Source organism: Clarias gariepinus, chromosome 23 (genome assembly GCF_024256425.1).
Source record: "Clarias gariepinus isolate MV-2021 ecotype Netherlands chromosome 23, CGAR_prim_01v2, whole genome shotgun sequence".
NCBI lineage: Eukaryota > Metazoa > Chordata > Actinopteri > Siluriformes > Clariidae > Clarias > Clarias gariepinus.
This window is the reverse complement of record NC_071122.1, coordinates 4118889-4189940: the sequence shown is the minus strand read 5'-3', so window position 1 is coordinate 4189940 and position 71052 is coordinate 4118889. Positions and strand designations below refer to the sequence as shown.

Genomic DNA, 71052 nt, shown 5'->3' with positions numbered 1-71052 from the left:
ATTAAACGTCATTATAAACTGATTAGAATTATATAACAATTATAAGTTATATTACAATTTAAAACTCTAATCGAGGCTGTGGTGTAAGAGAAATGAAAGGTTAGAGGGATGTAAATAATGTTAATAAATGCTAATGTCATTCAAGTAAGAAATATTTTCTTGGCCTTATTGATGCTGTATGACTGAGCCTATCTGTATTTGATTAACACAGGGCCTCAAGAGTCACCTCTCTTTCCTCTAACTGTAATTGATGTCAGATCGCGTAACTTCCGAACACTCGGCTGTGACGCAGTGCTGTAGTGTGTGTACAACGTGCCAGTCATCCATTAGCATTACAACAATACAGTAGAAAGGCACTCATTTGGCTGTTTGTGTGTGACGTTGTCATGGCAGGCCTGCGTTTATTGGATCCAGAAGGAGTCTGCTTGTGTCACTTTCTGGAGAAACTCCTGGTTTTGACGTGACACAACATGTTTTATGGAAGTTAAACCCCGGATCTTGTCGTGATGCAGCAGGGCAGAACGCTGGGTGTTTTCTTTTGGCAGTGTGTGAACCATGACTACAGAGATAAGGTCTTATACTGTACTGGATTCATTACTACAAATCAACTTTTTCTTTTAAGGTCATCAATAATTTCATAAAGCAGCCAAGCAAAAGCTTTTTTTTTTTTTTTTTTTTTTAAATACTTTGGCAGTTCTAAACAGCTGCTTTTAATTTGCATTCATCACATGGATAAATCATAAATCACTTATTTTTTTACTAAAACCTGCATTATTCACAGAGTCATTCTTTTGAAATGATTTTGTAATTATTTTTCTTATTTCTTATTATTCCTAAATAATCCACTAATTTCACTCATTAAGGTGAAAATGAAATTAGTAAACAAGTAAAGGAGCTTAAAAAGTTAACATGCATTTTGTGGGAAACTCCTCAGTGTAGAACTTGCATCTATACCCAGCAATGAAGTTGCACAGCTACTGTAAGTGTGTTATTCAATTCGTTTGCTTCTCTGATTTCTGTCTTTTTACCTTTTGGAGTTAATTTTTAATTTTGGATAATAATGCTATCTGGTTTCAACAGTATAAAAAAAAACTAAATCCAAAAACAAAACTACATTTTAAAACATTATAATCATTATTTGGTTCCCTGTATTTTATTTCAGCTAGCTGGAGCTATCCCTCTAGCTGTCCCTGGGTTGTGCATACATACAGTTTGGATTAAAATTTATTTTATTTGCGCAGGAGCCAAGATGTAACATTTAATATCTTTCATCTGTTTTTGCACTTAAAGAACATTAAGCTCCTGTACTCTAACAGCCGATTACAAACACTCGAAAAATAACATCAAAGAGTACTCTGTGTTTTGGAAAACAATAATAATTTTTTTTTTTTTTTATCCTTTCTGTAAATGTGCTCTGAAATCGATCAGGCTTGCTCATTATATGTTGCTCATTATAGATTTGCAGCACTGGTTTGAAGCTCGTTATCTTCAGGTGCGTTGAGAAATCAGTTTCACCTACTCGGTAAGTTCCAATGGCTTCACTGATGCCAGATTCAGCTAATTAAATTGACAATGTTGGAAAAGATCCATCCACCAACGACTTTGCGTTTATCCTTATTTATTACTCTGTATTCCACCACCATTCTTTTCCCAAAGCATTTTCTTCACACTTCTTCACGACCTCTCACAAGCCCTATGTTTCAGACTACACAACTGTAAAACATCACTAGAAATCTATCTGAAAACATTTCGATTAATTTGCAATGGTTGGCCCTGGGCAATGTTTTCTTCTTCTTTCCTTTAATGATGTGAATGCCTCGCTATGTGACGCAGCAGCGTTTCACCCCAAGGGCAGAACACAGGCATAAAAATACCCTTAAACACATCCCAGATTAAGGACATATATCTGCCTCCAGATTTCAAACTTCTATTGACGTATTTTGTACTTGGAGAGAAAAAAGTCACATTTTTTCCCAGACAGAGATATTTCCTGACTTTTCCTCTGAGTCCCGGGCAGAAAGCCTTACAGTCACAGGGTACTCGGATGGATCTTGATTACGAAGACAAATAAAAATAGCATGGTCTTATTTTTTTATTCATTAATAAATGCCAGAAAAACATAACTTTAAAAAGAACGCAGTCATAAGTTCCTAATTCATGTAAAAACACCAAGAACTCGACTTTGAGATGAAAATGTCTTTTTATTTATAACAGAAAGGCCTGTTCATAGTTATGGCATCTACATTCTCAGACAAAAAGGGTGGATAATTAATGGCCCTTAGCTTTTTAAAAATGGTTCTACTCAAAATGCTTTATCATACAAATAAAGGCTATGCTATTTTTTATATAATTTAAAAAAAAAATAGTTTTTATGAAAGAAATATATAGATTTCAAAATAGGAAAAGCCCTTCATCAAAAGCAGCACATACAAATTATCCATATATATATATATATATATATATATATATATATACTGTATGTATATATATATATATATATATATATATATATATATATATATATATCCATATATATTCATAAATGCATGCACTCCTTCACTGTGAGGTCATGGTTTTTCAGCTTTAATGGCCATTTGTTTTTCGTTCCTGATCTGTCAGGGCACTGATCTCGCCTCCGCAATGATCTCATAATTTATTCCCCCCTTACAAAATAGGAAAAAAGGAGCACAACATCACAGGTGTCTGTGATTGACAAAGGGAAAAAACGAGTGAGGCGTTTTCTTCCTCCGTCTCCAGCGGATGTTTAAAGTCTTGTCTAAAATCCAAGGAAACATGCCATCAGTGTGGGATCTCCAAAAAGAAGAAGAAGAAGAAGAAGAAAAACAAAACAAATCATCAACCCTTCCGATTATCGTGTTGCGTGTATGGGTCTGGGTGTAAGCACGTGTGCGAGCGTGTGTTTGTATGTGTGTGTGTGTGTGTATCTTGTAAGTGTTGTTGGCAACCAGCAGCCCACCTGCATCTCTGTGTGTATACACCCTCTATTAAAGCTAGAAAGTCTGCACTTTCCACCAAGCAGTGCAGCTCCCTTCTATGACTTGGGAAGAAAGAAATCTTTCAAGAATCTTATCATTGCTACGCAACAAAGGCCTTAGTTCCCAGAAGCTCTGTTTTGGATCGCCCACAGGAAACTGTAGTGGCATCTGCGGGTTTGATGTGTCACATCCAAACTTTATCTAATGCAATACACTTTCCTTATTCGTAAACATGTTTGCTCAGTTTTCTGGACCCACACGGTTTCTGAGTGAAGTCATGATTTGGTCACGGTGATAACAATCGGTTACTTGTGACTGAGACCTTTGTTATTGATAATGGAGTGTTCTGTACTGGTTTCACACCTCATAGGTATCGCAAGAACAATAACAAAACTTTGGTGTTGGTTTGCCAACACAAACAGATCTAAAATCACATCCTGTGAGTGATCTAAATATTTCCAAGAACGTGACACAGGAGTAAAAATAGTTTTTATCTCATAGAAGATGGATAAGTATGTTAAATTCGGAAAAGTATCAATTAATCATGTTTAACTCCAATATACATTCTTACATACAACAAATAATTCTTCTTTTGTTTGTACCACTTCCTAAAAAGGTCTGCTGGAAACATGTTCCTCGACATACATGGTGCCGTGAGAGACATTGCTACACTGGGAATGTTTCCACAGTCACAAGAAGACCGCCATCAGAAAGAACATTTCTTACATTCATGGACGTGTTTTAAGATGTTCCAAGGATATCATTTTGTTAGTTGAGTCGTTACTCATAAGTTCACTCATCTTCAGTTACCATTTAAGAGCAAAGATGGATCTGGATTCTGTCCCAGGGACACTGGGAGTGAGATGGAAATACACCCAGGATGGAAAGATGCAGGGCTGGGTTGTTCCTATCAGGACTAAATGATTTCAACAAAACATAATGTATATATTTCCATGAATTTTGGGATTTAGAACATAGGAAAGCATGGGGACATTAGAATCTGGGAAACAGGACAGGTTATGCAAAACCTGACACCTACAGTACAGGCATGCACATTTCTACCAGAAATGTGTGATTTGTTAATGTTGTTGCTCTTAAATGGTAAAGTCTTAAAAGTATTGTCTTACCAAAAATAATTCTACTGTCTTTGAAAAATAAAAGTCTAGGACCAGTTATAGTTTTAGACATGACCTTGAACTTAACCTTCTTCTAACTGAGTAGTTAGCTGAGTAGTTTTTTTTACTCTGGTCTTGTTTTACAGTATTTTGTAAGACAATACAGTATTTGTTGTAATATTTAAACTTTATGTATGCAGATCTTAAAATGTTTCACTATTACATTAAAATAAGCAGATAAACATACTGTACATGAGATTACCTTGATAAACGTGACAAACCTATTGGAAGAACTGGAGAACTGATTTCCTGGAATAAAAGGTTGTTCATAAGACCTAATGGTATGACAGGGTACACGTAATTATTTGCACCAAATCCATTTTCTAGATCTAAGAATAGACATGCTACTGGACAAAAGAAGAGGAATACTGGTATATGCTAACATCCACAACCAAATTATTTTTCTGTGTCTAATGAAGAAACTCACAGATGAGCAAAGGAATCTATGGCTCCATCCATCTTCAATCTTCTCTTTCTTTCATTGTTGATATCAAGGGATACTAAAAACTCGCATTTTTGCAATCCCTTAACCTTGCTAAAGGCCTTGGTAAAGTACAAAAAAAAGTCTACTATATTAGCATCAGGGCTGTGTTTGGATATAGTGGTACAGTGAGGAGAAAAATAATTGGGACCAACCTTATGCACAATTACACAAATAAAGTTCCTAAATTGCACCATTACTTGTCACTGGAATTGTATCCTCAGGTGTACACCTTTTACCAAGGTAGGTATGGCATCCATCTGATGACAATAGGAGAAAAAAAAAACATCCATAGCTTACTAAGACATGGGAACACCAACACCAAGAGTGGCTCCACCGAATTGTGCATATATAGAAACATACCTTAAAAGCTTTACAATAAAAGATCATTATGATCCAGTTATTTGCCTTTAATGTAAAAGATGCACTTTATCCACATTTAAAATGATGGCGAGTGGAAAGAAAACTAGACTATTTTTTTTTGTTGTAAATCTTATCACTGAGAATAGCTAGAGGTCATGAATTTTAAGCCCACTGTAGTCAAGTAACTGTAGCAGTGAAGCTGTGACCCAATGACTACAAGGTTGCTGATATTTCCCTTCATGGCTTTTCAAGCTCTTTTCTTCAAGCTCCTGTCCACAGGTTCACCAACTGTATAATTAAGCATTAAGAAAAGCCCTGTCATGTTGAGTTGTTGATCATCACCAGCTCTAAACACAGGTTAACACAGTACACTTCATTTCTAATATTTAAGTGTTTATATGATTTTGTCATGTCTCAAACAGTTTGTTTTGGAAATGGTTTACCAAGAGTTTTTTTTTTTTTTACTATTTATGATAAACCCGTCCACCACCTGGCAAGGTTTAATAGAACCTGGAGAATCCAGAAGAAACATACACGTAGAGAATTTGCGAAACCACAAGTAAACAGAATAAAGATGTGAGAAAAGAAAACACACACAAAAAAAAGACAAGACTGCACAATTTAGGAAAACACCAAGTATTTTTTTTTTGTCAAAGTGTTAGTCACAAAAATATGACTCATTTTTCCGAGTGTATCCGTGAGCTCTTTATCTAGTAATTTGCTCGATCATTTGCAACAGGATCTGAAAGAGTCCAGAATAAAAGAGGGAAACTGCCAAAATTCTGTGTTTGTTGCCAAAAGCCAAAATGAACTTCGTACACCTGATCTTAAACAAAGACAAAATAATGAAACAAGCCGACTAGAGGTCAAGTTTTAGATGTTGGCGATTTGATTGTAAAGATGCTTTAAAGAAAGAACCATTGTTAAAAGGGCTATTGGAATAGAAATTCATTGAATTGAACTTCCTTGCCACATAACGTTGCTGAGCCTAGACCTGTGTGTGTGTGTGAAGGCTCTTACTTTCTCTAATAATCATAGATCTAATTTACCTGTTCCTTCACCATTTTTACATTTACTTTTTTACATTTATTTTTTACCATGCAACTTCTCCAAGTGTTTAATTTATCTCCAGTTTATTTATTTTAATGTTTAATGAATAAGACTGATGAGGTCTCACAGGAGTTTTCACAGTTGAAAAGCATAAAAAAAAATAAAGTAAATGACGCTGGATTTGTGGAAGTCAAAATCTCAGGTGGCACATGGATGTTTCCTTAATATCAGTGTGATGTGTAATTATTTTCAACGATGTTGAAGGAAATGCATTCTCTCATCAAAGAGACATCACAAAACTTTTGAATCGTCAAATCGAATTGGATTTAAAAGTGTTAAAATTGCTACAAGTGTTTAAATAATGTTTGAATGACATATTTAATTTCATTCATTTCAGCATTATCTACTTAAGTGTTTTCTTTCTTTGCTAATGATTTGCACCACCTGAAACAAAAGGGTCTTATTATTCTGGATTCTGATTGGTCACAAGGTATTCAGGAACTACGTGACAACAAGTGCAGCTGCAAATCGCAGATGTATATTAATGAGCTTGTTTAAAAACATTATAGTTGCTATAGCAACAGCATTTAACTTTGGAGTGGCAACAATAACTCCACTTCACCACACTAACCTGTTGTTGCTTATATTCCTATAACAGCACCACACCCATCTGATATTTGATGTGCTTTTGATGTTAGATTAAGAATCGCCAGGTGTTCACAAACCGAATTATTCTTTAATGTTTAATGTTAATGCTTAATTCGGTTACGAAAAACAAGTCCAACAATGTGGGTGGACATGCACAGCTTTAATCACAGAACTGTGCACTTGACCAAGTCCAATGCAGCAAAGGGAACAAAGGAAAATGTAAACACATTAACAATAAGGTTCAGGGTTTGCGCACTTAAGGACAGGCCAAGATTTTGCAACGAATAATAGCATGGCAAGAGAATTAATCAGAGACAGGTGTGGATTGGGCGATACTGGAGTCTAGAAGTTCTCCAAGGAGGTGTGACGCATACACTCCAAATATCACTTGGGTAAAATTTTGGAAGCATGCTTCAACTTTTAATCATTTATTTATTTTGGGGCAGGAATATACATTTATAATATAATATACATTTGTGTATATCATGAGTGAATTTTTTTTCTTTTCTTTATTTGCTATAAGGAATTTATGCAAATGAGGTTTTTGGTGTCCCAGGCTTCCCTTGATAACTTGATAAAACATTTTCCCTTTAGGGCAATAAAGCATTTCAACAGAAAAGTTCCACCCAAAGATTCTGTTCAACACTTTTTAACCTGTGTGTTGGGAGTAAATTAAATTACAACGTGTCATCCCTGTACAAAGTAGTACTGTTGAGTGTGTCATGTGAAATACTGCTAACCGCAAGAGATAAACTGCAGGATGCCATGTCATAAAAAAAACACAGGTTAAAAAAGAAAAAGTCAGACGGTTGCGGTTTTACATTCCTTCAAAGGCCGCTTTCCTCAGAAATAATAGAAAGAATCAGACCTTTGTTGGGGGTCTGTGTTTCGGACGTGACTCAGCGTGTCGTGTGCACAATGTTACGACTTGTCCCAATTTCCTTTTTCCTCAATTCCTTTTTTCTGCTATACATTCCATGTCACTCCCTTATGACAAAGATACATGGCGAAAACCATGTTAACTGATTCCTTTGCTAGGAATGTGGAGTGGATGTATGACTCAGAAAGGAGAGATTTAGTGATCTGGGTGAGCACAAGCACAGCTGAATGGCTCAAAGGAAATTTGCTTGCATTTTCAAGTCAGGGTTGTGGAATAATTACTGCCAGCTTCTTCAACAGCTAACTGCCAATTTGTGTCCTGTGTCATACAGATTTCAAACTCCAAAAAAAAAAAAAAAGCCGTACAAACTTTACTTTGAACATGATGTTTGGACTTAGTGCAGGGTCTCACAATCTGGACAAGAAATAAAAAATTATTTCCTAAAACGAAGGTCTGATGCTACCAGGGTGTTTAAGTGTTTAAGTAATTAGGTCGATCCTGTCCTCCATGTTTCACACACCTGATATAGCAGTCCAGTTAATTATTAAGCCCAATTTAGAGTTGAGCATGAAGTAAGGATGTGATGTTAACACTTAATTGAAAACTAAATGTTATGCGTCTCGTGATAAATATTATGGCTACGACAGCTTGACCCGATGTAATACCCTCACATAAGGAAAAAATTATCTTCTTTTAGAATCTTCAATAAGGAGCAATGCAATTATGTTGTATCACATTTCTAGAGAATCACGAGTTGCATTTTTCCACAAATAATATTCTCAATTATAATAGTTTCCACCGGACTAAGATGAATAATGCAGATTTTTTCCCTTGACTCTTAAATGCTAATGCTGTCCTGGTGAGGCAGAATTTCTCTGTTCAGTAGTGGAGCCACTGACCTTAACTTGTATCACACACACACACACACACACAGTCTAAAAATAACCCTTCTGTCAAGCCATGGAAGTCAGGCTTCAAGAATTTAATTGAGGTATTTGATCCATGAAAGTTAGCAGAGAGTGCGTTTATTAAGCCTGAGACAGATTTTGGGAACTCCTTAGAGACTTTGGTTGTAGAGATACCGTGTGCAAAAGGTACACACATACATGTACACACAAATGCAAAAAAAAAAAAAAAAGCAACACGAATGACAAGTGATTTTGTGATTAATTATAATTACATTCTTTTTTGGCCAGGGTAAAAGGGTCATCCCTCGCTCTGAGCGACATGTTAAAAGCTCAACTTTTTCTGATTTGCACCATTAACTTGTCAATCAGTGTTTTATCAAAGTGTGTGATTAACACTGAGAGAAGCAGCAAGCGCTACCAGTCATGCCATGACGAGCTGCAAGTGCGAACGCTGGCACTTTCTCTCTCTCTCTCTCTCTCTCTCTCTTTCTATGATAGTACAGTATTTGGTGAAGCCATAATTACGGAGAGCAGTTGCCAGGGCAGAGGGTCAACAAAACAAATCAGTGTCCTGTCCACACCTTCCATCTGTGATTAACATCAGAGCTGGAGATTTAAAGATCTGTCTGCGCCATCATCATCCAAACATTTTGGGTCAAGCCCAGGTAATGTCAAGCTCAAAGGTGTGGCGAAGATTAATCGGGTTTCAGCCATTTTCATTTTTAAGGAAATTAAAAACGGATGAAAAAAGTGGATGAAATCAAATGTCCCGAAGAGGAAAGGAAAACATTCTTCTGAGTGACATGAAGGGAAAGGAAACATGAGTGAAAAAAAAAATCCAAGAAGTGTGGAAATGACAGAGAATAATTATTGTTTTTATAGAGAGTGCAGATTGGAAAAAAGGAGGGGGAGGAGGGATGACAAATGCTACGTTAGGATGATGATGGTTATTTCTTCATCAGGATTTATTAACCACCCCCCTATCTTCCCACCCCTGGCACCCTGTCTGTGGGTGTGATTTGGATATGAAACACTTAGTGGTGCCCCCCCCCCCCCCTGTATAAAGCCTGTTACCCTGAAAATGTCTGAATTTGTTTGACCTTGTACTTGTTTTCATTTATGAAAATCAGCCCCACTCACATACTGTACAGTAAGTATTCAGAAGCAAGGCTTTATTTGTAGTACTGTCATGCAAAACAAGCTAAAATATATTATTGGACTAATTACAAAACAAAATTCATAAATCTATGGCACGGTGACATAGTGGTTAGCAGTGTGGCCTTGCACCTCCAGGGTCAAGGGTTCAATTCCTGTCTTTGGTCCAAAAACATGCAAGATAGACGAAGTGTGTGTGTGTGTGTGTGTCACCCCATCCAGACTGTACCATTCCTTGTTCCCAGATTTTCCTGGGGCAGGCTTCAGGAGGGCCCGGCCCTATACAGGATATGTGGTATAGAGCCCTTGTAAAAACATATAATAATAATAATAACATTAAAAAATGCATAAATACCAGAAAAAGTTTTTTTCCTTTAATCCTTGTTGATCTCTTACTTCTATAAAGCACTGACACTGAAAGCTCCTTCCATACATGTTACATAAACACATTTCTACATACAGAAAATTCCACCATATTAAGGATTAGGATAAATCATGGGGAAAACAATGTAGATATCTATTGACAAAGGATCAGTTGTACAGTAAAATGCGATAAACTCTTTTTGAGTTAAACTCAACATAAATTATTGTCTGCAAGCACACATGGCTGTCTATAACAAAACATTTTGGATTTAAATAACTATATATTCTAGTTTTAGAGGCTTTAAACTAGAACTACTTCCAGTTTTGCTTGATATAATGAAGCCACAATTCACTTCAATGTGTAGGAAAGTAATAATTATGAAAATAAAATGAGTAAGAAGAATGATACAATTTCTAAACTCTATTATAAACTTATTGTAAATCACAGACATTGATGCAGTCATTAACTATATTAACTGCTCCAACATATTATTGACATTAAGTTGCATATTTACACTGACAGAAACACAACTACAGGCTGATTCATCCATTGGGGGAAAAAATTATATGAGAGATTTTAGTTTAATAAATTATAGCATTTTGCACAATCATACAGAATTTACCCTAATATAAACCAAACAATTTTTACATAAAAGTTTGTCATTTGTGCATTTTAACACACTTGAAGTAATGCACCAAATATATTTGACACTTCTTGCGTCAAAACTGGCAAATTGTAGATATCTCATTTTATTGTTTAGATTTAAAATCAAATTTATATTTTAAAAATTTCAGTTCTTTATGTTTAAGTAAGTTTCTTTCTCTACGTAAATTATTCACTAGTAACACTGGTCTAGTTATCTTTCCTTTAAAAAAATGAAACTAAACTAAACTAAACTAAACTAAACTAAACTAAACTAAAAGATTGATTGGTCAAACTAAACTGGTGGCAAAGACAGTGTCTTCTCTTCCAGACCTTTTATCTAAACTCAGAATGAGTAAAATTAAACGTGTTCCTCTGTTATGGCCGAATTCTCAGCTCACTGGTTCTGATTTCTGCAGGTGATGTAATTTGTTTAGGATGAAAGTGCTGTGATCTCAGGGTCATCTGGAAGCAGATGCCTAATTGTCATTTAATGCGCTTTTTATTGCCCATGCAGGAAACAGTTCATGTAAACAGTTTATTCACAAAAATAGGCAACAGCTATCCAACCACATTCCAACTTCCTCATAACCATGTGCCTTACATTTAACCATTTAAAGGACTAACTATTCTTCAGAATTCTATTTTATTTAACCCAGTTTTTAGTGGTTGTTGTTGGTGTTCCATCCATATTGTTTTATCTATAGTGTCTCTTTTTGGGTTGTTTTGTTAGTAAAGTTAAATCCTAATAAATGTTCTGGTGATGCTGGACTACGTTACCCATCATTCCTTGCAAGCCATACGTCCATAATCACTACCACCTGAGTCACATTGTTGGGATAACAAACATCACTATATATAGCACCTCGTGTAGAGCAAATGGCCTCTATCATTTGTTTTTCCTTTGTTGCATTCATGTCATGTTCTCGTATTTTCCACGTTAGCCCATTTCTTGTTTTCATAATTTGTTTTGACATTTGTTGTTTATCAAATAAAACCAAATCTGTACTTGTGTCTGCTTCGCCTCAAAGTTCCTGACAAAAAGATGAGAAAAAAAACCACACAGATGAAATTGTACAGTTCCAATGAATAATAAAAAAAGAAAAACACAACAGTGCTAAAAAACAGCTCCAAATAAATCTGTGTATCATATTACAATATTTTTTTTTAATGATTATTGATGATGAGATGATGTGTTGATGTTTTTTCTGAAACTGAACATGCTCTTGCCTATGCTATTAAGCCCTTGTCACGCTTAGTGAGCCATCTTTCATTGAGTAATCATACAATAAATTCCTCCCCAACAAAAGGATTTTCAGCCATGTTGCTCTCTGAGAATACAAATATCTCATTTGTGTAAAAAGTAAAGCATATGTACGAAATGTACAGCTCTGTAAAGTTGTCCATGATTTCATCGCTCAACATGCTACTGGTTTGCTGCTAGTTAACTTATTCGCTAACTTATTTGCTGCTAGATAACTTCTTCGCTAACTTTTTGCGTTTTGGTCTTGATTCACAAGTCACTTTAAATAAAATAAATCACTTTTTAAGCATTTTTTGCACCGCACTAGACACTTTAAATATGTGGATTGCACAAACAGTGGACATTACATTACCATTCTTTCATCACTATTTATTCTAACACCATTCCACACAAAAATTACATAAATATATACCTACCTGTTCAGCTGCTCTTATTGTTTTATATTTTTTCATACATTCTTTAAATATTTTCTATATTGTGTATTTTTGCCGTACAGTTATTTATTTTTTTAACTTTAGTTTTTATATTTTATTTTATTCTTTTCTAGTTTTATTTACCCTATATTTTAATTCTCATTTTTATTTTCTATTACTATTCTTAGTTTTCTATTTTAGGTCACGAGCATTTGCCTAAGCATTTCACTGCATATCGTACTGTGTATGACTGTGTATGTGACAAATAAAATTTGAATTTGAATTTGAATTTGATTTAAGGTTAACCAGGAACACAAAACTATCAAGCTGAAAGAGAGCATATCGCCACTTTTTGTAGCAAAATCAAACATACAGCATGGATATGTACTGATTGTTACACAGTAACATTAATAGAGAATTTATTTACGTTTTAATAAGAATGATTTTTTTCATGTCAAATTGCTTTCATTTAGTATCTACATTTTCAGGCTTTAAGTTTTTAGTTGTTATATAGCTAGTTTAAATAATTGCTAATACTAATGCTAAAGCTAACACTGAATTTTAATAATAATTTTTGTGCTTTCATTAATTTTTTTAAATTACAGTACTGTTGAAGTTATTCTCATTACCAAAACATAATACAGAGCTCTCTGTCTACTTTTTCAAAGTTTTCTCTCTTTTTTTTTTTTTTTATAATATTTGCTCAGTAGTAAAGAGGACCCATTGTTGCTGATCGTTTCACTCGTGAAATGACCGACGCTGTTCGACTCGAATCTGTGGCGGAAATCCCGCCTGCAGCGTTTCACAGCGAGTGCAGCGTGTAATGAGATATCGACTTTTCCTGGAATAATACAATGGAATCACTCTTTGTGATGAATTGGGTTTTATGTTCAAGCCTTTAAAGCTTTCAACAGATTATTTAATCCTGTGTTCAATGTTTTTAGCCCTGAGGGGAATGATGCAGGGAAAAATTCTCATCATTCACCCAGCATGGTTTTATACGACTTCACTGACAAAAGTGACTTCAATGAAATCCTTTGTTCTGATTTCTAATACAGATTTCCTGGAGCCAGGCAAAGTTAATCAGTCAGCACATTTACAGGATGATATCATTTAAAAAAATAATAAATAAATAAAAAAAACACCTTTGAACAAAGAGTAATTCTTGTTTGTAACTCTCATTGAGTGGGATAAAGGAAAAATGCAAAAAAAAAAAAAAAAACACAAAAGACAAAAGGCCCCATGGTGGAAAAAAGTTTCCTTTGTAGTTTTCACTGTTTCAAAGTGTCAGGTTAACCGTGTAAAACCTGAATAAACTCTAAATGCGTACTGTAAATAAATAAATAAATAATAATAAAAAAAAAAACACTTATTCTCAGTGTAATATCACCATAGGATTAAAACAACAGACAAAAAAACATTTGTTTCTCACTCACTCATCGTCTATACCGCTTTATCCTGTATTCAGGGTCTTGGGGACTTAGGGCTATCCCAGGAGACTTAGGGCACAAGGCGAGGTACATTCTGGACAGGGTGCCTATCCATCACAGGGCACACACACACACTATGAGTAATTTGGGAACACCAATCAGCCTAACCTACATGTCTTTGGACTGGGGAAACCCACCAAGCACAGGGGGAACATGCAAACACCATGCACACAGAGCCGGGATTCAAGCCTGGCCATGAATCGAACCCGGACCCTGGAGGTGCAAGGCAACAGTGGTAACCACTACACCACCTTGCCACCTAAAACATTTGAGTGAAACATTTTTAAGCAAGCATGAAACAGTTAAATAAAAAAAATAAAAAAATTATATTATACAGTACATGTACCATAACATATAACCAAAGTAACAACAAAGGAACCACACCAGAAACAAATAAAATGTATTATTAAATTAATAATCAGGTATTATTCATTATTATTCATGATGTCTTATTACTGTATGCTCCTAAAAAAAAAAGAAAAAAAATTGTTTACTTGAACCAGTTACATATTAAAGTTGTGTCATGGTTTATGCACTCAGTTTGTGTATGTGTTAAATTGTAAGCATTATAAATTGGTTGTTTTTTTATTTCTTAATTCAATATTTCATCTTTCGTTTCAGCTTTAGCCTGCAATCGGGCAAAAAAACATATTTGGATTGCACATCTTACGAGTGCCAGTATCAGAACCTCAAGAGAATAAACATTTTTGTAGAAAATAAATATTTATCTATTTTTGTTTAAATAATTGTGCCTAGATTTTTATTTCCACCCATCCAATGTACGATTTGTGTGTGCGTGTGTGTGTGTGTGTGTGTGTGTGTTTTAATAAATACCAATTTACTCTTTATAAACACCAATTGTATATGTTTTTACCCTGCAGAATTCAATTTCTGACTGGAACTTTTTAACATGTATTAGATAATATTTCTAACAATAAGTCATTATTAGGTCTTTAAAGGTTAAGTGGGTAGATCTGATATTAAACCGAAGGTTTTTTTGTTACTCTTAGCCCATCCATGAGTACAAAGCAATGGTTCAAATAGACTTTACATTAGCAAGTGTTGTCATGACATCACTTTCAGAAACACCACATTGCCCAATAAACAAACAAGGACTGGCTCATAATGATTTAGAAGGACATTCTCAGGTGCAGAGTCACTGCCCTTTTCCTTTGTAATAAATTTTTATGATTGCCAACTTACCCTGCCAAGGGTCTACCTTGCCTCGTGCCCCAGGTCTGCTGGGATAGGCTTGAAGCCCCCTGCGACCCTGAACACAGGATAAAGTGGTATAGACGATGAGTGAGACATGTTAGGAGGGGCTGGAGTTAAAGGGACTGATGGAGCTTCTGTAACATAAATCACACATTTTTACAGTGTTGAGGTGAATGTAGCACATCTGAGTGCTCTAGCTTTAAGTAAAAATTCTCTAAAACAAAGGAACTATGTTTTCTTGCTTGTTTTATTTATAAAATGTAAGTTTAACGACGGCATGGCGGTGTAGTGGTTAGCACTGTCGCCTTGCACCTCCAGGGTCCGGGTTCGATTCCCGGCCAGGCTTGTTTCCCCTCTCTGTGTGCATGGAGTTTGCATGTTTTTCCTGGGCTTGGTGGGTTTCCTCTGGTTTTCTCCCACAGTCCAAAGATATGCAGGTTAGGCTAATTGCCATTCCCAAATTGCCCACAGTGTGTGTATGTGTTTGTGCCCTGCGATGGATTGGCACCCTGTCCAGGGTGTACTCTGCCTTGTGCCCTAAGCCTCCTGGGATAGGCTCCAGGACCCTAAATACAGGATAAAGTGGTATAGAAGATGAGAGAGTGTAAGTTTAACTTTGACCGTCAAATATGCTTAGTTTCATTTATGGGGACATTTTATGTGTGGTACAAAATACAAATCAACAAATAAACAATTAACCATATAAATAAATAATTAACAAATATTTTTTTTTTGGTTACTATTTTGCTTCTTTTGAATTTTGCTAAACACCATTTTTTGGCATGTGTTTAAAACCTGTTATATTTAGCTACATGTATGAATTGATTAACATTCAGGAAATACTTAATATGTACTTGATAACTTCACGATTGTTAAAAATTCCTTTCACTAGAATATGGCCATGACATCAGGGAAGAAAAACTTCACAGATGTCATAATCTGGTCATTCTGTACATTCAGGTCGTCAACTGACTTCATTTTATTGCCACATAACGTTGCTGAGTCTAGACCTGAGCAACTGAAGCAACCCCAGATCATAACACTGCCTCCAGAGGCTTGAACAGTGGCCACTATGCATCATGTGTGCATCACTTCATGTGCTTCCCTTTTCACCCTGTCGCACCCATCACTCTGGAATAGGGTCAGTCTGACCTCATCAGACCACATGACCTTTTTCCATTGCTCCGAAGTCCTTTCTCTATGCTCCCTGGCAAACTGAAGCCTTATTTCTGGTGAGTCTCACTAACAAGCAGTTTTCATCACATTTCGGGTGTGTATAGAAATGCTCTTACGTTCACTATTAAACATAGCTTTGATTTCTGCTGGACATTTTTTCCCAACTTCATCAAGAATGTTCAATCAACAATCTTCCATTGGACTCAATCATGATTATCTTTCTAATGACGTTTCTTCTGTGTGTGTCAGACAGTTCTTAAGACAGATCCAGTAGTTTTAGCCACAATCTCCTCAGTTGTTGTCTTGCTTCATGGCCAGCCAGTGTATTTGCAATATGCCACTTTAATTAACAAGACTGATCAGGTCTGAAAAAAATATAAAATTTCATAACTGAAAAACATAAAATAGAAACAAATTAAAAATACATTTGTGGACGGTGTGAAATCAGAATCCCAAGATGGCACACACATTTTTCAGCGATATAACAGTGATGTAAAATTATATTGAACAATGTAGAAGGAAACTTGGGCATTCATCAAAAATACAGTACTTCAATGCCAGTTTTGTATGATCTAGTAGCATGCGCTTTAGGACTTTTTTAAACAGGCAAATCAAACTGGATTTTTAATCAATTTTTGATTTATCACATTATTATGCTAGTGATAAAGTTTTTGATATTTTTTTTCATTTGAATAATCAGTATTTAAGTTGGATTACTTTAGTTAGTACAGTTAAACCTTGAATAGTGAGCATAAATCGTTCCTGAAGCGTGCTTGTATATCAAATCACTTGTATATCAGAGCGAATTTCATTATAAGAAATAATGGAAATGCAGATGATTCGTTCCAAAGCAGTTTTATTCATATAAAAATAATTTATACAAAATATAAAGTAAAAATAAAACAAATTAACCTGCACTTTATCGTTGAAAAAAATCTCGACAGACCAGTGTTTCCGTTAGTGTGTGTGTTTGTGCATGTGTGTGTATGTTTGTATGTGTGTGTGAAGCTGAAGTAAGAAGAAAGAGGAGAGGAGAAGGGGAAAGTCTACTGTGTATGACAACATTCTTACACACATAAAAAAAACACTAAAGAAAACAGTGCTCTGTTGGGAAACTTCTTAAACAAGGAACCTCCCTAATCACACTCGTGCTCACACACACACACTAACAGAATCACTGCTCACTGACAGACAGAGACTCTGGAAACCGGTTCTTTAACAAGGAACCTTTCTAATGACACTTGCTTTTTCTTTACGTGCACATACACACACACACACACACGGTCACACGGTCACAATGTTATAATAAACAGTACACAGGCACAGATGTACTTTTGTCATTTTGTGTTATTAATATTAGTTGCAATGTCTACAAAAAGTTTACAAAAACAACCATAGAGTTGTTTACCTAGCTATAGCTTTGATGGGTGCTGCTTATTGGAAAATTGATCATTAGATCTTGATTATTTGACTATTCAGGTCATGATCTGAAAACAAGTGTTCCAAGTGATCAGTAAAATCTTTTTCATGCCAGCTCAGACACTTAGACTAAACAGCCAGTAGCTTAATTTGAGTCTCATGGTGATTCAGTATGCGGTGTGTTGGCATGGCGTAAGATCAAAGCCACAAGCGTGAGACTGGGTTATGCTGTACATGGGAGGTAACACACCGTCTTACTCACCTCTCAAAGCTGGGAAAGCCTGAGACCATACAAATGCTTTAAATACAAATGCTTTAAAAGTTTGCTTACATATGTAATTCAAGTAGGAACACACAGCTGTATATAAATCGCAGTCTCCATTAATAGTAGATCAAAAGGTTAAAAATAATATGAGGGCTGATGTGCTTCTGCTTCTTACCTGCAAAAATAACAACAGGACCACTGCACATGTTGGTGGCCAACTCTTAAAATCTAATTTTATGCCAAATCAATCCTGTGGAAAAAGTATGATGGTTTGATCATGGAGTAAGCCTTTAATCTCATCAAACCACAGACACCTGGAGACGAGTTCAAAGCTGCTCCTTCTGCTCAGAGGTTGTGACTGGGTCATCATTAAATTTTACAGGATTTCTACAGGTCAGTGCTGCACTACACAGTGGTCTGAGAACACACTAAAGTAATTTGTAAATCCACAAGACAGAGAGCTTTCATATTAAGATGTTTTCCAAGCAGAAGTCCACCAAATACCAAGTAATTAAACATCTCACAGGTTCTAGATTGTCAGACAAAAATATTGAAGAGAAATTTGGAATTTTGGAGTATCAAGGCCCCCCCCCCTTACAACAGAATCTAAGTGGAACCCCTTTTTACATGAATGTTTTGTTAACTGAAAGTTATTCAAGAGTTCTTTAGGGGTTCATATGTTTCTTACTGCAAGGGAAACATTTTGTTGTTGAGTTTAAGAGAGAATGTTTATTGGATGGCTGAAGAATCCTCAATACTATACTACTTAATAGAGGATTTTTTTAAAATTATTTTATAAAAGTGATGCCATTAGTTAACTCTTAAAGATTCTGCATATGATCCTGAAACATAGTGTTTCATATCATAGCATGTTAGAGTCCTTTTGTACCCCAAATCTACACCAAATACATAAGATGGTAAACTCCTGAAACATATTTGTAACAATTTTTTTTTTGGTGTATTTGTTTTATTGTAGCATAAAGCATAGCATAAATTCCCATATGAAATCTCTGTGTTTTTTTTTTTTTTACAATTCAAAGTCTTTGGACCCATGGATTTGTTAATATTATTGATTTATTATTATGATTCTTCTGCTTCTTCCTCTCATTATTATTATTATTATTATTATTATTATTACAAAACAAACACAGAACACTGATTAACAATTAATAAAATTATTAATAAATTTAACTGTATACAATTTATTAAATTCTCACTGTTAGATCTTTCTAAATTAGTGCTTTCTATAGGATAACTCATATCTGTATCCATTAACAGTAAAACAGAAATATGTAGTGTTTAAATAAGGTAGTAAAGTCGAACAATTATTATTTTATAAAAAAATAATAATAAAGATTTATCCAGTCACTTACACTTACTCCATAGATAGATTTTTTTAGATGTATCATTTAAAATCAGAATATTTCCACATGAATTGCTAGAATTGTTCCTGTTCTGTTAACACTTGTAATGTTACACATATGTGTCAGTATATGAATTATTTGCAGCATTCACAGGAAAAAACAATGTGGGGAAAAAAGCTCATTTTTGCCCCCTTGTGCCTAAACGTGTCCAACTTCGTTATTTATGAAATACCTGTAGCACTTGAAAAGTTTTAGAGAAAGGTGAGAGAAGATATTATACTCACAATTCATTGGTTAATTGTGACTTCATCCAAAGAAAAATATGTTAGGTATTTTTGAGGATTATTAAGTATTATAAACTTTTTTTCTTTTTATTAGGGCCTTTTTATTACATTTCATTTTTACATGAAAGTTTTTAAAAGAAAAACTTGTCTAATCCTAGTTCATAAGAAACTGATTTTGTTGTTTATTTACGGAAAAGACATTATAAAGTTATTTTAAATACATACTAAGCATATTAATAAAAATATATATAATATCATTTATATCTGTAAGTAGAGGAATCCTTTTTATAATTTACCTGATAAAAATTTTGCAGTTCTGTAGATAATAATTAATATGCATTTTGTTCTTCTTCACAAAGTGTTTGTGTGTAACGTCGCGGGTATTGCGACAGGCAAACCCACAGACAACTACTCCACAGGTTTCCAGTCAGGCAGGCCCACGGCCACCCTCAGGTGCAGTTGCTAGGCAACGCCGCCATGATGGCAATTAGGGGAATGCATGACACCTGGATCCATGCCTATAAAGACCCCCAACACAAAACATTAGGCGTGCGGACATTTAGGAAGCACCAGGGTGTGGAGCGTTGCTCCGGTATAGGAAAAGAGAAAAGAAAACTGAAAAGAGAAAATAAAAGAGAAAAAGAAAAGAAAGAGAAAAGAAAACTGAAAAGAAAAGAAAAAGAGAAAAGAAAACTGAAAAGAAAAGAAAAAGAGAAAAGAAAACTGAAAAGAAAAGAAAAAGAGAAAAGAAAACTGAAAAGAGAAAAGAAAAGAGAAAAAGAAAAAGAGAAAAGAAAAAAAAGAGAAAAGAAAAGAAAAAGAGAAAATAAGAGAGAAAAAAAAGAAAGAAAAGAGAAAAAGAAAAGAAAAAGAAAAGAAAACTGTAAAGAAAAGAAAAAGAGAAAAGAAAACTGAAAAGAGAAAAGAAAGAACTGAAGGTAAATAAGAAGTAACCCTGTCTGGAGGGGACAGGGGATTCAGTTATACACTTAGGTTTGCTCTTTGTTTTAATTAATAATCCCACGTTATCTCCGAACGGGAGAAGCCTCCTGTCAGTGTGCACAATCACTCCCCACCGCTCACATACACAACTTTCCCTCCGAAGCCCTGCATCAGGGCTCTATAGAAAGGAAAGCCGGGCGCGCTAGCGCAACGCGCTATCCCGCCACATCATAACATTGTGATTACATTGTAACTTAATAAGTTTATATATGTTGCTTGTTTAGAATGGTTATGTTTTGAATTAATGTAATTAGAAACACAACAATCAACAATAACAGTCTCTGAAATCATTTATTAAATTTACCAAAGGCTTACAGTTCACCAGGGTTTCTTACACTTTAAAAAAAAAATAAAATTTGGTCTCATCGTAAAGGACAGAATATAAAACATTTGCATATTTTTTTAAATCACATTAATAGAAAAGAATGAATTAAGGCAAATTAAAAGGCACTGTGGTAGGTTTTAGACATAAAGGACCAGATGACTAGCTCATTAACACAATGGCATAATTAAAAGTGTGTGTGTGTGTGTGTGTGTGTGTGTGAGAGAGAGAGAGATAAAAGAGAGAGAAATCATTTATGCCCTGAAAACAAAGAATAAATCAAGTATAAATAAGTATAATAATAACTGTTTTAAAGAGCTGCTGTATAATGAAAGGAATTGCAGCATGACTTATTGACCTATAAAAGGTCAAACATACATATAAATTGCAAAAAGTATTCATTTTAAGTATTCCAGTTAACAATATTGCAACAACAACAAAAATAAAACAAAACAAATGCTATATAAAATAATTTGGCTAGTTCCATTTGCAAAATTTTTTCAAATAATAATAATAATAATAAAAAAGGTTAAGAAATTAGCCCTATTATCCTTTCATGACCGTGTTCTTTTTTCAGGGTGATGTCTAGACAGCCCACACCTTGTAACTTGATCGTATTTCTCTTCTGTTTTTTTTTATACAATGCTACAGTTTATTATTTGATATTATTACAAATAATCGTTATAAAAAGTGATCATTTAAATTACTTTTTCATAACCACCGCTTTTTTGATGTCTATATTTAAAATATTAATTAAGATATGATAACATGGTGCTTTATACAATATATTATATTATGTCTAAATATAATATTTTCAGGGCGGAAAAAAGAATTCAGAAAAACATTATGACAATGCAGTATCCCACATTTATCTTCTTAAGCCTGCTATAATTCTCTCTTTATATCCGTACTGTTGGACATTAAATGGTGCAGTAGGCATAAGATTGTATTCATGTACACAGCTGTAGATCTCAGTAATTCTACTCTCTTATAAATAATCTCAGTATTTCACTATGTAGTCATTTGCAACAACTCATAACGTTCAATGTTTTTAAAAAGATTCCTCTAAAACAGCTTTTACCTGGTTAAGGGGTTTAAAAGGTCTAAAGTGGACCAACTTCAGTTGCATAGCAGGAAAAAGCTAGAAACTTAAGGAAACTAAATATATATATAAAGAACATTTAATTTTGTCCCAATAGGGCTGCTAAGACAGAAATAAAATGGTGGAATATAAAACCCCTAAACAATAAAAACAGCATTTTTTTCTCCAGCTGTTAAAAAATAACTAAACATTTTGAAAAATATCACATTAGAAGCATCAGCAATAAAATAATGTGCTTTGTAAAAATCTACTCAGACAAAGAGATGATGAAGATAAAATCAAATAATAATAATAATAATAATAATAATAATAATAATAAGGACAGCTTCACTGTTTATGGCTTTTTTCAAATTCCATTCCATCATTATAATATTTTCTAAGAGTCTAAGCAGATCCTGAGGAATGAGTGGATTTAAACTTCAGCATCTTCGTCTTCATCTTCATAACATCGGTTCCTTTTGATCATATCCTCCATGCTAAGGGATTCTTCTGCTTCTTCTTCATCCCAGAAACCAACATCTTGAGATGTCCTGTTGGCATTTTCCTCCTCAGCTAGTTGAGGTGATGTTTGCTTAAGTTTAAGGGGTTTGTTTGGTTTCTCCTCAGCCCCCATCTGGTCATCAGGATCCTCAGTTTTGGTTGATTGTGACCGTTTCAGGATAGATTGTGGCATTTTGGGTTTCTCGTCTTGTTTTAAAGGAACCTCTACTTCATTGCTATGTAAAGCCTTGTATTCGGACTCTGAGGGTTTTCTTGGTTTTGTGCTCTCCTCATCATTCTCCTTCTGGACAATCTGTATCTTGGAAGTGGAACGGAGCTCCAGAGATCCACGCCTCCCCAAAGAGGTCTTGGCGGGGAGGTCCTGACTGGTGGACTCCAGGCTTGGTGCCACAGAAAAAGGTCGACTTCGCTCTTTGAGAGATGCACTGCGTCTCAGATTCCTCAACTCCACTCGCTCTGTGCTGTCCGCATTGGATTGAACCTCATCCCCTGGTGGCCATTTTAGCTTGAAGACTTTAACTGGGCTCCTTCCTCTTTCCAGAGCAGAACTGGAACCATCAGCATGTGGTGGCCAAGTGATCTTCAATCTTTTTGTCTCCACAGAAGCTGAAGATTTCTCTACTTCTTTAACTGGTGGTTGAGTTTTGGTTTCCAAAGACGTAGTAAGATCACTGACTTTGGCTATTGGGGTGTCCTCAACTGTGGAACTTTGTTCCAAGACTTTTTCTGAACAACGCGGCTTAACTCGGATGGGGTCAGGGGAAGCAGGTTTTGGCTTTTCAGCCTCTTCATTCTCCTCATAGTCACCTCGGGCTGTCCATAGTTCCTTATGAGGCCTGTGTCCAAAGCCCTCATCATAGTTACCTTTGGACTTAAAGAGCTGGTTGAAATGAGGTTTGCAGTAGATGCTACCATGCAGGCAGGCAAAGTTGGCCAAGCTAAAAGAATATTTAAAGAATTTTCTTCAAATACTAGTTGTTAATATACAATAAAATAAGTGATCTAAGAATGCACAATCCTCTGAATTATTTCAAGCATCAGAATAATTTAAATTTAACTACTACCTCAACTGACTTTATAAGTGTCTTATGTTAGCAAGCACATAAATAAGCTAATCATACTCATATAATACTCCAGTGAAATATAATTCATGCTAACACTATTAATATCATCATTCCAGTTCAGTCCAAACATTACAGACTTACCTAAGTTTGGTGTTGCAGTGAGCGCAGCGGAAACAAGCATTATGAAAGGTCTGCTGATTGGCCACCAGTTTCTCCAGTGGGTAAACAGTCTTTTGGCAAGCAACACAAGTCTCTCGCACACTACCACGAAACTTTTGCCCCTAAAAATAAAAATAAAACAACAATTATTATAAAGTTATAACAGGAATAAAGCAACAGAACAATTATGCAAACTAATGAATAATGTCCAGCATCATAGTTTTTACTGTTAGCTAGCTAATCAAAAATGTTCTAATCAAAAATGATCTATTCAACAATACATTATTCAACAAAAAAGGCAGTCAGATGTGTCCTGGGCAGGAAGAGAAAATAGAAATTTTAATGAGTTTGCAATAAACTAGTTAAAAAAATCAAATATATTTAATATTAATTTATATAACACTAATCAGATATAGAGTGAAGACTACACATCTGATTCCTATAAATTTCTGAAATTGATATAAAGTCACAGAACATAAAAATTCAATTTAAAACTTTAATTATTTAAGGTTACGATATTTCTGCAAAATCATACTCATTCTCAATATTCAAAGTATATTATTAATTTGCAGACAATGCCTAAATATAAACATGTAACTATACACCCCTCTGGTTATACACCATAGAATGGCATCCTAAACTAGTTATACAAGCCAATAGCGCATCCAAATCAGATGGACAAGAAGGAGACAAATGTGATGTGTTAGAGGTGGACGAGGATCTAGAAGGCAGAATAACCCGCAAGGTTAAAGAAGCTGAGAGTTCATTCCAGGACGCGTATATCAAGATAAAGGAAGAAGCGCTAACGTTACTATCCATGGATCCCGATCAGGCAGTTTCACCAAGCTTTATCACTGAGAAAGCACATGTTACTGGGCAACAGGTGGAGTCGTCAGCCTTAACGCAAGTTGATGTAACAAGTGCGGTGGAGCCATGTGAAGTTGCGAATGAGTCTAAAGGTGAATCTCCAGCTCAATGAAAATTGAGATGAATACAATTTCACAAAAGCCTGAATGTAATTACATTAAGGATGACATTTATGAAGGATGTCTGAAATTGAACCTCTTTTAAAGATGTTTTAAAGCCATTTTCATAGATGTGTGTTGAGAAACTAAATATATCCAACTATACACACAAAACGTGTGTTTGTGTGTGCATTATACAGCAAAAAAACAGATAAAAGTATAAAATATTCTGCACATGACCTTATTATAGTCAAAGTAACTTGTTACTTTGTTTAACTTACTTTAAGTTAAACATATCCAGTGTTTGTGAATAAGTGAGATCATATTCAATGAAAACAAGAACTTTACAGGCTAACCCCTAAAACCCAGAGCATTCATAGAGATTTTTTGCATTACAATGCTTTAATACATAAAGTATATAAAGGCTAAATATACGTCAACATTTTGGGAGTTACAAGTCATTCCTGACTTGGATGCCTGGGATGCGTGTGGTGACTGGGGATGGTTCCACTTTTCCACGAAGACAGTCCTGTCCTCGACTGATGAAAGCTGTTCTCTGTGGACCTGTGACTTCGGTCGCTCAATAGTTCAGGACTGGAGTTTCCTACAGTCTACCTGAGCTTCCAGGAACAGATCAATCCCTGCTATCCGTTTTCACCCAGATGAGGATGGGTTCCCTGTTGAGTCTGGTTCCTCTCAACGTTTCTTCCTATTACCATCTCAGGGAGTTTTTCCTTGCCACTGTCGCCGTCGTCCTCGGCTTGCTCATCAGGGACAGTCTTATCATTTTGATTCATACACATTCACATTTCATGCAGACTTAAATAATTCTTTTGATTGTGTAAAGCTGCTTTGCGACAATGTCAATTGTTAAAAGCGCTATACAAATAAAATTGAATTGAATTCCTATATTCATTTTATAGCTCATATTTATAGCTCACTCACCCGGACAAATTTGGGGGCGTTGGTGGTTTCTGGCTCAGATGTTGAGGTGCCCATAATTCCTGTATCAGCTAAGACACCTTCAACAAAGAAAACAAAGAAAAGATTTCAAATCAATCTGTTTGAGTTTAAAATAAATAATTTTTGAATATTAAAAAGCAACTGAGGTGATTCACTAAAATGCACTTTTTGACTGAACCTTTAACATCTAAAAGAGCAATTAATATGTAAAAGGTATTTTTGCATGACTCACCATTGGGTGAAGTGTTTGTCAACTCTAAAGCTGAGTTCTGTGGAGAAAATAAATAAATAGAAACTAAACTAAGTAAACATATAAAGTAAGACTTTAATCTTTGTGGTAAGTCCCAAAGAAAATTTTATGTTTTTCTTTTTGCCTTCTGGTGTTTTGAATAAAGTTCATTTCTTGTTATTGCAGTTTATTAATAACATCCTGGATAACATTATAATATAATATACTCAGTTAATTTTAAATATACTTAGTTGTTTTCTGAATATTTGTAAAATTTCATTTTAATTGATAGTGTTTACATATTCCTATACTGTATTACTATGAAAATATTATGTGCAATGTTTAATTTAAAAATTCATAACTAATAAATGTATATATTATTTTTATAATAAATGTATTATTTATTTTTACTGTGAGTAAAGTTAAGTAATTATTCATAAATGTAATATTTTACATCAGTAGTTACTCAGCAATGATTTGTTCCATACCTCTTTCTCAGACTGTTCTCCATCACATGGAGACGTATTTTCATTCAGATCCACTGCTGAACTTTTGATCTCGATCTCAGCCGGGGTTGACTGTAAATATTAGCAATTTATTAATCAATAAATTTTAATTGATAATAATATTTGTCAATAATATAATAAATATAATATAATATAGTGGAACCTTGAATTGCAAGAAAACTGGTCTGCGAGTATTTTGCAAGATGTAGCAAAATTTTGTAATAGATTGTAACTCGATAAAAGTTTGATAACTTGATAAAAGATTCAAGTGAGGTCTTGAAATACAAGAAGCACGCATGCACTGTCTGTTGGGTGTCACGTGATACCAACTGAGCCAGTGGTTTTTCTCTCTCAGCAGGATTGTGGGTAATCATCTCGCATGCTCAGTCATAGTGTGTGTGCGTCAGTCATATAGGCAACAACTGTGCATGTGTGTACTGTTTACTATTGTAACTAAATATGGTAACTAAACAGTTATAATGTTTTATTTCGTGCCCAAGTGTAGTGACTGCCCTTTAGTAACTGTAATGCAACAATGGCCTCCGTGAAGAAAATGGTTAAAAAGGGTGTAGCATTGCGGGAGATTAATCTGTTTAACAACAATGCAACATCACAATCCTTAAAAGAAGGCAAAAGCAGAGATTAGAGAGATACCTTGTTAAAAAGTTAGAAGCCAAGAAAGCAGTGATTCCGTGAGTCTGTGTGTTTGTGTGTGTGTGTGTGTGTGTGTGTGAAAGTCATCCCACACAGTAGCCTCCGTCCTCCTCAACTCTCTCGGCTCCAGTCACAATTCTTTTCAAAGGTTAAGTGTAAGTTCATTTGTTTTACTTTTACTTTGTATGTTGTATTAAATATTTTTGAGTAGTTTTGGGTTTTGGAATAAATTCTCCAAGTTTTAATTATTTCTTATGGGGAAATTCACTTTGATATATGAGTGTTTTGATATACAAGCATGCTTCAGAAACGAATTATGCTCGTAATTCAAGTTTTAACTGTAACTTTATTATTAAAAGTCAGAGGTGCATGACTAAATGTTCTTACTCTGATGCACAGGTCTTTAAATGAACCTGCATCAAACACTCTGGAGCTAGGCTGACTCCTTTAGCAATCTCTGCTGAACTAAATGTCTATCAGCTTTTACTCATTATTAACAATGTTAGTGTGACCTTCCCTTCATGAATATGATTAAACATTTTTTATCTTTTAAAAACTAACTACAGGAACAAATTCTCTTCTTCAATTGGTCATGCAGAATTTTCTTAAGGAAACAACTATTAAGTAACTTTTCCCACTATATAAGTGTTGTTGTTTTTTTCTCTCACCACAAGCTGAGGCCCCCGGGAGTCTTGCTTGGACACGGCAGCCTGATACTTCGCCATTCTGTTCCTCAGAGATTTGGATCGTTCCAGAGAGATCAAACCTGTGAGAGAATGTTTTAGAAACATGAACATATTCTACACAGTTTACACATGTGTTTCACCACTGCATCTGATCATTAATTTGTTTATTATCAACTATTTAATTTATGAACTAAAATTAAACAGTCTAACTGGACACTTTACAGAAGAATGGAGGTTTAATATATTCGAGATTACAAAATAGCACTAGAACAGGTAAAGCATGTTCATTAGTCTGTTATACATTTAAACCATTTTATACTACAGTGCAGTTAAATGTTTAAATTTGATTGGTTGGAAGGTGTGCATTAGTTTTGCACAGTTAGCTTTGGCTGTAACATGAACATTAAAATCAATGCACTTACTCTAATACGTTATGGTTTCTATAGTGACATCTTATACACAGGCAGACATCGGACTCTGATGTCTCATGCTGCATCAAAATTCTGTCTTGTTCAGTCATTTACTATAGCCATACCCCAGGGCCCACTACAGATTTACTGTATAGATACCATCAGCTTCAAAAGTTGATTTAGTAACTCCTAAAAGAACTGTTTAGCACATCTTTGTTTGTCATATTACTATAACTATACTTACATCTATATGGCAATTTAGACGTTACACAAGACATCAGGCAAACATACGACTAATGCCAAGAAAATCTGCAGGATTGTTTCAGTACCTCTGTCTACTGGTCGAACATCTGAGTCTTCTGAAGTACTGTTCATGCGCCGCACCTTAACAACAGTGACAAAAAAAAAAAAAAACATTTTTAAACCTTTAAAAATTAGTCCAAAATAAGATTACATTTTAAATTCTGAAATGTAATTAGAAATAAATCAGCTCTCAAGAACCAAGGTACACCTGAGCAACAAGACGATTTGGAAAAGAAATTATACCAAGCTAGAGTATGATTATATAATGTACTGTAGTTTACCATGTAAAAGTGCTAAAATATAAATTGTATTGTTTAAAATATAAATTCTATTGTTTAATTTTCCGAAATAGACAGCAAACTTGCAGTTAAAACCTTGATGCTCTGTTGAAATTTAAATAACTTAACAGTTTTAATCCAGGAATGTTTAACATTTTAAACACAGAAGAACAGATGCTATTAAACAGTATAGTATAATTTAATGTCACACCTGAATAACAAAAATATCCACCACAAGCCAGATGCTAATTATTAATAATTATCATTCACCAACAGACAAAAATTAAGCAGACGTACTATTCAAATCCAGAAAAGCTCAAATAATTTGAAACAATAATTTAAAGCACCTTTAAATTCAAAACAGTGAATCATATAATTAAATTTGATGCTGTACCTGAATAGTGATGAAAAAAATGCACACAAACAACACCTTAGACAAGAATCTTAACACCTTAGTCCTGAAAAATGTTCAATTCAAAATCTCTAGAAAACAGGGAAACTAAGAGAAAGCTCTTCTTAGCCATGAAATTAAGAGAAAGTTCTCCTTTGCCAGGAAACATACAGTACACACTCTGGTTATCTACTCAGCACTGTTAACATCACAAAGAGTGAATGAAATTCCAGAGTCTACAGTACACAGTCATCTTTTGTCTTTACACAAATTAGCATAACAATGAGAGTTCTTCACATGTGGAGACACACCTCTTCATTAACATCCAGCAGCATACCCTTTGTTAAATATTTTATTACAAAAGTGGATCAAGCTAAAGTGTACCAAACTGAAGAGAACCCACTTGCATTTCATAAATTATTGTTTTATGTAATGTTCAACCTGATGGTCCATAGCCATCTGGACCTGAGCATAACTCGGTGACTTGCAGCCAGGAAGATTTTCTCTTTTAGTTTGCTGCAGGATTTGTAAAAATGTTTTGTTTGTAGAACATTTGTCACAAAATTTATCATTAGAAGAACCTTCTATCATCTACTGTATCTACTGATTACTTACTTATTTCACAATATTCTTAAACCTGAAACTTTTACTGAAACAGATACTATACTATACAAATTCATGTGCACCATCACTTTAAAAAAAGAAATGTTGTGTCTACATTCACCTCATTTGCTATGATTATATTATTGCAATGTATTCTTGTACGGTGGAACCTTGGATTACAAGCATAATTCGTTCCGGAAGCAGGCTTGTATTCCAAAACACTCGTAAACCAAATTTAATTTTCCCATAAGAAATCATGAAAACTCAAATTATTCGTTTCACCCCCCCCCCCCCCCCCCTAAAAAATACATAAAAATAACCAATACGGAACATAAAGTAAAAATAAAACAAATTAACTGCATGCACTCTTACATACAGTAGCCTCGTGTTGTATTTCATTTTAGTTCTGTGTAATCTCATGTTGTTTCACATTGTATCATTTTACTGTGTTCTGTACTAGGTGTATACTGTATAGTTAAAATGACAATAAAAAAAATCTCTTTTTAAAAATGTGTTTTTTTTTTGGAGGACCAACTGGTTATAAAAGCATTTGACAGAAACCTATCCTTGTGAAGGACCCATACTGACATGTTTACCATACTTTAGTGCTATTCTACATCTATGTTTCTTTACTTCAGCAACCAGAAGTAAACCTTTTTTGTTGTTGTTGTAAAAACACTCTTTTGTGGGGACCAACTGGCTAAAATACAAAAGGCTAAATAAATCTTCACCTTTTTACCCATCTTTTTGATTTCGCAGTTCTTTGCATCACACCTTTTTTATTTTGCTGGTTTATATTAAAATTTATTTTTAATATAAAAAAAATCTTTTTTTCTATTCTCTTTTATTTATATATTTATATATTTATATATATATATATATATATATATATATATATATATATATATATATATATAAAACTTAGATACTTAAATTCAATTGTTAAGGAAGCAGTCATGCAAAATCATTGCTAAATCATGACAACTTACTAATCGAGTCCTTTCATTTGCTGCTACTTATACTCAAGCACTAACTTTTATTTTAAAGGCATTCAAAAAGTTCTTAAATATTTAATTTAAGAACTTTTTAAATGATAATGTTCTTAATAGCTACCAGTTATCCGTTGTACAAAGGCGAGGGGAAATAAAAGATAAAGTGGGAGACGTGGAGTCTGGCTCAGCAGCAGGAGCTGCAATTTCTCAGGGCCTTGAGTATGTTCAGAGGGGTGAAGTACTGTAAATGTGTGTGTGTGTGTGTGTGTGTTCTTCTAAACATGAATATCTCTCATGATAGAAAATCCAGAACTGAAAACTTCCCCGATTGTCATCTAAAGAGCACTTTTCTGATTTAGCATATTTTTTTCAAGGCTGAAGCACAAGCGTGTCAGTGTGATGGAGAACAAAGAAACACTGTCTTCATTGCACATGGGGAACTTCTGAACAATAAAGGTTCCTTCACAACAAACCACACCTCAGTAACTCACTGGAATAAACTCCTAAAATGAGACAGACTAAAAAAAATGCCAATAAACAAGAGAAATTTTAACAAGAAATGTGCTTCACTCACATGTGCTTTATACATAAGAAATAAACCCTTATGGTGTTTTTTAAGAATTGTTTAAAAACTGTAAAAATGTGCTGACACTATAGACATCTTCCATAAATGTTAAATAATTAACTTATAACAACAGGAAACCAAATTGTACCATATCAACAGTTAAACATCGTACATGACCCTGTGAATAAACTGTTGCTATAGAAGCCATAGTGTATCATAGGGTAAGATTTACACACGTCATCAACATGTTCTGACCAATCAGAATCCAGCATTCCGCAGGACTGTAGTTTAAACAGTCAGGTCAAATAAATTTTACTCACTCTAGCATGTCTATGGTTTATTTTTATCTTAATACACACTGCAGTGAGACGAAAAGCTGTGTGACAGTGGAATGTAAGTGAATTCCTGACCGATGGATAATACCAGAGGCGGATGGGTGCCAATGGGATGGAACAATTAGAAAAACACTTTGCATTCATTAACTAAGTCCAGAGGAAAAGTTTAACTATGATAAATGCAACAGTGATATTTAAATGGAAGTGTGTGTGCGTGTGTGTGTGTTTTACTTTTTAAAACATTTAATTTATATTAACTCATGCGTTCTTACAATATTTTGTTGATTTACTAAATCACATTCATCACTGTAAATCTACTGTATGATTTGTCAGGTCTGTGATAAAAATCATCTGTATAATAAAAAAAAAAAAAAAAAACATAACCAAATTACCAAATTTTGCAAACATTCAGCAACATCCCAATGTAATCTCAGTCTCTAGGTTTCTAGCCGAGAAACTTGTGCAGGGCTTGTGTATGGCTCATATTTACAAAATATAATAATAAAAAAAACCTCACAAGCTCATTTGCTGCATCAGACGTCTGACAAAACTCTTACAAAACTGTATGCAAAAATGTATGAGAAATGTTTTTTCTGCAGCAGAAAAATTAGATGATTTAGCTGCTAAGAGGGAGGAAACCTTCCAAGCAACAAATGTAAACCATACTTGGATCTTTTCAGGAACTATTAAGTGCAAATTCATAAACAAATTTACGGTTGTTAGCAGTTGTATCACAAATGTAAAATTGAGTTGTAACGTTAAGAAATTATTGAATTGAGAAAGTTTTAATCCTTTCAATTCATCTTAATTTTAATAACATTTAATGGCATAAGGCATTTTAATAAATACTGTTCAAGCTGGTTGCTCCAGTTGTGTTAAAAAAACAATGCGGTTGGTGAAGTTATTTTCAGAGGTAGCAATGAAATTCTACTGTCAAAACGAAGCCCTGGGTTTCCCCTTTCTTATTATGTTACCGAATCATCATTTAAATTTTCTTAATTTTTAAAAAAGTTTTCAGAGGCCCTCCTCATAAACTCACCACTGGCCTTATCTCATTATATTTAAAATTTTATTTTAAGCAAATGAGTAAGGAGTCTAACTAAATGGCAGGAAACAGTTACAGATGAAATACTTAGCATTTTTTCATTAATGTCTGATCAAAATATTGCTAGGTAAGTCACTAAACACTTTTTAGAACTAAAGTCAGTGATTTGGTTTAGCATCATGCTGCCCCCTAGGCCCCGCCCCTTTCCAAGGTTTTAATTGTAGAGTAAGCTTGATCCCAAAGATGATAAAGTTTATATCATAAATATTTACATCGGCTGCACACTATTACTAATAATAATGTTAAAAACTGTTTAAAGTGGATATATGAAATTTTGTGTTGGTAATTTTTTACAGAAAAATATTGCAGGTGAGATTGACATTTTAGCTATGTTCCATTAGCATTGTAGCTCCAGTGCAAACTTCAGTCGTTAAACACATTTCAGCATTATTTTATGTTAAATGGCTATTTGAGTTATATCCTTCATAAATGTAAAGACTAAACAAATAATGAGTAATATTTTTACTTACCTTGGGTTCTCCTTTTTCAAACATCATCTTGAGGCTGTTAAGAGCGATGCTGGGTTTCTCTGAGCTGGTGGGCGAGATTACCTCTGCTTCTTTCTTCTGCTCTTTCTCCACGTTCTTCTCCTGCCCCACTACCATCTCCAGCTTCATCTCCTGCTTCATTACCTGTTTCATTTCCTGCTTCATCTCCATCACGTCCTCTGAATCACCTTTCTTTTCTTCCTGGGCCCTCACAGGTCTGAAGCTGTGAGAGCGAGCCGGAGTTCGAGTTTCCACCGGAGGTGCCGGTGTGGACGCAGAGAGTGTGTTTTGCCGCTTCTCCTCCCAACGCTGCTTTAGCATGCTCAAGGTTCCAGAGCGAACAGCGGACGGCAGGCTCTCCACAGGCTGAAAAAAATTATAAAAAAAACCCACACAAATAAAATAAACATGATGTGAAGAAGACAGGAATTGAAATATAGATAAATAAAGATTTTTATATGGAAAATTATTAAATATATTAAAAGATCACAAAAATGGAAATAGTAAAAAATATGGAGAAATTGTGGAAAAGCAATAAAACATCAACTATTAAGGCAGAAAATGGAAAAATGGAGACACCATATTTATACAAGGTATAATAAACCAAATGAAGATGAATTAAAATATTAATGGTAAATATGTTCAAATGTTGACTTTTAAAAGTAAGATTAAAAGAAAAGACCTTTTTTACAATATTTAAATAATTATAATATATTTACTTATATTATTTATTATATTTTGTTTAACTGGTTTCCTTTTTATGCTTTACTTTTCTTTTTGCTGCATTTTTATGTTTGCCTTTCTTTTTACCATTAAAATACATTTCTTTAATATTTTTTATTTTAAAATTAAAAATAATAAAATTATAAACTATTTAATGTTAGAGAAACAAAAAAAAGGACATCTCTATACCTTCAACCAAACAAATATACAAACAAACGAACAAACAAACAGGATCCATGAATATGCCAATTAGAAACACCCCACACACCCTCCTCTGACCCTTACAAGCTTAAAATAACTAACATTAGCTAACTTAACTCGCTGATTAGCTGACTGTTTCAAATTTTTCACAGCAGTGTCATTTTATTGAGTTATATCCTCATTTCCACAGCAGATGGCTAATGTAACATGTAACATTTAGTTTCTGGGTACTATATTATCATTGGGTAATAGTTCGCATACAGGATGTGATTGGTTGATGCTGTTGAGTGGTGTGTGACATCACTAACCAAGCTTAAAATTTATTTAACCATGTATAGAAATTCTGAGACAAAAGATGTACAAAATTAAAATGTTAAGATTATAGCAAAAACAACTAATACACGTTAAAAGCAAAGAAAAGATAAACAGTAATCTGTAATGTCACATCATTAAAATAATTAAATTAAATTAATAATTTTTAAAACAATAAAAAAAGAGAAAGATGCCAAAAAAATTTTAAGAAAGCATTTTAAAATAGCAAATACAGAAGATAAATGCAGAAAACTGAGGGAAAGTTTTAATGATAAAAGTAATGAAGAGAAAATGAGACAGTCTTATGTATAAAAAGAGCTAAAGAAAAATGAAAATATGATGGACTAGAATATGTAAAATGTTAATAATAATAACAATAATGACAACAACAACAATAATAATAAAAGCATGAGAGTTTAAGTCATTCAGGATAACAAAATGCTAAATGTGTTGATTTACTTCTATGTAAAGTTTACAATGATTAAACACAAAAGATTAGAGTCATAAAGTGCACGTTTTAGCAACAAATCATCTCTCATTGGATAAATCTTACCAAATTTGAGTCAATACACAATTGTACCGAGCTTACTGACATCCCAGCTGCTTCCTTTGTTTGTGTGTAAATCATTCAGTGAGTCGTCCTGATCCACACACTGCATGCAGAAATCGTTTCAGCCACAGAAACAGGAAGTGACAATAAGCAGAACTGGACAGAAAACTTTCCTCTGAGCCACAACTTTGTCAGAAAAAGAAAGACTGCTGCATTCCCACAGCCATGTTCTTGCTAAAAATATAAAGATTTGTAGGTAAAGACTGTAAAGACCTGGACAGAAGAAGTGTTTCCTCTCCTCTTTTTATTCCCACTCTATTCCTCGTTCTGTGTGGTGATTGAATTTTCCCCAGATGTAGAGCGAGCAGAAAAAACTCAGCTTGTAAGAAGAAACCCTGGCTGAAGCTTTCAGACAGAGGGGAGGGAGGGAAAGCGTGGACAATGGAAAGGGATGGATAGAAAAAGATCTGAAAGAAGAGGCACAGAGAGAGAGAGAGAGAGAGAGAGAGAGAGAAAGAGCAAGAGAGGAGGAAAGTATAGAGGGGAGACAATAACCAAGGTTAGAAAGAAAGAACAAGGGAGACGGAGGAAGGGAACTAGTGAGGGAAGTGCAGTGGAAGCTCAAAAGCAGGAAATGAAATGTTTGGGGAGTGAATTAACCCTTTCCTGTCTCAACAGCCCAGTCCTTGATCTTAACGTGTGTAAAAATGTGAATAATAAAGAACATACAATTAAGTGTAACCAGTGTAAACAACTAATATTTACAAAGCTGGTCATAGAAGTGTTGGGTGAAACATCCTAACATCTAGTATCACTGAAGGTACAAATAATGTAAAAAAAAATAAAATAAAATAAAATAATGTCAGGCCCATGTGTGGTTTTGTAGGAGCATCTTGGAGTAATGTGGGGCGCCATACTAGCGTATCGGTGTAACATCCGGTGTCATATTAGAGTCTTGGAATAATGTGCAATGTTGTATTAGCGTATCAATGTAACATGCAGTGTTGTATTAGCATATTGTCTAGGTGTGACGTGGGCTGTTACTGTATGTTGGCGTTTCTGGGGTATGTGAGATGTCGTATAAGTGTCTCTGTGTAATGTGCAGGGTCGTATTCGCGTCCTGGAGTATTGTGTTGTGTCATATTCGCATTTTGTAACACATGGTGTTATATTAGCATCTTGGAGTAACGTGCGGTGTCGTGTTAGCGTCTCTGTGTAATGTGCATTGTCATGTCAGTTATGTTTTGTGAAAACCTTACTTTTCACATATTCATCAATTTTCTATGATCTTTATTAACATTCACGCAACAGGAAGTAGAACATTTGCCACGAAATACAGAGAGTTCATCAGGGAGTGGAACAAGGCGTGGAGCTGCTAAAGAGGAAGAAAACTGAGTTCACACACACAAAAAAAACTGAAGTACAGTTTGTTCACATCCAAAACAATGCTTTAAATAACTCAAGTATAAACCGTATGGGTATGTAAGTTATTATACTTTACATTGGTTAAGTGTAAATATACAGATATTAATATACAGATAGAGTTACAGAATCCTGTGTTGTTAATAAACTGGGTAATCATTTTATTCTCTACATTATTTCTCGTGTCACACTTCATGTAAAATTACCACAACTACATTACATGCAAAAATTTCATTAATTAGTTCCTCTGGGAACTCTGGTTTCCTCACGCAGCCCAAAGACATACAGAGTAAGCTTATTGGTGTTTGCAAAATTGTCTGTAGTGTTTGAACGTATGCGTGAGTGTGTGCTTGTTTGCCCTGTGATGGACTGACCCTGTACAGAATAAGCACTATAGAGAATGAGTGAGTGAGTGAGAATTAACACTTGCTTACTGTTTTTTTCTTGTCTGCATTTGATTCTTCTGCTGCCTTCTGATATCTAAAAGAACAACAAACAATTATTATTATTATTATTATTATTATTATTATTATTATTATATAACCCCACTGAAAATCTGTGTAATAATTGGGTAACATTTCAGGCTGCAAAACAAAATGTGATTCTTTTAAGGAATCCTTTTCTATATCCACTGTATATGCATACAGAAACATGCACAGACTCCACATGCATGGGATAATGCATTATTATTATTATGATTATTATGATGATGATGATGATGATTATTATTATTATTATTATTATTATTATTATTATTATTATTAATAATATAATTATTATTTTAAAAAAGTATAGTAACTAAAAAGTTTTAATAACACAAAATTTCTGACAGAAAATAAATATACATTAACATATTTTTTTGTGCATGCAAATTATTTCCAAACATTTTGAGCTGGGGAAAAAGTGACATCGATCCTGAAAACGGTTTAACGGTTTATTATTATTTAACAGGTTATTACTTATATCTAATCATTTTGATTCATACACATTCACATTTTATACAAACTTCCATAATTTTTTTTGGACTGTGTAATTCTTTACCAAGTTAAAACAGTGATTTGCATAAAACAGAAGAATACAAGTTTTATTTTGATTAAAGGTCAATAAAATACCTGGATAACACTGGCTGCTTATCAGCTGCTTATCAATTCTTAAAAACTATCAAGGATAAAAAAGTTTTCTTTTCATTACAAAGAGTCTATGGAGTTCATCCTTTATATGAAATTTGGCCGCCCCCTTGCGGACATGTAAAGTAATGCACGTTCCAAACTTCTGCAGTTCCTGATTCTGTCCAAAAGGGGGCAGCAGAAATGGAGAAACTGCGAGTTTTAATAAATAAATGCAAACTTTTTACACATGCATTACTTTATTTATTTATTATTTTATTATTTGAACTAAGTACTGAACCACCATGGTTTTACAACAATATTTGTCCTATCCAAGACTATAAATATTTACACCCTTTGAGCATCAATATTTACTGCAATAATTGCTGTAATTTTAATATATGCTAATTTGGGTGGACTTTTTTTCTCACTTGGGGAAATAAACAAGAAATAAACTACTTACATGAGCTTTATAATTTACACTCAAAAGCTTTTAGCTTTTATTATGAAAAAAAATAATTGTGTATGAACATCATCTGTGTGAGATCTGTTTCTCTAAAAACAATGAGAAACAAAAAGTGTGTGCTGAATAAAAACGCTCAAATGAAACGCTCACAATAGTATTTCTAAAACAAACCCATAACAGGATGAACTGGTTGGAACCTCCCCAGGACACGTAACACACCTTAGCACGGAACCCACCTAATCCATACACACATGCACACACACCAGTTTGTAATTAAAATTCTATATTATTTATTTTAAAGTTTCTTTGTACATCCAACTGAAATTTTTAAATAGAGAGTTAAAAAGCCATCCATTGTAGTCTTTGTAGTTAACTATTTAAGGTAAAACTGTGAGAACTCCACCCACACAATAATCATCCCACCCACATATTAAAAGCTCCACCCGCATGTGATTTTTCATTTATTTTTCTCCTTGAACTATTTACCAAAATTCATCAGGAATTAATTTGTTATTTCTTATTTATGTTTATGTAAAATGTGGGCCCTGGTGGTTCAGTGGTATGTGTTTCGTCTGCCATGTGTAAGGCCCGGGTTAGATTACCAACCGATGCCCAAACCCCAGCCACTGGATGCAGTGCCAGTCCCAAGCCTGCATAAATTTGGAGGGTTGCCTCAGGAAGGGCATCCAGCATAAAACCTTTGCCAAGCCAGTAGCTTAAGGGTAAAAATATTGGACTACTGATAAGAAAGTCATGGGCCTAAACCCCAGCATCATCAATCTGTATAATGAGTTAATGTAAGTGACTCTGGATAGAGAATAAATCTGCCTAATTCTGTTAATTGGATTGATTAGCACTGAAATTTAAACATCTTTCTGTTTCACCCACTTGGAGAAGCGTTCAGCAATGGCGTTGTGTTTCCCTCGGCCGCTGACCAGAGACAGCTCCCTGGCGGTGATGCGTAATGACTGAGACGACCACTGCTTCCGGCTGAACGGCGCAGACTCCATTGCTTCGCCCTGACAGATAGAACAGTGACAAAAATTATCATTTTCGTCAGTAATTCTGGAATGTATCATGATTACCTTCTTATTTATTAATTTGGATTTTTGCTTAGAACAGTAATTTAACTGATTCTGTGTGTAGAGACAGGTAGAGACTGCATGAACATATAAATATAAATATAAATATATAAAATTACACTGCTAAAGTATATCGACAATCACAAAGGCGCTGCGAGACAACACCATTATGCACATCATATTCACACCTCAAAATAAATTCAAAATAAATGTGAATTTAAGAAGCTATTAGTCAGGCTGTTTATTATCTTTTTTTGGGGGGGATTTTTTCCTGATTTTCTCCCTAATTTAGTCGTGTCCACTTCCCACCTATCACTAGGGGGCTCCCACATTTAGGCTACTACTACCATTCCTCCGAACCACGTGATGCCAGCTAACCGCATCTTTTCGTTGGGGGTCGGGGTAACACACTCGGAGGACAGCGCTATCCGCTCCCTCCGCGTGCATGAGCTCACAGACGCCCCTGATTGGCTGTAGAGCTGTGATTAATGTGGGAGCACAAGGTACCTCTCATCCCTTCCCTTTGAGAGAGCTCGGCCAATCAGCTCTCTCTAGACCTCCGGCTGTGAGAGGGGATCGAACCTGCGATCTCCGGATGATAGGGCGAGCGCTTTACCACTGCGCCACTCGGAGGCAGGCTGTTTATTATCTTGGGTAAACCAGAACCTAGAGTAACTAGCAAGCTAGCTAAGATTAGCTAATACTGTAATTATATTTGGTCAAGACGAATTAAAAGTTATTTAAGGATGCTGTTAAACATTCAAGCTAACCAATTTGATGTGAGATCATTCACTAGCCACCTGACTAGCATGATTAAAATGCATGAACCAGTAGTCTTGATTGCCACCCTTGTGAAAAAATAAAATACACTTTAGTGTATTACAAATATAATATAAATCTTTGATAGTACATTGCAAATATACTAACAAAATATATAGTATATTTGTACAATAAATTAATATATAAAAGTATATACTTATATCATGCATTTACCATTTTTTTAATTAAACTTTAAACATACAGTACTTACAGTAAAAACCAATTTTATGTGTTTAAACTATTTTAACGCTCTGTCTCTTTTGTGCGCTCAATATCATGAAGCTAACCTTCCACTAACTGCAGCAGCGTTATAACTCTGCAACTATTCCAGCCAAGCAGAGACTAGAGTGGGGCAATACCAGTCAATCATCAGAAAAACGGTGGCAGGCAGATTCGTCTGTAGTCTGTTTTCTGATTGGCTCCCCAGTCCTCTGGTCTGTTTATAATTAAGTACATAGTCTAAACTATAGAATGATTGTCTAACGTGTTATTGCCAAATCTTGTGTACGTTGCTTCTGGTATAATGCTCCGTAGCTATTGGCCTGTCTCTGTTTAACAGCGAGAATCAACACATCATGTTTGAACTAATACTGTATGTGAATATTCTAATACTAATGTCTGTCTTTGTTTAGACAGCAGTTAAAATTTGTTTGTGAGACAACCTGATGTTTTGTTGAACACAAATAAACTATAGTAGTGCTTTTTTTGGTAACCTTGTGTAAAATAAATCTGTTGAACTTATGAATAAAATCTGCCTTATAATAACTGATGAAATGTGTTTAAGAAAAATGTTATGTTAAGTATAGAAAATGCATTCAGCTTTTGTAAATTATTCTACACACCTTCATTATATTGTTAACAAATTTGCAAAAGAGTATTATATTATATTATATTATATTATATTATATTATATTATATTATATTATATTATATTATATTATATTATATTATATTTCATTAACCACAAAGTGTACTTTTTTTTAGTATTTGAAATTGGCCAGAAGTATAACAGCATTCTACTGCTGCAATAAGAATATACTCGTAGTATATTACTTGTGTATTTGTAACACTGTAAAAAAAATGCTGTAATGTAATTATAATACATTAAATATATACTTAATTTTTTTAAATTACTGTCAAGTATGTACGTTACACACAGTCATATACTTTAAGTGTACGAAGTATACCTAAAGTTGTTCCACTTTAGCACACAAAAGTATACTTAATACACTTAACATTGTACTTTTGTACAATTTAATTACAACTTAAACACACTTAGTACAAAGTTAGTTGTTCCAAAATAGCAAACTTCTTGTATACTAGTCATTAGGCTTTGGCATGCTAGGATTTAATATACTTAACATACTTGATTTCATTTGGGTGTCAGTAAATAAAATGGATTTCCAAAGTTGCTAGCAAACCAAACAGCTTTAGGCTAAATATTATCTTGTTTAAATGTCAACGGCTCTAGCAAGCTCGGTAATATTAGCCTCATGATGTTGTGTAAAGCAGAAGTATAGATGCCTAGCCACCCGAATAACCTTAACAAAAAAATACATATACGGTCTTTAGCAAGCTAGCTAACATTAGTCAAGAGCAGGTGACACAAATCTTCAGTGAGCTGACTTCTGACATTGCTTTTATGTAAAGAGTAAATTGGTGGAAGGTAAACTCTGGAGAGGAGGGAGTTGGAAAACGCTAAGCTCGTCAGGCATGAAGCTATGCAAATACGCTGTTGTGTTAAGACTCAAATGAGAGTCGGAGTGGCCGTCGGAAACGTCGATCAGTGGATCAGCTTACACAAAACGCTGCGCTTCCTGCTCAGAGATGAGAACAAAGGGCTTATTCTTACAATATAGTATTGATTCAAAGCAGGGTTCAGTGTTGTGTTTTATACTACAGCGCTGTATATATAGTATATTTTTTATTTTGGAAATGTAGAGCAAGTGTAAAGTGTTGGTGTCATATGGGATGAAGGGAAGCTGAGACACTGTGAAGAGCAACAGATGGACTACAGTCGGTAATGATACACCTCTTAATGAGAGAAGCTGAAAAAATACACATAGATACGGTCACAGCAGGAATATGATCTCTCACACAGCTCAAGAGACTTGTTGAGATCATCGTCTCTGATTTCCAGAATTAATTCACAACTAAAATGTAAACAGTTCTTAGGGAAGCTGGTTGTACATCTTATTGATTGTGGTATTGATTGATATATTTATTTAACTTTTTGTTTAATTGCTCTTACTTGTTTCTTAATTTTTTATTTATTTATTTTTTTGCAAAATTTTCTTTCAAAAAAGGAAAAACAACAAACAGCAACAGAATCGGAATGTCGTTATTTAGCAACACTGGCTAATCTAGCAAGGATTACATCTATATAAAAATATCTATTTAAAATTATTTTTTATTAGCTATATTTCATATTATTATTAGCTAACCAAGATCTCTAACAAGCTAGCTAATACTGCGAAATATAGCTAACAGGCTAATAATGTGGTTGACTAAAGCTTGTAACTCACAATTTCAGAACAACCTAACAACTTGGAACTCCTACTCAGGAAGTTTGAAGGGTGACCATGTTCAAGACATCAACTTAGCATGGCAGCTCACATAAACGGTAGATAAAACTAATTTTGCAGCTGTTTTGAGGAAGTACATACTTGTACCTCTAAACTTCATGATCGCAAACTTTAATATATCACTTCATGCATACATTAACTTAAACATCTGTTTCACTTTGGATTCCACATATTACTTATATAAAGATCTAGACTAGGCATTCAAGAACAAAAACAGTTTTTGTGTATTTTTTCCAAACTCTTTTTAACGTTTAACTACGATTTAATTAAAGGTTGTCATGAAGTGTGTATAAATTACAGAGCACTGCAGTTAATTACACGCTAATCAGATTTCACCATCATCTCTTCTGAAACATTGTCTGCATCATCAAACAGTTTATGAGGTTCTGTTTAAGCAGCTGTTCATTCCTTTGGAATGAACCTAAAACATGTCACATGTTCCCAAGGCGACACTTCCGACTTCACTCACAGTAAATATAGTAAATTAAAATTCTGCATTAAAATTCAATAATTGTGCCCTTTTCAAGTTGACAAGGCCAGCATTTCCATTTAACAATCAAAAATAAAATATTTAGAGACTAAATTAAAAATACAGTCCTCAGAAAATTCCCCCTTCGTTACTACATCATTTCTACATATTACTGTATGTTCATTCCAACCAGCATTTATAACTCAACGTTCAGCATCACCAGTATACTAATCACTGGCCTGATTATCTGTCATCATCTGCACCTGTTTCTCACTGGTTCATTTCTCAAGTTAGACGCTTTTTTTAATGCCTAAATGATTTAGGGGCACTGTGTGGCTTAAGAAACAAAAACTTTTCTCTGAAACTGAGTGAAAATGATTTTTTTTTTTTTTTAAATGCCAAAATTGAGAGATCAAGAAGTCCTTCAGGAGAATTATACCTCAAGACTACATTAAACATGTAAGAATGTTTGGGAGCAAAATATGAAAAAATTAGGGGCGGGGGGGATGGGGGGGGGGCAAGACTTTTGCACAATACTTTTGCATGCCCCAAAGTACTTATTGCAGCAAAAATTAATAAATCCGTAAGTCCTATTACCATCTCAGGGAGTTTTTCCTTGCCACTGTCGCCGTCGTCCTCGGCTTGTTCATCAGGGACAATCACATCATTTTGATTCATACATGTTCACATTTCATACAACCTTAATTCTTTTGATTGTGTAAAGCTGCTTTGTAACAATGTAAATTGTTAAAAGCGCTATACAAATAAAATTGAATTGAATTGAAAAGTACTGACATACAAGTTATTCAACCTGTGATCATTAAAACGTAATTGAGTACACCCAAGATGCCCAGTTAGCCTAATTGCATGAACATGGTTGCAAAGTAGATTGTATAAAAGTACTTTGTCCCTTTTGGACCTATTAGTCGTATATCTCTATATTTCCATGTCACTTATTTGTGGTTACAGATGGAAGAGAATTGCCAGAGGAATTACTGACAAAGTAAAAGTCAATGGAATTACAGCTGCAGCTCTAATCTATTTCAGAATTGGCACAGGGGACTAGCATGGAAATTTTACTTCCTGTGACAGATCATACATAGAGAAGAACGTTGCATAATTTTATACCCTATAGATGGTGTCATTGTAAAGTTAAATAAGTTAAATGGTGAAGCTGAAGTCGCTCAACAAGGAAGAACTGTGGTGACAGGGAAGCGCATCGTCCGCTGGTCATCTCAGGGACACTGATGGTATGATAACACCGCTCTTTACTTATACGAAGGACTGATCGCTTGAATCTTGAATGAGTTACTTGATGTTTAATTTATTCACTATAGTGCTCATTACAAGAGAAAGAGTAACTTATGTTATGCTGTGATTGTGTTTCAAGTGTTTTCGTGTATTCACAGGAAATGTAGTATGATGTTGTGTATTACATGTCTTTTAAAGGGTTAATAGAATAGTATGTGTTAATTAGTTGTGTTAGAAGCTTAGTTAAATAATTCTGTTGTTGTGTTTTTTTAAATTTTATTTAACTGTTTTTAAAAAGTAGTGATTTAACTGCTATTTATCGGGAATATTGATGTACCCTTTTTCTGGTTTTCAATTAAGGTTATCGACCTCGCTCTCACTTAGTTAAATCCGCTTTGAATGATTATTGTGTAACCTGCAAAGCGTCAGACACAAGAATTAAAAGTGATACCAGAGTTGATCCTCATGGCCCCTGTAGTTAGCTATAGCTTTTTTCGAGTTTGAAGCGGAGGCTGATGTGCAAATTCCCAGATAACTTGACAGTCATAATAAAAAAAAAAACCCTGCAAGATTAAACTTAAGAATGTGATAAAATGCCTGATACATATTGTAATTATTAGAAATAGTAATTTAAAGATGAAGCATGCCAAGTCTGCCAGAGTTAATACATAGTGCTGAGAGGTAGTGCTGCATAATTTATTGCATAAAAATGTAAAAAATTTAAATGACAGTATGGACCTGTGCACAAAAGGCTGCAATTTATTACAAGTAATTGATGCATAGTCAGGACTTACTTAAAGTTTGTCAATAACTTTAATTATCTTGATAGATAAATAGTGGCAAACATCCTCCTAATTATATAATTTGTTCAGTAATTTGTTGTTAGCCTAGATATATAGACATATCACAGCTTAAATCACATTCCCAGTATGTGTCAATAAATTGATTTACCAGTACAATGAAGGTGATTTATTATAATTTTTTTTAATCCAATCATGGAGCTCTACTTAAAATAATGCACAGAAGTGAAAGTTTGATGATATGGCCAAAATACTGGCCCAGAAAGATGACACCCAGCCTTGAGAAGCTTGGCAGAAGATGAATATTCCAACATGATAATGACTGAAATAATACTGCCCAAATCGCACAAGAATTTCTAAAGAAGAAACAAAGTAAAATCAACGACTTGGGCAGTTAAGTCAACTGACTTGAAATTGACAGACCATCTTTGGGGAGTTTTTAGAGAGTGATGTAGAGTAACATAAACCCCTGCAGCAAATAGCATCTGAGAAAAAATGTCTCTGAAGAATGACGGAACATGGCTTCAGAAACTTGTTCAACAGGGATGTCCTTCACAGAGATAGGGACTGAGTAGTGAAACATGTACCGCCTTCTGTTTCATTAAGTTACTACTTTTGGGCCTGGATTTTTCATATACCACGAATAAATACTTTTAGTTTTTAAAATTTGTCTCACAAATTCCCTACTGAATATCAGGCCAGCTAAGAGGTCATATCCACATACAAACATGGCAGAAACAAACTACAACTCCAAACTACCACAATCCAAAACACCTAAGTTCGAAACATATCTGCACTTAATTACCCAGGCAAAAGAGATACTTTAAAAAGTAAATGCTCCCATTAGTTTTTCAGACATTACTAAGCTGTGTTTGTTAATGATCGCTTTACTGTGTATGAATTTGCTTTGTTTTGGTTTACGATGTTCTGCCTGCCCTAGTGTATCATGATTTGCAGACAACAATTTACCCATGTTTGGATTTGTTGTTCATTTGACCTCAATAAATCCTGTTTCTCACCCGTACTTGCATCCACATCTGTGTTGTTCCTACAATGAAGGTGATGCACTTTAAATTATTTGACATTTTAGCGATCCTGTATAGAGGGAGACTTGAGATACATTATTATTATTGATATCACCAAGCCATCTCAGCTTAAAAAGACTAGTTTTAGTTTTAATTTGCATTGCCATCTCCAATGTATTTTAAATATATTAGATAATTTTAGTTCCTAGTTTCTGTTTAGTTTTCTGTCAAATTATAATGATTAGTTAAAACATTTTTGTCCAATCAAAATCTAATCATGTTACATGTATTCATAATTGCAGAAATATTATATTTCTTAAAATGACACAAATATCTTTTGGTGGAGGCGGTACGGTGGTGTAGTGGTTAGCACTGTCTCCTTGCACCTCCAGGGTCCAGGTTCGATTCCCGTCTCTGTGTGCATGGGGTTCTCATTTTCTTCCCGTGCTTGGTGGGTTTCCTCCAGGTACTCTGGTTTTCACCCGCAGCCCAAAGATATGCAGGTTAGGCTAATTGGCGTTCCCAAATTGCCTGTAGTGTGTAACTGAGTGTGTAAGTGTGTGTGCCCTGCGATGGATTGGCACCCAGTACCCTGCCTTATGCCCTAAGCCTTCTGGGATAGGCTTTAGGTCCCTGCAACCCTGAATACAGGATAAAGCGGTATAGAAGATAAGTGAGATCTTATGGTTAATAAGCTTTTACACTGTTGCAATAATATGCTATAATGTCTTTTGAACAATTAATATTGAGATGTGTCTGCTTCTTATGCTCTGTAAAGCTCTGTTAATTGGTGATTTCTGTGGCTGGTAATGAACTTATAAATTTTGGTCTTGCTTTCCTGGGATGGTCGCCATAAGAGCGTGTTTCATCATGGTGCTTAATGAATTTAGCAAATGCATTTGACAATAATGTTCTTGCAAAAACTGTTCTAAAACCCCAGAACTTCCATTCCTCTCTTTAAATAACAATTATATAATTCCATATGTGTTATCATAGTTTTAAAGTCTCCAGAATGTAGAATGTAGAAATGAAAAAAAAAAAAACATTTCTGGCTGGTACTATCTGTGTGATCTTTTTATTTAAACAGTGTAAAGTCCCGGTGAAAATGTAAATAAAGATATTTTGCATGTCATGTTCACCTTCTGAAACAAGAAAATGGCAATCAATGTCCTAAAATGCTTGCTACCTGAATGAATGAAATCAGTGCATTTATTCCCAACTTCTAGGGATGCTCTCAAACCTCAGGTTTACATCCCATTTATCCTTTATTAGTCACAGTAAGATATGTCATGCTTTATTATTGATTGAGAATACAGTACAGTATATTGAAATGGCTGTGGTGATTGCAAGTTATTGGAAGTCTAATCTTTATTTCATTACCTGTCAAACAGTGCCTTCAGTTTGTCAAATTTTCCAACAAAGACTCCAAAAGTCTTCTAATTCTTGTCAAGGAAGCCTTTTTTTGAAAGGCGGTAGGAATGTTAAACCACCTGAACTCATAAGAAAATTGTGCAAATTCAAACAAACAAGTACAATTTGAATTGTTCCCAAATGGAGAAATGGAGAGTGTGGGTTTGAGGATTAGCAAGGAACAAAACTTAGTTTTTTTCTCAATAATAAACTTTATTACGGCGTTAAGTCTAAACAATAAAAGAGTTTGGTGAGCACTGAAAAGTTGATGATCATCCATGAGCTTAAATGTCCCCCTTCTAATTTCCTAGATTTAATTTGTCTTCCTCCTTCTAACTTTCTTCTCCTGTCACCTCATATTCCAAGATTACTCATGTGTCTTTTATGTTATCTAACACTAACATGGCTGATAAGAACTTGGTTATACGGAATATAAACACTAACCCAACCCATAAACCTAACAATAATTTTTATAGTTTTTCCATCTAAACAATGAGCCAGGCTCTGTATGACTAAACACATACAGTAGTTGTTGGACTTGGTATGAACTTCTAACTCTAGTTTTAGTAGGACATTCAGGACAGCTCGTGACCTGATCCTCCATCCCATTATCTGTTTAATCTTTATGTTATTTTCTTGTAAAGAGGCAGAACTGTCAAAATCATCAACATTTTCCTAAGATATGACGATAGATTACAAAGAAAAGAATCCATTTGATGAAGGTTACATTAAACCCAGAACTCCTCCTAACACTCCTTCTTACTTGTGATATAAGCATGCCCTGAATGCTATTCCCAAGCTTTCGTTTCTTTATGAACATGAGTTGTTTGAGGAACAAATTTAGGAGACGTAAGGATCACCTGAGTAAAACTTTGCATCAGCTTTAAATATTTAGGCGGGATTTTGGGCGGCACACTCACTAACAATAATGGAGGAACACAAAGGTCCACGGTTCACAAAGCTAATAAAGATTCAATATTATATCGTGATTTGTTGCCAAGCAACAGAAAAGCAAGTACACCACATTAGCGATGAGTAATGTGTTTGCTCAAGTTGTTGGCTTGCATTAGACACTCAACAATGTGCAACAATAAACTTATGAATCCTAACATGTGACGTTATTGTGAAGTGTAGTTCACTTTGCACACACCCTCTGGTGTCCTGGCATACAGGACTTTGACCTGGGAGTGTGTGTTACAGTGTCTGTTACCTCACCATCTGCTAGGTGATGAGTATTGTGGGTGTACGTGCACGGATGTGTCTCAGTAATGCTTGATCCTGAACTTGAATATAAGATCATGTTTCTTACAAGAGCATCAAGAACAGCGCCACCATCTGACAGTTTGATGTATCTACACCAAAATCATACTGTAAATACACTTGAATACACTATGGGATGTGATTCAAGACCATACATCAATTTCATACTGTAAATAATAATAATGATAAATCGACTCAAGCCTTATTGACTCCCTATCTGACTCGACCCTTCATGATAAACACTCGTTAACTTTGATGACTCAGTTTCCATTTATTTCTCCATTTAAAATATAAATGACAAAATAATCTAAGAAGCAGCAGTGCTCATTCATTATGTTTAAAAAGGAAGTGAGCACTTTCCTGGCATTGCCTGGGATGAAAATAGTTTCCAGTCTGCTGCACTGACTTTGGTACTTTTTCTCTAATATTTGACATCCAAGAAAAGCACAAACGGAGCCGTATTGTGAACGCTGAATAACAGGGCTGCACTTAGATGCTTTCATTGTTGCTTTTATTATAAGGTTATATAGGTAACATTTATAGCTTTAAAAAAAAAACACGCAGAATTTCAGAAATCTTATCAGATCAGAAGTCTTGATCTTACAGCAAAAAGGTAGATAATGCAGAACTGAGAAGAAAAAAAACTTCACTGACAAAATGCTTTCCATTTTTTGACCTTAATACCTTTAAAATTCAGTCAACCAGTTTGGGAATTTCTTGAAATATGTGGTAACTGAGCTGAGTTATTTTGTACTGGAAAGTCAGGAATGCTGCCACAGGCAAAAAGAGCTGCTTTAAAAAAAAACAAATTTGAGTCCATGACATCCCTTTCTAAAAGTATAAGTAGAAATCTGCACCAGGGTCCACATCAGCATCAGACCCAGGTACAAAGATGTGGTCTAAAGTTTTTTATTTGATTAAGATGATAATATACTTTTCTAAATATCTGCATCTCCAAAAGGTTTGCTTTTTTAAGATAAACGTTGTTTCAGTTAAAGATTCTGTGCAGACCCTGTGAAAGAATGTTTCTTAAACACAGAAGAACGTTGTTGGAAGATAAGATCCATTAACACCATTTGTGGGAGGATTTCTAAAAGACTAGACCTGGATTCCATAAAGGCATTTGCAACATACAAATTCAAACAAATGAGAGAAAGAAAGCAAATTTGCTTAAAAAACAAGTGACACAAAACATCGCCATCAAGTTTTTTTTTTTAGTCGTGTTTCCTCTCTCAAAATAACAAACAATTAAAACAATATGATTCAAAGCTGCTTTAATGTGATGATGTGATTCATTGTTAACATTTCAATCAGAAAGAAGAGAGGCCACACCCATGTCACTGAGACAGACAGCCGCATGTGTCACAACTCTGCACACCTTCCAGCCCCACCGCGAGCATTAGAGTTAATAAATGGCTCGAACTAACAATCTGCCTGGTAAAAGTGCCGCCTTTAAAAATGTCTCCGAAGCAACTTCCAGCAAAAACAGAATTATATTTAATATAATTATATGTAATAAAACGTAAACATATCTTTAGTGATATCTTATGCCACACCTCCTCCACTAAAACAAAGCGACACTAAAGCCATGCTTCCTTTACTGAACCTGACAGACACAGAGGCCACACCCACTTTGGTACTGATGCCCCATCTCCCTCATTTTCCCACAGCCTAAATCTGTAAAACTTAAATTTACACAGTCTCTTCCTTTTTTGCTAGCATATTCATAAATGCATTTATTGTAGTTTTACAGCCACAGGTTTATGTTTACAGCCACAGTACTGTCAGCCTACACCTCCAGGGTTGAGGGTTTAATTCCTGCCTGGGGTCTGCATGCATGGAGATGGCATGTTCTACTCGTGCTGATTAGCCAAGCAGATTAGTCTAACTGGCATTCCCAGTTTGGCCATAGTGCGTGAATGAGCGGGCGAGTGTGTAGATGTCCTGCGATGCATTGGCACCCCATCCAGGGTGTACCCACCTTACGCCCAACATCTCCTGGGATAGGCTCCAGGCCCCCCTGACCCTGTATAAAGTGTTATAGATGATAAGTGCGTGAGTGAGTAAGCGAGTGAGTGATTGAGTGGGTTGCTGTTTATGCAGTTTAAAGGTTAAAGTTACTGGACTATAAAACTTTTTTTCAGACACTGCTGTGTCTGACTTTTTTGCTTCCATGGATGTCTCACAGTGAATAATAAACAGATAAACCAATAATCTTTACACCTGAACTTTGTTCAGCACCAAGCACAAGAGCAAAAACGAATTCTAAATAAGGAAATCTGAACTTCGACTGAGAAACGCATGTGTATGAGCAGTGTTTAAACGCCTGGGTCACCTCATCACCACACTTGAATGACCAGAACATTTAGCATGATGATTTACCAAACAGTATAATGCCTTCCAGTTAATTATTGTGCTTAAATCGGGACAAAATATAAAATACACATGCAAGAGGTATTAAAATATAATAGAGCTATTTTTGTCTTTCTTTTAATACTTAATTATTTGATATTAAATTGTATCAGGTATCTTCTCTCTAAAAGAGAAAGCAAGTTAAAGGGGTCATTAATGGCAACAAAAAAAAATCAGATTACCAATTGTTTAGCTGAGTTAATAATTAACACTGAATTCTTATAGAAGAAAAGTGGCCTAGAGCACAGCAAGAAAAAAAAGTATAAATAGAATGAGTAATATATACTATTAAAACTACTACTACACATAAATAATAATAATAATAAAAAAACCCATTATGCCCAGTATTACCACTAGGGCAGCTCTGGCCCCTCAGGGTTTGACTGCAAAAGGTCTCAAGGGGTTTGCTGTGGTGGCAGACTGTTTGGGTGCTGTGGGTTGACGGGAATCGTAGTTGTTTGTCCAGTGCATCCCAGGCTGGTTCTAGGACTGTGGATGTTCTGGTGCCTTTCTATCATGGCCAGAATTTTCAGAGTTTTGTGCTGCATTGGCTTTTCTATGGGATCAGACCAGATTGACTGGCATTTGGTCCCCACAGGCATGGGTGAGCCTTGGGTGCTTATGATCCTGTTACCACTTTACTGGTATATAACTGATATATGGTGTAGATTGGTATTGATTGGTAAAATTCACTGACTCTGTAATATTGTTAATACACTCCAAGTGTTTTCACGTTTTAAGATTTGGCATGGTGTAGGCTGCAGGTCACAGTAAGTTTACCTTAATGACTGTAACACACCTCGTTTCATTAATAGCTTTATAACATGAGCTGCGTTACAGCACTGGGAGGGAAACGATCTACGCTAACTGTACTGACTCAACACTGAGACACTTAGTAAGTTCATCATGTACTTGTTAAGGGACCTGTTATTGTCTCTTAATTCATTAACACATTGTTTTAATATGATGTATCACAATCACATGTACAGTACATAATATAATTAAAAACTATGACTATTATATACAACATATAATATGCCACACCTACTGTAGAGGCACACACTTTAAAAAAAATAGAAAATTCCTGATAAGATTTATATCGAGATAATATTTTCATGGGAAACACTCTTTAGTTACATTGCATTCACTATTATTATTATTATTATTATTATTACTTGATGAATGATTTGTTTGTCTCTGGGAAAAAAAAGTGTTTCAAATAAAGATATTAAAGGCAGTCACTGTGGTCATTGAAATTGAAACTAGAGCCATGCAAAAGTAAAAGAAGATCAAGATGATATTGTTAAGATAAAGGCTGTGTTTATCCAACAAAAAAAAAAGGAATGACGGAAATGTGTTTGGTTTCAGCAGATATACCTGTAGAGTCATGACCACTGACTGCAAGAACACAAAGGCCTTTGTTTCTTAAAAAAAAAAAGGAGGAAAAACAGGCTTGTCTTCTGAGAAAAGTGCAGAACAGAATTGTCGACCTTCACACCAACAGTTTGTGAAATGAAACAACAAATGAAACATTTTCTTCCTTTATTTGGCTTTTACGGGCAGGTTATTGTGATCATCTTTCTCACACACACACACACACACACACACACAAACACACACACACACACACATCAGTTAGTGTTAAGACAAAAAAAAAAAAATCCCACCTGGTAGTTGAGCTGTTTCTCGTCTGGATTTTTGCTTGTTTTAGATTTCGGTCATTCCTCAGAATTTGTAAAACTAGTGAAACTCTCCACACCTTCTTTAAGTCACCTGCTTCCACAGAAAGACAGTCGAAGAGACAGAACAGGCAACAAGACACCTGACACTCCTGTTCTCTCTCTGTGTGTGTGTGTGTGTGTGTGTGTGAGTGAAGGGAGGCGCTAAGGCACAGCAATACAGTGGCAGAGCAGGGCTGTGTCTCATTCCCACATTCACTGCTTCACTTAACCCTCACTACTTAAGAGTACTTCAAAGGACACAAGATAATTACTTCTCCATCCTAAGAGAGCCCCAAAGCACTTCTGTCAAGTCCTGAAGAGCACTAGATAGGGTGACACTATACATACCCAGGAAATATCATGTTACTACTTGTTAGGTTTGTTGGCCACAACAAAGGGCTCTCTATACCTAAAGCACTCTAGGAATCCCAGATAGCTACAAGCTATAGGCATCAAGGACCAGCACTAGCACCATGATAACATGCAATTCTTTTCTACTAGACATAGAGGGGACTACATCCAGTATGTCGTGATGACTTCTCCACTATACGCACCCTAGGTATATATAAAAAAAAAAAAAGTTCTTACAAGGTTTATAGGACACTATCTAGGGTACAACACTCTAGCTACTCTAAAAATCATCACTTCTTCTCTAATAGCTACAGTGAGGGCATTCGGTGTACACTACATACTGCGTGAGGTCTTGGATCCTACACTAAATTTCCCAGGCTGTTTGCTGCACATATCGAGCACTAGATAATGTAAATGTTAATGGTTTCTTTATCCTGAGTACCCTCAGAAGTTTCAATTGTCCCTACTAGGAATATGAGATTGGGCATAAAATAATGATTTCTCCATTAAAAGCACCATAATAATCCAAAATGGGTCCCCCTTAAGTATTTGTATACCCTAAGTAGTAGACTTATATATGAAGTACAGTATATGATGATTTACTTATTTGTTAAAAATAAAATACAACAACAACAATAATAATAATTACTTTTAGGTCAAAGAATGGCAATGAATGCTTGAGTGTAGCAACAAGAGCAACAAGAGCAACACTGATTATCTCATTACAGCATCACCTGTCAGGGGGTGGGATATGTAAGGCAGCAAGTGAACAGTCAGTTGTTGAATATGATGTGTTGGAGGCAGGAAAAACAGGCAATCGTAAGGGCAGGTCTAGATGTCTAGACAACTGGATCAGTTCGGGGCGGGAGTAGCTCAGTGGTTAAGGCATTGGACTTCGGTTCGGAAGATCCCAGGTTCAAACCCTGCAACCACCAAGTTGCCACTGTTGGGCCCTTGAGCAAGGCCCTTAACCCTCAATTGCTCAGATGTGTAATGAGATTTAAAAAAAGTAAGTCGCTCTAGGTAAGGGCGTCTGCCAAATGCTTAGATGTAGATCAGTCCCAGTCTGTACCTACTAAAAGTGTTCCAAGGAAGCAACAGGGTCATGAGCTCACAGGGGTCACTGATGAACATGGGGAGCATAGGCTGGTCCATTTTGTGATGAAAAGGTGAAAAGGAGTTTAATGTGTTGACTTCAGATTCTCAAAAATGTGAGATGTGCCAAAAACAAAACAAAACAAAAAAACTGTCTGTCTGTCAGACTTAAAGGATCTGTTACTGACGGCTTTCACATGTCAGGGCTGTTTTGGTGGTACAAGAGAGAACTACGCATCACTAATGATCAGTCTATGTGAAATGCTTTGTATAACATTTTTCTGATCTGAGAATTAGTATAAATGTTTATGTTTCCATTTTTATATACTTTTTATTTAATACTAACATGCAGAAGGAATTCAATGAAAAATGTATCATCAAAGGTGATGATTAACAGTAAAGTAAACAATGTGTAAAATCGATTGTACAAATTTAAATGAAAATTATTTAACATTTTAATTATTAACTTAAATGTTAATGTAAAGTCACTAAAGGGCGCAGCAGGAGTCAGTAGGAGGCAAAATGAGACATGACCCAAAAGTGGTAGAACCTGATTACGCGACACCAGCTGACCTTGGGTGTTGCATTGCATTTCATATACCAAGTTTCCAGGTGTGTGTATGTGTGTGTGTGTGTGTGTGTGTGTGTGTGTTTTCTTGTTTATACTTATATCTTATTCCTAACAATAAAATACTGTTAAATCACTTGGTATATTTTACCAATACTTTATTTTAATATAGCATAATCATTTTATTTATTTTATATGTATTTATTTTTATATTGATTTAACTTTATACCTTATTTTCATTATCATTATTGAATTATTTATTATATGCACAAATTCATTCATATTATTGTATCCATATTATTAATTATTATTAGTTGTAGTATTAATCCAAGGAGCAGTAGTGTGTGTGGGCTGGGGGGCTTGTGTTTTACAGTAGCTTAATCCTGAATGTTAAAATAAAGGAAAGAATACTAAAGAACATTCTTTTCCCGAGAACATTAAATCCTAGAGTCGGGGTTCTTTGGGTTCCCTAGGACACACACACAAATCCTCACAAAAAAAAGAAAAGAAAACAATGACCAATTCAGTTGTATTAATTAATACAGTGTGTGTGTGTGTGTGTGTGTGTGTGTGTGTGTGTGTGTGTGTAATTGTATTAAAATACATCACCCATGGCTGTCAGATGAGACAGAAGCTGCATTCAAATTATCTATTCAAATCTAAGGCAAGGTGGTTTACACACACACACACACACACACACACAAAAAAAAAAAAAGAGCTGAAATCCCTGTACCCGCTGGCACTGCACTGAATGCCAAACAACACTATATGTGTGTGTGTAAGTGTGTGTGTGTGTGTGTGTGTGTGTTTGTGTGTGTGTGTGTGTGTGTGTGTGTGTGTGTGTGTGTGTGTGTGTCGTTCTGTCTCTCTCTCTCTCTCTCTCTCTCTCTCTCTCTCTCTCTCTCCCTTTAGGGAGTGGCTGTGTCCTAAATCCCAATTCCTGTACTAGTGCACTAATGAAGAGTGTATAAGGAATAAAATTAACTTCTGGACTTTGCATCCTATCTAGTGCACTAAATATATTAGATTTCTTATGTTGTAATATTTAGGAATATATATCAGGAATATATCAATGAATAGCTTACATATGTAGTGCACTATGGTACCAAGGGCATAAAATAAATATGAAATATGAAATCCTGGCCGCTACACCCTATGGAGTACACAGAGTATAAAATGCAGTAAATCCTAGTACATTTACATTTAGGCAGACGCTCTTATCCAGAGCGACCTACATTTATTTATTTATATATATATTTTTTAATCTCATTACACATCTGAGCAGTTGAGGGTTAAGGGCCTTGCTCAAGGGCCCAACAGTGGCAACTTGGTGGTTGTGGGGTTTGAACCTCTTGGATGGTTTGAATCTATCCAATGATTAAAACTTCAAAGCCACTTTTTGTAAGCCACTCTGGATAAGAGCATCTGCCAAATGCCTAAATGTAAATAAAACAAATATTACTACTACTATGGTTTACTGAAGTGTAATTACAAGCGGTTCAAAGGCTTTTACTGAAACTTACATTAATATTTGCAGTGTTACATGATACCCTTCTTTTTCAACTCCATCAATCTTAAGCAGAGGTGTCAAGTAACGAAGTACAAATACTTTGTTACCTTACTTAAGTAGAAATTTTGGGTATCTATACTTTACTGGAGTAATTATTTTTCAGCCGACTTTTTACTTCTACTTCGTACATTTTCACGCAATAATCTGTACTTTCTACTCCTTACATTTTAAAAATACCCACGTTACTTCTATTTTTATTTCAGCTTGTCGTTCAAAAAAAACAAACAAAAAAACATCCGGATAAATCACGCCATCTGGATGGAGTTAATTTGATTGTGGTTGGATGAGGAGTATAAACACACCATTCCGACACCCTATTGGTTGGTACGCGATCCATCGCACCTGCACATGACGTCACGTCACACACTCCAGCAAGGACGTTTGAATAAAATAGCATTTTCGGTTGATAAGGTTGTGATAAGTAGACGAAGATGATAGAGACTCAAGAATCGAGCGAAATGTCACAACCAAGCACCAGCGGGGAAGGAAACAGCACCAGGAAAGTATATATATATATATATATATATATATATATATATATATATATATCACTTGGACTAATCATACATTCTGACAGCACTAATGTTTATTGTATACAACCATACAAGGGTAATAGTTCCTAAGCCTGCCCTGTACACTAATTTTCTTGTATGTTGCCCTCACAGATTCCTGCAGCTAAGCCTGGATGTACATTTACATTCCAATAAAGATTGACATGATGACACGCCTCTGAAGTTTGACTTTTTGCACCATTAAAATACTTATAGGCATCTAGTTATCATATCTTCTTCTCCATCAAACATGTTAATGCTCAGTGGTACACATATGGTTCTTTAATGTATTTGCATTGTACTAAAATGCATTCTTTTTCAATTGCCATATACAGTATCCCAAATCACTATGGCCGTTTAAAAATACAACAAAAAAACAAAAACACATTTTTCTCTTTGTTTATGAGGTGTTAGTGCAGTATATACAGTAGGCCCGTGGCACAGCCTAAGCTTTTATCCTTAATGCTTTTTCCCTGCTTACGTTACTTTTACTGGTTTTGAAACCAGTACTTTTACACTCTTACTTAAGTAAAAAGCTTGAGTTGATACTTCAACTTCTAAAGAAGTCTGTTTAAACCCTAGTATCTATACTTCGTTAGTATCTACTCAAGTAATGAATGTGAATACTTTTGACACCACTGATCTTGAGTCATGCCACCAGTAAAGCAACCTGGGACCATTTATATGTGAGGTTGCTTCACAGCCAAGGGGAGTGAGCTCACTCACGATTTTGCCTATAACACAACTATAATTAAAGAATGGTGCAAAAACATCACCTGAGTGCAACTTCTCTCAACCATGTACAGTAAGAACAGTTCTGTGACGAGTAATGCCTTAATGGAGCACCTTGACGTAAGGGATAAGTGTCTTGGAGAACATTGATTATGCAAGAATGGGCTGCCATCAGTCAGGATGTGGCTCAGAAGTTGATTGACAGCATGCATATTACAAAGGTCTTGATAAAGAAGGGTCAACACTGCAAATATTAACTTTTTGCAAAAACTCAATGTAATTGACAATAAAAACCTCTGACACTTGTGAAATGCTTGGAATTATACTTCTGTACATGATAATAACCTCTGATCAAAAGATCTAAAAACAAAGCAGCAGACTTTGTGAAAATGAATATTTGTATCATTCTCAAAATTTTGGCCATGGCGGTAGTGCACTGGGGATTTGTAGGGAATAACATGATGACATGATGACTATACTAAAGTATAGTACAAAATATTTAATTGCTGTTGGTCTTTCGGCTGCTCCCAACAAGGGGTCGCCACAGTGGACCTTCCAATCCGCACACAAGCTTAGCACAGGTTTTACGCCAGATGTGTATGTGTGTATTATTTTCAAAGGCAAAGTGCAGGTTAATTTGTTTTATTTTTACTTTACATTTTGTATTAATTATTTTTATATGAATCTTTTTGGGCTGTGGAACAGATCATTGGAGTGGAGAGGAAATTCAATTTGATATACGAGTGTTATGATAAACAAGAAGGCTTTAGGAACAAATTATGCCTGCAATCCACGTTTTTACCTGTAACGTAAATAAACATTCCTATATAAAAATTGTCTGCATAAATAAAACTCTTATTAAAAGAGTTCATAAGAAATAACTTTAAAAAAAATAATCACTAAACTTTTAAGTTGATCTTTTAATTCTAGGTGATTTCTTTTAACTTTAAATATTTATTTTATTAATTCTTTTAGTTAAGAATTTTATTTATCTAGAGTTAACTCGTATTATTAAAAAATGTTCTTAAGTTGAGTTAGGTTAAGTATGCTGTGTTAGTAAAACTTTATACTTCCTGATTGGTGCAGAAACTATTTTCTTCATTGCAATTCAGACCAAGAATTATCCTAAAATGTTATCTCTGGCTCCATTTAGTGGCCACAATGTGAATACACAAACAGAAAAAAACACTTCACATGTCCAATTTTTATTTCAGTACAAAATGTAAAAAAAAAAATAATAATAAAACTTACAATAAATATAAATATTTAGTTCTCAATAGATCCAGATAGAATGGCGGTTACAGTGCATTCAAAAATACAGGAAACAAAACAAAAATATTCTATGCCCTTTTATTCCACTGAATGTGCAGCTGAATGAGTTGGTGCATAATGGCACTTTTTAAAAAAAAATCCTTTAATATAAAGTTATTAATATCAGTTTTTAAATATATATTAATTTTCTTGTTAACTGTTTTAAGCACAGTAAAAAAAAGACTTTTTTTTTTTTACCCCCCAAATTGGTAATTTCTTTAGCAGGATAGAGAAAAAAAAAAACTACGTTTTTTTTTTTTATTATTTCACATTCAGAATAATACTGTTAAAAAAATTAAAAGGAATGCTTAAGCTTACAAAACAAATATGTAAAACAAAATATGACACATGGTATCATAATAATAAGTGGATGTCCTTTACATTGAATGACATAGTTCAATACTCCTGCATCGATTCGATTAAAATGCACCCATAAAAATTAAACTGTGCTAAACAAAAATTATGGGTCAATGCACGCCGCCTACCAACTACCAACAAAGTGAACAGATATGAAACATTCACAACGTCCATGTACTCCAGTGGGAGCTGATCAGTTTTAAATGACAAAAACGAACGTTGAGTTTGTCTAACTGATCACTATTCACTCTTCAGTGAACTGAAATAAAATCCTAACATAATATTTTATGCTCTTTTTAACTCTTTCGGAATTTTTCTTCTTCAGACCATGATTTTAAAAGGTGTTTCTGAAAAAAAGAAAAAAAAAATTTTTCAGCAATGTATTCACACCTGGATTAACACTCGTACATAAGCACACATTTGTAATATTTACCTGCAGGGTCCTGTGAAGATCTCTGCCTCGTGCACCATTTGTACATAATGGCTGTTAGGATCATGATGAGAACCAGAGCAGCGGTGCTGCACAGAGCCATGTACATTATCGGCATGGGTTTTAACCTGAAGGACAGGAATAACACATTAGTAAGTGTTTATTACACACTGTCTAAGACTTTCTTGTTCTTCATAACAAGGAATGGTGTGAATGTCTTACATGATCATAAAGCTGGGGGGGGAAGTGGTTGTGTGGGGCTCTGGAAAAATAAATAACAGTACAGCAAGTAATTAAATGCATGTTATTTCTGGATTGATAATGTACAAATTATAACAATTTGTTCAATTTGTTCACTTGTCATGTGACCAGCACTAAGCTCAGAAAGTAAGTAACCAGAGATTTTGGATTATTAAACCTAACTTTAACCTGTTAAAATGCATGAGGTTTTGTTCTTTAATGAAATATTCAAGTGTAATAAAAAAAAACTCCTTGCTGTGAGTTACATACCAACACTGTAACACTACCTTAGCTTGGGCTCTTTTCATTTTCTTTTTTCATGCATTCATTTTATTTCATAAAAAGTTCTAACTGTGGACTGCTTTAAGCTTACTTTTTACATACATTTCCATAAAGTCTGGGGTGTGTTTGCATGGCGTGTTTATAGTAAAACAATCCATGCGGGCATGCTGTAATGTGACTTCACAGCGTTAAGTCGAGGGAGCTTGTTTCTACTTGAAGCATGGGTGTATGTGCAGAAGATGTGGGAAAGCGGGTGGTGTTGTTCACACACGCCTGAGTATTATCATGTATGTCTGGGGAACTGAAAATGAAATTTTCTAAATGTTTCGAAGTCAAAACACAGTTGCTGGCCAGATCTCTTGGACAAACTGAATAATATTTATTGATGACGTTAAACGCACCGATAAGATCTGTTATAACTTGCTATTGTTTATTTTACTGTTGGCATGGGCTGGTGTTTTAAACAAAACTTCTCACCTAACATTCAAAATGTGTTTATGAATTGTTTATTAATCTATTAATATTTAAAAGCGCATTTCTATTTCTAAGTTATTAAATGGCCATACAGTGACTTACTGGCAAGCATTGTCACCTTGCACCTCCAGGGTCCAGGTACCATTCTGGCATGTGTGTGTGTGTGGAGTGTGAATTTTCTCCCCTTGCTTCATGGGTTTCCTCTGGGTTCCTCTGGGTTTCATGCAGCGGTCCATAGACATGCAGATGAGCCTAAATGATGTTCCCAAATTGCCTGTAGTGTGTGAATACACATGTGAATGTTGATCAGAGGTCCTACCATGTTTGTAAAAATGGGAACAAATACAATTGGCCTCCACAGGCCATAGTCGGTCTACTAAGGTACCTTGATAAATGGATGGAAGCTATTAAATAAATGAAGAATGGCATTTTTTCCAGAAAAAATAATTGGTTTATACATGGTTTGCGAGGGGCCTGGAGCCTATCCCAGGAGGCACGAGGCAGGGTACACCCTGGACAGGGTGCCAATCCATCGCAGTGCACACACACATGCACATACACACTCATTCACACACTGAGGTCAATTTGGAAACTCCAATTAGCCTAATCTGCATGTCTTCGGACTGTGGGAGGAAACCAGAGTACCCGGAGGAAACCCACCAAGAACAGGGAGAACGGGGAGAGCAAACTCATGCACACAAAGGCAGGTAATGAACCTGGCCGAGAATTGAACCCGAACCCTGCAGGTGCAAGGTGACAATGCGAACCACTTAGCCATCATCGCCCTATTTATATATAGTTAGCACTGGGACAAAAATTGGTTTCTACTGGTTTTAGAAGCAGCGATGTTGATGATGCATGTTATCTGGCCTGAAGTTCTTTTGACTCCATTAATCAATTAAAGACAAGTTGTGGACATTGACCACTAAAGTGAAAACTCTAACTGTAAAAAACTCTACATGTAAATGGTTGCCATCCAGATGTTAACACATTTCTCTGTAACACTAAATAGTTTTCAGTGTGTCCCCATGGAAAACAAACAAGGGCCATCAAAGTGGACTTTGACTATGTATATCGTACAAACTTTGATTAACTTGTTTAAATGTTTACACGGACACACACACACACACACACACACACACATATAGATTAAAGTAAGTGAAGCAAGAACAATTGTCTTACCGTTTACAGCGCATATGGTATCATTAAACTTTGTGCATGGGGCGATCATATTCACACCATCAGCTATGTTCAGAGAATGAAGGAGAATGAACAATGTGCAGAATTATTATTATGTATATTATTATTATTATGTATTTATTTATTTATGTATTTTTTAAGTTAACCATAAATATTGGCATAAAAAGGTAAACCCACCACACTTTGTGCACGGATTACAGAGTCTTCCGCTGTAACCATTTTCCAGTTTCGTGCAGTTAGTAGCCACATAATATTCTGAAAATCAGTGTAGGATGCATCACTATAAATCTTACATTTATTTCCTATACTTATCCATATGAAATATTTATTCATCATTATTTATTATACATAGCAAGCATTATATAAATTCACCTTCTTCACAGAAATCGCAGCAGATATCTCCAGGGAGTTTAAAATCACATGCCTTAACATGTAGATCCAGCACTGCAGCTGCGAAGAGCTGCAGCTACACAAACAAAACACACAGTCTTTAAAAAACGAAAAATGAAATCAAAAGTTAAATGGAAGGACATATTTCAAAAGAAAACTACCTTTACCCCGATTTTTATATTCCTCCACATGGTCACTGAGAACCTGATATGCAAATCTTTGCGTCTCAGACTGGTATAAATACATGCACACCTGGATGATTCAGAGGAGGTGGAGCTTACACACACACACACACACACACACACACACACACACACACACACACACACACACACAGTCTACGTGACGAAACCAGGCCATTGTAAAATGTAACCTTACACTTCACACGCCCAACTCCTTTTACATTTTGCAGTTTCTACTCACTGAGTTGATTTTATTTTTAAACCTTCGAGTGTATAGAGTGCTCATTAGTGTGCACATTTTTTGTAGTTTATTATATGAGATTGCACATATTTTACATTTACGATTTTTACATTTCTTTAATGCATTTGTCTTTTATGTGTTTCATGTGTTTTTCTTTCCTTTTCTTTTCGTATAAATGTATTTATATATATATATATATATATATATATATATATATATATATATATATATATGGGAATATAATTATAATTATAATATAATTATGCAAAACACAAGCGACCCAGTTAGTGAAAACCCCGTTAAAGTCTTTTTTTTTTTGTGATTCACTGCTTCCTATATGATTTTCTGTAGGAACCAGTAAATCACAAAAAAAGTAACTTTTCACAGACCCTTTTCATAGACTGGGTCATATGTTATGGTGCGTTTTATTTTGTGCACTCCAGTCCAAAAACCCACTTTAACCGCCCTTTATTCCAGCTTTATTGCAGAACCATGATTGTGTATATTTTTACATAGTTTCCCCACTGAACTATGTATTTTAGGTTTTTTAAGATTTATATGGACATCACCTCAAGTCTTCCTACTGACTACGAAGCCTACCAGCAATGCAATTAGTCAAATCACTCTCACTACTAAATCCATCTATCTAGGAAACTCTGTAGTCCAACCACGGAATCCTGGAGGCCAATGATGACCTATGTTTTTATTTCCATTTTTAAAGACCATGGTAGGACATCAACATTCACACATGCTCATTCACACACTACGCCCAATTTGGTGACACAAAATAACCTTATCTGCAAGGTGAATCTCACCAAGCCCAGGGAAAACATGCAAACTCCATGCACACAAACTCCAAGGTGGGAACTGAACCCTGACCCTGGAGGTGCCAGACCACAGTGCTAACCACTATGCCACCGTGCTACGACACTATGTAATGCTACTGAATATAGCACACATATTCTTATTCCTGTGAATATATACTGTACTGTACAAATTCCCAGAAACATTTATTGTGTTAATTATTAAGAATAATACATTCGTAGAACAATACAGACAAACAAAATTAGAACAATACAGTACAGCCCTTGAGCTAAAATGGTTTAGTCTGGACTTTTAATTGTGTGTGTAATGTCCTAATGTTCTTTACAAAATTAAATAATCTTAGATCAATTAGTTGTCCAGTATAGAAAGACAAGATGGCAAAAAAAAATAAATGTACATAGGATAAAGGTATGCAGCAATGCCATTTCTGTATAAGTATACTATTATGTTTGTACATAATACAAACATATCTTTTCAGTAGCAGCCCCTAAACTCCGGAATAAGTCGCTCTTGTAAATCAGGCAGTCCATCCTCTTAATATCTTTTAAACACACTTCAAGCCTTTTTTTATACTATTTGGCCTTTAATCCCATGACTGGAGCAGGTAACTATACTCTTTTGCCTGTTGTTTATTTATTTATTTATTTATTTGTTTATTATTTGCTTGTTATTTTAATGAAGATTTATTTTTTTTATTTATTTGGATTTTTTTTCTTCAAATTTCTTATAACTGTCTGATTTATACGATCTGTTACTGTCCGGAGCTGTTTTAGGACTGTGCAGCACTTTGGCCAACTGTATTGCGTTTAAATATACTTTATAAATACATTAGACTTTGACCTGTATGTAATTAAACAGGCCAGTATAACGTTTATGTGTGTTAATCTGTGTTGCTATCTTGCTATCTTATATAATTTTAGAGTTTGCCACTGGGTCTACAGAAGTAGTTGGGATGACACAGAACTGATGGTAGTGCTCACCTTTTCTTTTCCGGACAAGCTTCCTTTCCCAGATGTCCCAAACAATCGGAAAAGGGATTCATCTTAGAAACTGACTTAACCCCAGCCCTCATCAGTCCAATCCCTGTACCTTTTGAAGTCTGTCTGTGATGTTTTTCCTGGAGAGAAGTGTCTTCTTTGCTGCCCTTCTCGAAATGTATTATGTTGAGCTCTACTATCAGACCCGTGTCCCGTGGGGTTTCCTCTCAGATGGGAAAGTGGGCTCACTCAATTTGGCCTAAGAACACAGCCATAAATAAAGAATAGTACAAAAACATTCTCCAAGAGCAACCATCCAACCAACCAAGAACAATGCCTTTTTCAGCATGATGAAGCGCCTTGCCATAAGGCAAAAGTGATAACTAAGTGTCTTGGGGAATAAAAACTTCAAAATTTTGGGTCCATGACCAGGAAACTCCCCAGAATTAATCCCATCATATACAACATTTTTTGCACACAGTCTATGCAAATGCTCAAGATACTTGACACAAACATATTTTATACCTTTAGACAACAATTTTAGATTGTTTAGTCCATTTTGCTATAAAGATTTAGACAGCTAAAATAGCTTCATTTATGTGAGATTGGTGAACAGCATACTGTATGTTTTGTGCATCTATCAGTAACACTTTAGACTTTTCAGCATGTTTTAATAAAACAATATAGCACGCAAATTGAATTTGTATGCAATCGGTACAGTAAAATAATCCAAAAGAGGGTGTTGTGGCGAAGCAGATTCCCTACAACCCCAAGTTGATTATTTTCCTGCAACAGCATGCCCTGAAGACAGTTATTCCTCTTATAGACTACTAAAGCAGGTTGCCTACAGTTACGTTAAGCCTTTATTTAATAAACAACATCATGTCATACTTTTTATCAGTCTTAAGTTTCACTTTATGCTCTGTTAAAAATCTTTGGAAAAAAAGCAGTGCTGCCCACTCTTCCGGTTTTCTAATCTAATCAATCTCGCTCGATTAGCGTCATGGCATGAAGCTGACCTACCAGGTTGTAATCCCATGCTGTAAGTTGTTGTAGCAACGGTTATCTTTGGCTGGTTAAATATCAAACAGTCCTAGAGAAAGTGAGTGAAAGCAAATCAACACACCCTTTACTCAGAGAGAGCTGATTGGACGAGCCCTCTCAGAGGGGAGGGACGAGAGGTACTTCGTGCTCCCACATTAATCACGGCTCTACAGCCAATCAGGGGCGTCATGATAGCTCATGCAAGCGGAAGAATCGGATTGCGCTGTCCTCCGAGTGTGTTACACCGCCCCCAACGGTGTGTGAGCGAGCAGTTTGAAAAAAGATAAAAATATATATTTTTTTAAACTTGATTTAGTCACATGCTGCTGCTTTGTTATATATGTGTGGCTCTCATATTAAAGTGACCTACAGCTAGATCAGGAACAAAACTCAAGTATAGAGGTTGGTCCAGGACTTGGTGACCTTTAATCTTATATGTTTAGCTCTGCTTGTTTAAACATTGAAATAAAATAAAAAAAAAAAAAACATGCATTTACCCTTAAAAAAAAAAATTTGAAAAGATGCGGTCGGCTGGCATCACGTGGTTCAGAGGAAACACATGATAGTCTTCGGCCCACCCGACTAAGTGGTAGTAGTGACGAGGAGGAATTGCACATGACTAAATTAGGGAGAAATATTGGGGGGAATCCCCCCCAAAAAACCTTTTGTTTGAAGTATTGTACTTTGCTACATTTAAAATCATAGTTACTACTGAGTAAAAAATAAATAAATTAAAATGAAAAATAATACAAATAATGCAACAGGGAAGGGAAAAAAATTGCACCCCGGAAACCACTTTACTGGGCACGGTTTCCCGATAGCGCACACTCTTAGCGCGCTAAGAAGACTCTTAAGATATATCCTACGTAAGTTGTTTACTTTTCTAAGTGTGTTTCCCGAACTGCATCTTAGAAGTCTTCTAAAGTCGCTGCCTCTTACGTCCAACGTTACAAGGCGCTGTCTACCTTTTTTCATGACAGCATTAAGAAAGCCAGCACATTCTTTGCAAATTAAACAAACATTGCACAAAATCCTTCCAATAACGTTTATTACAGTTTAGTTACAACTAAAGAACTACTTAGCGATAAGAAGCTTTTGGCAAACCGGGCCCTGTTTGATTGATGAGCGGGGAGAACAAACGTGGAGAAATTCAACAAGAACGATGGAGACACAGCTAAAAGCGAAATGCCATAAAATTTTTATAAAGCAAACGCCTGGCCATTGTAACAGCCACTACAATGTAGTATACCACATTATGTGTTCAGGGACAAACTGACTATTTTGATTCATTCCAATTCACATTTCATACAAACTTAAATAATTCTTTTGATTGTGTAAAGCTGCTTTGTGGCAACGAAAATTGCTAAAAACGCTATACAAATAAAATTGAATTGAATTGAATTGAATTGAATTAAATGTATGTATATTGACGCTCCTCCTCCAGTGTGTGCACTGCGGAGGTGTGTGCGTGAGAAGAAAAGAATGGAGTAGGAGCTATTCTTTTACCCCTTTCTTAACTTTTACTTTATGTTTTGTATTATAATTATAATAAGAGCTCTTTTTTCCCTCGGCTGTAAAGCGTCACACCACCTTCCCACCTGGATACCTAAGCATAGGCATGATATATGCATTGTTGGGTGTTAGAGTACTTGAATTCCTTTTTTGAGGTAACAAGTAATCTAATGCGTTAGGTCCACCATTTAAGTTCTCAGTTATTTTTATATATATATTTTTAAATGTAATCCGTTATTCAGACAATTTATGTAATCCGTGAGCCAGACAACAGTTACTCCCAATCCGTCAGTGTGTGTGTGTGTGTGTGTGTGTGTGTGTGTGTGTGTGTGTGTGTGTGTGTGTGTGTGTGTGTGTGAAAGTCGTCCTACAGGCCCCGGCCCCCTCAGTTATTCCTGCTGTTATACCCCTATCTTACCTATGCGGTTTGACTACGCGAGAACCAACGTGTGGAAAGATGGAAACCTTATCACAGCGCCAAAGCTCGTGGTTGAATCATGATGAACCATACTTACAGCCACTGCGTAAAACCGCATAGATAAGATAGGGCTATAACAGAAGGTAGTATTAGTAGTTAAGTAGATAACAGATTATCGGCCAAACTTCGCTGATTGATGATGATAGAATAATTATAAAGGTATTGACTAAAACAACATGCATGAGGAATCACAAAGCAGTGATGAAAAGTACTTTAACTAGTTCCTTTTATCAGAAAGTAACGCTGTAATGTAACTGATTACTTTTTAAAGACAGTAATTTTGTTATTTAATTAGTTACTTAAAAAAGCAGCGTCCCCCAACACTGACTATATGTGTGCCCTTATTTACATTTCTTGTGTGTTTTTATAAAAGCAGCAGCGAGGAAGCTGGTACTGCTAAGAAGTGTCAAGCAATAATGATGGAGACAAAAATTTTAACGATTTAGGGAATAGAGCTAGGTGAATAGATGGCAGACTTTAACATAAATTATTGAACCATCTGCGCGATTCTACAGAAAAAGCTCAAGATCATGGAACATAATACTTTTATACTGTTTTAAGCAAATTGTGTTAGTATCCTGGTTCCTATTAAATTGAACTTACAAATAAGCTTTCAAAGCCGAATGCATTCGTATGTTCGGAACTCATTGTATTAGCTTTAGACTTATCAACATACAGACATACAGGGATGTTTGTTAATTTTTTATTACATTTTATTTACATTTGATTTGATTTGAATGTAATAAAATGTATAGCGCTTTTAACAGTGGTCATTGTGGTCAAAATTATAGAAATGTGTATAAATTGTGAGCAAATACTTGTGAATCAAAATGATCAGATTGTCCCTGCTGAGTAAGCCGAGGGTGACAGTGGCAAGGAAAAAAATTCTTGAGATGGCAATAGAAAGATATTGAGAATAACCAGACTCAACAGGGAACCCATCCTTGTTTGGGTAATAATGGATAGCAGAAATTGTTTTGCACTTTTTGACCAGTTGTAGGCTCAGAAAATTTTTTTTTATTAAATTTCAGTATTAAGCAACTATTGAGCCTCAAAACAGCTGTTTGCAGCTGTCTTGAGTCCAACACCATCTTCATGGTCAAGTGGAACCATTCCCAGTCACCAGAAGTGGGCCACCAGGATGACAGACAGGTCAAGCGGGCAGAGGGGGACTGGATCACTGACATCTCAGAAGCGATATTTGTAGCTTGAGAGAGAGAGAGAGAAAGAAAGAAAGAAAGAAAGAAAGAAAGAAAGAAGAAGAAGAAAAGAGATACCATTTAGGTATGGTGGCAGTCACATAATGTATAAGGTGAATGTATATTTAGTGCAAACAGGGACTTTCCCAGGACTAACTACAACAGCATGACTAAAAGGGGGAGGACAAGAAGACATGAGGGCTTCCTGAGATGTAGAGTAACCAGAAACTGCACTGTTAACAAATCTGAGTGATCAATGAGAGTGGGGAAGACAGCATCCAAACCAGTTACCAGTTAACCATAATACCATACGCCCATGAGTCCCCCGGATCTGTTCCTTTACCTAATACACATACAGTATATTTACAAAAATGCTTGGATAAATTGGTTTTTAGCCAAGACTGAAACATTGAGACTGTGTCTGAGTCCAGAGCATTAATTGGAAGGCTATTCCATAGCTTTGTGGATTTGTGAGAAAAAGCTCTGCCCACTGCTGTAGTTTTTATAATACTCTGTACTGACAATCAGCCTGCATCCTTTGATCAAGGGTGTGGTGATAATATATTCCTTATCTTGGAAATATTTCTGAGATGGAGGAATGCTATCCAGGTAATATTATCTACATGAGCTTTGAATGAAAGACTGGAAACTATAATTACACCGAAGTCTTTAACTGTTGTACATGATGTAACAGAAAGGCCATCCAGAGTTACTGTGTGAACAGAAAGCTTACCTCTACTGCATGTGGTTCTAGTACCAGTACTTCTCTCTTGTCAGAATTAAGCAGGTGAAAGTTAATTAGCATCCAGTCCTATATGTCCTTCGCACATTCTTCAACTTTAATAAGCTGGCTTTTATCATCTGGCTTTGCTAAGACATATAAGTATGTGTCATCAGCATAACAGTGGAAACTAGTACCATGCTTATGAATATGTTGCCCAGAGGAAGCATGTAAAGAGAAAATAGTAGTGGGCCTAAAACGGAACCCTGCAGAACACCAAACTTCACCTGAGAACAAGCAGAATAGTCATCATTTAACTCTACAATGGTCAGTCAAATAGGATCTGAGCCAAGAGAGGGCTGTTCCCTTAATTCCTACATTTTGTAATCTATGAAGGAGATTACTATGATCAATGGTCAATGGTGTCAATGTTTGTTAAATTATCTTTTTACTGCCTTCACCCTAATGTATCCACTTTACTCAAGATATCATCCTAGGCACCAAGAAACCATGAGCTGCAGCCAAGACCGTAACTGTTCAACATTGAGGGCTGTTTGAGATCTCCCCCCATGTAAGGGGTGTCTGACCATTGTTGATGGTGGCAGACTCATGTCACATCTGAAGGGTACGCAATATTACTGATGGAGACAAGGTATTGGGGTCAAATTCTAGATAAACCTTAATCCTGTTTACTGCAGATATACTGACTAATATGCTAAACATTTCAGAATGAAGCACAGTGTTTGCTAGCACAGTAAGTGCTATTGTCACATTGAGTAACAACCAAGCCAAAATATACAGCGCAGAGGAGTTTAAAAGCATTTTTAGATAATAAAAGTGAAGAGACAAATTCCAGGTGAATCCTACTAGGATAAGCAGTTACTGCTGAAAAAGAGCTGCACCTGTGAGTAAAAATAAACCGAAAATCAATACAGTGCAAATAAAGTTTAATGTTTTCTGTCATCGAGCATTTAAGTGCTTAGTTGATAAAAACATTAAATGTCACAGACAAGCTACAACTAGTTTAGAACACTGTTGTTTTCACCACACACACCCACATACACACACACACACACACACACACACACACACACATGATCTGTTGCCATTCCCGTTCCCTCTCAAAGCCCAGAGACATGCAGTTTATGCTGGTGTCTTTAAATTGGCCACAGTGTGTGAGTGAGTGTTTGTGCTTGTATGCCCTATGATGGACTAAGCCTGTACAGGGTGTACCCTGCTTGGTGCTCTGAGTGACTTTGAATAGGCTCCAGGTCTCCTATGACTCTGTACAGTATCAACGCTATTGAGAATAACTGAGTGAGAGAATGAGTCCTATTTTTTAAATTAGATTTAAATAAACAAGTTTATACATAAAGCTTTTTTTCCTTCATGGATTTTTTCCTGATTTTTCTCCCTAATTTACTCATGTCCAATCTTTTAATCAGGGAGGGTGCAGGCTAATCTTCCCATACTACTGCTTACACACTTTGAGTAAACACATTTGGATGAAAGATTCCTCTAGTGGCACTGAAG

General features: G+C 35.3%; 1 protein-coding gene across 4 annotated transcripts; it reads right to left on the bottom strand.

Annotated features, from left to right (window-relative positions):
* Nucleotides 1-20826: 20826 nt before the first annotated feature.
* lima1b (LIM domain and actin binding 1b) lies at nucleotides 20827-52905 on the bottom strand. Of its 4 annotated transcripts, XM_053484115.1 has the most exons (11): nucleotides 52736-52905; nucleotides 38844-38974; nucleotides 36818-36863; nucleotides 33158-33541; nucleotides 28445-28499; nucleotides 27688-27785; nucleotides 26348-26437; nucleotides 25863-25899; nucleotides 25613-25689; nucleotides 23685-23824; nucleotides 20827-23417 (listed from the first exon to the last, which is right to left on the bottom strand). In XM_053484115.1, the coding sequence occupies exons 2-11, from the start codon at nucleotides 38963-38965 to the stop codon at nucleotides 22391-22393; spliced, it is 2076 nt and encodes a 691-aa protein (XP_053340090.1). In that variant the 5' UTR covers nucleotides 38966-38974; nucleotides 52736-52905; the 3' UTR covers nucleotides 20827-22390. The 4 variants fall into 4 exon arrangements, with proteins under 4 accessions (XP_053340090.1, XP_053340091.1, XP_053340092.1 ...); XM_053484116.1 differs by lacking the exons at nucleotides 36818-36863; nucleotides 38844-38974; nucleotides 52736-52905 and adding exons at nucleotides 34965-35064; nucleotides 35235-35496; XM_053484117.1 differs by lacking the exons at nucleotides 36818-36863; nucleotides 38844-38974; nucleotides 52736-52905 and adding exons at nucleotides 34992-35064; nucleotides 35235-35496.
* Nucleotides 52906-71052: the final 18147 nt, after the last annotated feature.

Bases quoted from the DNA above. Each gene is read 5' to 3' on its own strand.
- lima1b (XM_053484115.1), bottom strand. From the start codon at position 38,965: ATGGAGTCTGCGCCGTTCAGCCGGAAGCAGTGGTCGTCTCAGTCATTA. The intron at 33,542-36,817 runs GTAAGCAAGTGT...AATTTTTTTCAG, and splicing joins ATGCAGACAAGAAAAAAACA to CCTGTGGAGAGCCTGCCGTC. The intron at 25,690-25,862 runs GTGAGTCATGCA...TCTTTGTTGAAG, and splicing joins GACAAACACTTCACCCAATG to GTGTCTTAGCTGATACAGGA.